This window comes from Phaethon aethereus (genome assembly GCF_964289735.1).
Source record: "Phaethon aethereus genome assembly, chromosome: 4".
In the NCBI taxonomy this organism is placed as follows: Eukaryota; Metazoa; Chordata; class Aves; order Phaethontiformes; family Phaethontidae; genus Phaethon; species Phaethon aethereus.
The window spans coordinates 29224235-29296323 of NC_138578.1; the positions used below are offsets into that span (position 1 = coordinate 29224235).

General features: G+C 39.9%; 1 protein-coding gene across 2 annotated transcripts; it reads right to left on the reverse strand.

Moving 5' to 3' along the window:
* Positions 1-986: 986 nt before the first annotated feature.
* NFKB1 (nuclear factor kappa B subunit 1) lies at positions 987-48431 on the reverse strand (the record flags this gene model as incomplete). 2 transcript variants are annotated; one of them, XM_081999552.1, is made up of 23 exons in its annotated part: positions 987-1174; positions 2822-2999; positions 3102-3274; positions 3612-3678; positions 4538-4662; positions 5562-5664; positions 6510-6679; positions 7868-8069; positions 10170-10284; positions 13568-13709; positions 16382-16564; positions 17395-17484; positions 18535-18657; positions 21075-21213; positions 21805-21896; positions 23826-23930; positions 25910-26068; positions 26828-26991; positions 28531-28679; positions 36687-36785; positions 39379-39419; positions 47185-47269; positions 48384-48431. In XM_081999552.1, 23 exons carry the CDS (start codon positions 48426-48428, stop codon positions 987-989), a joined length of 2937 nt encoding a protein of 978 aa, XP_081855678.1. The 2 variants fall into 2 exon arrangements, with proteins under 2 accessions (XP_081855678.1, XP_081855677.1); XM_081999551.1 differs by having other exon boundaries at positions 39379-39416; positions 48384-48428.
* Positions 48432-72089: the final 23658 nt, after the last annotated feature.

The following is a 72089-nucleotide window of genomic DNA, read 5'->3' on the forward strand; positions in this document are numbered from 1 at the left end:
AGTTTGGCTGAGATGCTGAATAGTTGGCTTCAGTGTAGATGATTCTCTGCTGCCATCATTATCAGAAGAGAACTAAATAAGAGAGACCATGAATCAGAGGCTTTGGTTCCCAAGCACCGACAAAGCACAGCTGCTCAGCAGTAGCTGATGCTCCTGGTCTCCCACCATAAAAGATACTTAAGCTTTAAGATGGGCAGCTTGCAATGCTTTATATATTTTAGTACTTGGAAATCAGCATAATCTTGTATCAATAACTCTACTTGAAAGATATGTAAAAATTGCAGCAAGCATAGACAAGAGATTTCTTTTGGGTTTTTATTATAAAAGTAAAATAAAAATAAGCATTTAAAAAGCACTTTCTTTTTTAAAAAAGAAACAGATATAAAAAAACCTATTTACAAATAGGAAAATGCCAAACTTGAAAATTTTTTTGAATAAGAGGCACCAAAGTTAAGTTTAAATAAACTATTTGAAATATACAAGATTTTTTGTTTTTAGAATTCTTTTCTGGGTTATCATTGTGATTAAAGTAATGATTTTTCTTTGCCAGCTATTTTATGAGCTTTTTTCATGCAACCGTGCTGCAAAAATTAGGAAGTGAACAGCTAGAAACTGCATCTTTTGATTGCTCTGTGTGCCTTACCTCTTTTTGAGTGAGTTGGTATTAGCATTAACACGGAGTGACTTTCATCTGTCAAAGAAAATCCTTGCAAACCAGAAAAGCCCAGTCAGTCATTCACAGTGTCCAGTCCTGTGTATTAATGCGGCAGTAGAGCCCTGGTTATTGTATATGGCTTGTAAATGAATAAAATTACATATACTTGAGGAAGGAAGCAAGGGCTAGGAGTCACATGCTGACGTTGCCGCTGGTTCAGGTCTGTGTGTGGTTCCTCCAGTGCGGTTTTGGTTGTGAATTCAGTTCCCTCGGGCCAGGATGACACTGATGTCATTTTAAATGTCACATTTGTTCCTGTAACTGCATATTGCTAGTTGGCTATATAATTGCTTTGCACTGAACTTTCATGGCCATAGCCCAGGGTCATTTTGCTAAGTGTTACTGATGACTTGCTGTTCAGAGAGTCTGAATAAGTGAAGCTCAGTTTGCGGAAGGAGGTCTCCACACCGCTGTCACATGTGCTTTCGTGGTCTTGAAATTTGCTATGATAAAGCTCACCTGAGGGAAAGAGAAAAGGGAAATAGATTATCGTGTGTATTGCTTCAGTAACGTTTCTTTCAGAAAAGCCCTAAGGAATGCAAACCAGTAGGTGTCAAAGCTCTTCTGTAGGAAAATAACTCAAACTTTAGGTATTATAATAGGAAAAGCTCTGCTGAATGTTTTCAGTTGACCAAAGCGTGTGATCTGATGCACTGCTGGTAGCGACCGGCTGCAGTTGGAGCTTGGATGGGATGAGAAACCTGGTGCTCTGCTGACGCTAATGCTGTCACTGCACTAGTCAGGACTCTGCCCGAGTGAGGTAGTAGCAGGCCAAAAGGTTCATCTGGCTCTCGGATTCCTAGCCTCTGTGCAAGCATACAGCTCTGGGATGAAGCTCCTAAAACTTTCTCATGTTGTTTCACTTATAGATTCATTTTTGAGACTAGATGAAAATTGTTCAAGTATTTGTAAGGGAGCCTGAAATACGACAAGTCAGCAGCTGTTGTGTGTGCGAGATCCACAAAAAGAGTGCAAGAGAACGGTATCTGAGCTGAAGGTATGATGTGGGCTCAGTGTGACTAGAACAGTGGTCAGCATATTAGAGTTCAGCATTATTTTTCTAAACAACCATCTCAAAATAAATGACATGACACAGTCCATTCATGTTTCAAAGCGGCAGAACCCCTCTTACCCTTCAAGATTAATCTAAAGAGGCAATATGTGTACAAGCACATTTTTGAATAGGTATGAAGGTGCATTCCATGACTGAGCAGACAGTCTTCTATAGAGAGTAAACTGGCAATGTTAGACCAGGATGGAGTTACTGGGGTGGTTCTTCATTCTTTCCAGAAATACCTACAGTATTTTCATGAAGGGCATAAGTTTCCCCATTAAGGTGCTGGCAGCACTACTGGTATTTGAACAGAGGGCATCAGGAAAAAAGAAAGGTTTTTGTTACTTAACAGGGCCAGGCACTGACTGAACATCCCTGATGCCTAACTGCCTTCTCCCAACCTCTCTTTTTTTTTTTTCCTGCCCAAAACCATAGGACCTCCATCATTGAAGATGCTCAAAACTCAACTGGATATGACACAGCAAGCTCACGTAATGTTACATTGGCCCTGCTCTGAGGACAGCATGACTGCTGGAGGTCCCTTGTACCCTAAACCATCCCTGATTTCTCTGCCTACAGAACACTGGACCATTTCAGTGTGCCACACATTGTGGAAAGAGAAACTTAATAACACAGTCTTACTGAGAAGTTTACAAACCCAGAACATTTTTGTTTATCCAGCCAGATATGGGGTGGGGGGGGAAGTCAAGAGGCCTGGGAGATCATTGCCCCATCTATCTTTTGAAACTTATTCCTAGTACATCCACGGAGTTACCATCAGTAAATGGCAGATGACTGGTTTTAGAAAAGGGAGGCAGTATCATCAATACTGTAATGCAGGGCTACTGATTCAAATGGGCCATTTTTCCCCTCTCTTCTAGGCCTAGCAAATGTCTACGACGAGAAAGTCGTACTGCAGTAAAATATTTCTGAAACAGGTAAGCGGCTCAGGCATTATGTGTAAGAAACTATGCCATCTACCAGCTGTCCAAGGTGTGTGTGTGTAGAATTGAAGAGAGTCTTAAATAAAGCTGTTTTGCTGTCAATTTTACCTGTCTCTCCATTTGCAAAGGTGGGTGGTGATGACATTGGAAGAGCTTTTGCTGTATTGTCCTCCAGGTGAGATGGGCTTTGTGAGATGGATAGTGCTTTCTGAATGATTTCAATGGCTTCTGTGTGATCCATCTGTCTCAAAGCAGCTATCAACTCTTGAACTGAACCACCAGAAACCTAAAAGAGAAGACACCAGATGCTCACCATCATCCAGGCTGGCTAAAACCGATGTTCTCCACATATCTGAGTGCTCTTAATAACTTGTTACAGGCACATTACCTCATAGTTATCTAGCAGAGTTTTTGATGGGGAAGGGCTCAACCTGAAGGCGTTACTAAGTATGCCAAGACCCAGTTTTTGTGCTAGAGTGGACCAGTTTTTGTTGGGATCAGGCAGTTCCAATACTTTGTAAAGCTGCATTTTGGAACTTTCATTCAGCTCTCTCAAACGTCCTGGGGAACAGAGAAATATGTTAGTTTATTATTTCCACAAATTGCATACCAGTTCATTTCTAAGCAGAAGCAAAGCCAAATTAAAGAATATTTGTAGTGTCCATCAAGCCTGTGTTTACTAATGTATTGCTGTAATACTGAAAATGTACTCCTTTGTGTCCTTGAGACCGACCTCTGAACAGAATCATGCTCATTTGGGGAGGGGCAGGGGGCATGGGAAGGTACCTCTTCTCCCTCCCCGTTTCAGTTACAAGCTATTGCAAGGCAACGTCTTCTGCAAGTACACTTTCAGTACTCAATTACTAGAGGGATATTGTCAAGTCTTTATAGATGTTACCTTGTGTCAGTAAGTCCTCCGAAGCCACTGCTGACTCGTAGGGTTTGCCATTTAATATGTCATACACCTAAGAAAATACATTAAAGGCAGTGTTTAGCAGAAGCCTGGTTCGTGTCCATTATCTTGACAGGTCTCAGTGGTATTGTATAAAGTCCTAGTTCCATCTGTAAGTTAGTGGGCAATTTTTTCTGTCCCAGGATGACTACAGATACTGTAGAAGACTTGTGCAAAGCTTGAGAGAAAAAGCCTGAGAAGTTCATCTCCCTTGCCCTTTAGCTATGTCATCTGGCAACTGTTTTCAAGATAGAGAGGAAGTCTTTGCAGTAAATAAGTGGCAGTGGCTAAGCGAGGAGTTGGTACCTGCCTACTTTACTTACTAGTAATTTAAAACAAAGCCTGGATTAGATTTTCACCTAAGGCTAATACCACTCCCCAGCTCCACACGATTGGAGACACTGACTGCTTGTACCTTACACTCACATCAAACCAGCTGCACATAATCAGCTACTAAAGCATGGACCATGCAGCCTACTCACTGTTTGGGTAGGACACAGAAGTGTGTTTTCCCTATGCACAAAGTCTGCAATTCTGAAGAACGTGCAGCAAAGACACCCACTAGAGAGTGCCTCTGGATATGGGCCTTCAACCACAAGCTGCCCAACCAGCTAAAGACTTTTCCACACTGAAGACTGTAGCACAACTACTTCAGGAAGTGCCTGGTCATTCCTGTTCAGTAGAGGTAGTCTGTTAAGCGGAGCTTTCTTCCAGTGCTATTTAATGGGCTTTTTTTGTGGCTGAATTAGTTTAATTTTTGATGGCAAATTAGTAGCTTGTCACCAATAACTATGGATGCAGTGAAAGGAGTTAGTTGGCTGAGAGCGGAACTATCATTCATTATTTAAAAAAAAACCACCACAACCACATACCTCACAGTTGGCTGCCATATCCAGTGGTGTCGTTCCAGGCACAATCCCTTCATCGTCATTTTCACCATCTTTCACATCATCTAGATCAAACAATGGCTCAAAGTTCTCAACGTGAGGATTTGCACCTGGAAAATGAGTGTGCGAAAAAATTCTTAAGAAAAGGCTTCAAGTTGCTTCTCAATAATATTTAAAATATGTATTCTAAGTTCATATGGCAAATCAGCTAATTTAGCTACCTAAGCTAAATTACATTTTATATTAAGTCAGCAAACAACTTTCTTTTTTTTACCAACTAAAGTTAAATGCTGTCACATCTCTCTATAATGCTTCATTAGAAAGAGGGGGAAAGAAACGACAAGTAAGAGTGTTAGGGCTCAAAGTGCGAGCTATGACTCTCAGCTGTCTTCCAGTCCCATTCTTGGCTCACACAGAGCGTAGCGTGTAGGTGATGAAGCGATGGTATGGTGCTGCTTTTTATAGCGTCAAGAGAAAGTGTGGATATTACTAAAAGGCCAAGCAGACAGCCAGAGCAATGGAAGGCTTGGATTTCTGTTTCAAAGGAGAAAAATCATGTCTAAATACATTTGAAAAAAACATTCCAATAAGTATTGAAAACTAACTCTTCCACAGTGATATAAAATAGGAGACACTAACAAGCTCACGGTTCAGTGACCTATTTTTTGTTTTTAAGGCAGTCCAACACTTATCCCAACCATGTAACGAGGTCTCTGCTGTTTCAACTATAAAAAACTACAAAAGAAATACTCAAAAAAAAAAAACTTTCAGCAGTGCTCAAGAGATTTTTTCCTTGACTAACACAATTTGCTCTTTTAGCCATTAGATGGTGCTAAAAAGCAGTACAGCACCTGAAAGCAGGCCTTTCCTGAGTCAAACCAAACCTTCATGCTTTTAACATCCAGTTTCTTCTGCTCAAGTTCACTAGCACATTCTTTTCTGCTTGCAGCCTTCTAACCTGAATTGTCACTGTGAAAGAAAACTTTCCAGCAAATATCTGTTTTCATACCTGCTGCCCTGAGAACCGCTGCCAATTTTGTAGAGCCCCTTCCCGCTGCTATGTGAAGAGGAGTTGTCCCATCATACGTCGTGCTGTCCACATCTGCGTCACCCTAAGTTTTTATTGAACGACAAAAAGAAAAATGCTGCTCATCTATACAATACAGCTGCAGAGATCTTGTCTGTGTAAACATTACTACTCTCCAAATAGGCACCATTCCATGCCTGTTTGCATAAAAACTCTAATCATTGTCTGAAAAGAAGGAATTGGAAAGTAACCAGTAGTGTCTGCCTGCAGGAACAGATGGTGGTTGTGTGCTCCAGCGTTACAGCAGGAGGCACAGCATACCAACCCAAATAAGGCAGGTAGATAAAAGCCACTTTGCATCCTATGTAATAGTTTTGCTACCTGATGACCCGTGGCCTTTGCAGTCTGAACTGGTGCACGCAGAACGCTGCCATGCTGCTGCTCTTCTGGAGAGCAGTGAGGCTGGTGCCACATTTGGGCACGGCTACCAAAGGAAGCCACCGCAGCCAGCTGTAGGTGTGTAGAATTAAGCACACTAGGATCAAGGTGTTCAAGAGACAAGTATTTCTAGATACACACAGCTATCTCTCTGCACAGCTGCGTACGCGTTCCACTTCACACAGATGAAGTGATGCACTTGTAGTTTCACTGGCTGCTGGGATTCACTGCAAATTAAACATGGCACACGAGCTCAGGTCAGGGTCACAAACTGTAAATTCCTCAACTTGGGCAAAAGGTTCACCAGCCGTACTGAACAAGTAATAACAGGCAACAGGAGCAGTAACTTTGCCATTATACCATTTTAAGTAATCAAGTCAATAAACAGCAAAAACCCCTTCCTTCTGGTTCCTCTGAAGCACCTAAGGATTTTCAAGAGTTTTTAAAATATGTGAAGTCAAAAGACCTGGGAGAAAGAAATTCTGCCCTTACCTCAAGCAAGAGGCAGCCTGCCAAAGGGATGTTCTCTTGTTCAACAGCTAAGTGCAATGCAGTTCGTCCAGATTTTTGTTCCTGAGCATTGACATTAACTCCAGCAGCAATCAGCTGTTTGAGGCAGGACATGCTATTTGCCATCACCACCATGTGAATTGCACCGAGACCTACGCAAACCAAAAGCCATCCATCACATGCATTAATATTTGAAAAATACAGAAACACCAGAGTAATGAGTTTTGAAGTGGATGCATCTAGTAGAATTGTAAAATGAGAGTTACTCATTTACTCATCTGAGGAAAAGTGACTTATTTTGCCTGCTTTTACACTAAAAGATGGGGTGTTAATAAACATGTTCTTTGTGTGTAAATTGGAACTAGTTGTGTTAGCGATGGCAAGTCAAAGCCATCGGGGCGGGGGGTATGCGGATAAATTGGCAGATTACCAGGTGGAGCAGGAGGCAGGAACTAAAGAGCTCGCCTAGAGCATCTCTCTGCCTCAAAGGAGAGTAGCCTTAAAAAGAAAATCTGCATCTTGGTAGTAAATGAGCAGGTGCCCTGCACTGGCCCCATCTGCTGCTGAATATCTCTTCTAGAAACCGTCTGGGGAAAAATAGGTATATTTTAGTATCGTCCTCCTGTTAAGGGCACACTGCCCTATCACCTCAAGATTACCTACACCAGCTCAGAAAGAGAATAATAAAGCCTTGTATTTCAAAAACAAACAAACAAACCCAAACCCCAAACCAACCAAACAAAAAAACCCCCTCTTTCTGAGGAACTTCACACAGTTTTTTGAATCCCATAATGACATTTTTGGGTCAGACATTTTACAATCTACCGGAGCTGGAGAACTAAATTCAAATAACCTGCGCCACTGGAAAATGGGAGAATTCTGTCTTTGTGGTTATTTTATAGGCTATTTATTCTGTATGGTCAGAAAGTACCAGATATGAAATTATGAATGAGAAATTATTTTTGAGGGGATTTAATTCATTAGAGAGGAGGGGGAAACATTTTCTTCTGGGGAGATTTTTTAAAAAACAGAGGTTGCATAAGCTATCTCAGGGGGACACAGTGCTTGACATTTTGTGAGATTAAAGAGAATATACAGTAACAAAAATTCAAATCCATACTGTGTCACGTGGCCATTACCAATCTTTATGTTCTGTATAACCAGAAAACTTATGTGTTTGTGTTCTCTCATCTGTGACTGCAGGCACATAAAAGCCAAGGATAGCATATGCAAAATGGGGAAAGGTCCATATCTACCAGTGTAGAAACACTGTGCTGGCAGGAATTGAGGTGTGCCTGTCCGGCAGGTGAGTGTGAAATACAGCCATTGACTTTCCATACCTTCACCATTGGAAAGGTTGACCATCGGAGATATCTTCTTATGCTTGAGGAGTAGACTCAAAATCTTGTTGTCTCCTTCAGCAGCAGCTAAATGTAAGACAGAATTACCATGGCGATCCAGAAGGCTGACATCTGCTCCAGCCTTCAGCAAGTCTTCTACCACCTCTGCCTGCTTTGTGATTACTGCCAGGTGCAAGGGGGTCTAGAAGTGACAGAAGCAAGCCATGAGAAGATAAGCAAGGGCTACATCACTTCTACAGAAATCTCTTAAACCCATAAAAGCTCCCAGTGTGAGGAGACGTTACTCTGCTTCACAGCTAACCGAAACGAAAAGCTTGCCTATCTGTACGTTTGTTTGTTTTTTTTCCCTACTGCATACGACAAATAGGGCTTCTACTTACTGGAAATAAAAGCTGCCTTGCCAGTGTCAGCAGTTGGACTTGGGGAGGAACAAAGATATTGCCTACTCTATAAGCCAGGGCACTGACCTGGCTATTTGAGCATTGCGGTGCAAGGGACCCGGGAAATGAGCTAATCCCTGTGCCCCCCCCGACACTATCCCTGCTTCCAGCTGCCCTATAGCCAAGGTCATGCCACAGAGGGAGCACATGCGCTTTGCAGGGCCTGCTTAAACCTGCCTTTGGCACTGAACTATGGTGCTCCCGATTAAGAGGTTTGCAGCCATAGGCTTAGGATTCCTTATCCCTCAAAATGACTGCACAGAAAAGAAGAAAATCCTGCTGTTCTGTGCATTTGTCAAAGTGCAGAACAGCCGTGAATTTACACAGTACTTGTCTATCTACCTGATGCTATTTGCGCATTCACCATTTTTGTGCAGACACCTGCAGCACCGAGAGGCTCTTGGGCTGAGAGGTTTCAAGTATTTCCAAAGGTTGACTGTATACTGCCTTCTCGACAGTCTTGCCAGTGAACAGCATCATGTAAAACATACACAGAAATGTATGTATTTAAACAGTAGGCACTCCAGCAAGGGTTGGGAAATAATATTTTCAGTGCTAAAATAATCTAAAAATTGCATAAGATTCCATCTCCGTATCATCATCCTTATATTATTATATCCTCTATATATACCTATAAAAAAACCTTCTAGCTCTGTACAATAAGCTTGTGTTTGTAAATAGATTTGTCAACATATTTGCACTTAATTACTGAATCTATACGGTATATGTACGATTCAGCTTTCAGATTACCTGTACAGAAGGAAAATTCTGACCCAAGCCTGTGCTCCCTCCCACCACTGGCTTAAGGCTGAAGTAGAAGGTAGGAATAGCCGTAGAAGTCCTGGTAGTTAAGAGATTTATTTCTTGTGTGGAACACAGCTTTGCTTCCTGAATTCAATTCAGGATCTTCTGCTTGCTTTCATCAGCCTCCACATTTCAAACTTGCTTTATATAAACGTAAAAAATGAAATGCGAAAGAGAACAAAAAAGTCAAAATAAACCCTCTGGGACTATCCGTGTAGAATAAAAACCTGCCTTCACTGTTCACAGCAAAAGAAATGACACAAATGTCAGAGCGCTGGTGTGTAATGTCCAGCTGGTTACCTCTGGGACAACCGCATGGTGTGCATAGTCGAAAAGAGACTCTTTTTCCAGGCAGGTCTCCACAGCTCTTTTTAAAGCCTGAGTTACAATACAAAAAGCTCAGACTCTGTCATAGAGGAAGTGGAGGGGACAGAATTGTGCCTGGCAGTTAGGAATTCTTTTCCTACTCGGTAAAAGACATGGGGATGGGCTTTTTTTTGTTTTGCTATCTAGAAATTTGGTTTGAATATAGAAATGAAAGGGAACTCTTGGTGTTCGTATGATGGGCACAAATACCATCGGGGCTATAGGAAGGGCACAGTTTGTTACAGCTTCCACATGCCTATAGATAACTGATGACGCAGCAACTGACTCATGATCCCGAATTACCCCATGTTAGAAAGGTCAAAAGAGCCCAGAGTTGGCACGCTGTAATCCATACCACTGGTTTAACGACAGAGAAGCAAAATAATGAAGACATGAACCGAAGAATTTCGTACTTTTGGCCTGTGCTACAATTAAACCCTGGAGACGTTTCTGTTGACATCAAGGGGAGTTATGAACTAAAGCGGTGAAAACGTGCTCTTGCTCATCCACCACCTTACAATATGTCATTGTGCTTCTAAACTCATTTGCATCACAGTCTCATCTGGGCTCATTCCAACAAACAGAAGAAAAATAAGACAGGTGGTAAGCTGTGCAATTTCTTTTTTACTGGCTGAGCAATCAACACCACTTAGACCACCACAACTGCGTACCTGATAAAGGTCGTTTCTCATGTTAATGATGTCATTATAATTCAAATCAGGCATCACTTCCAAGAGGTTTTTCACCAGCTCAGTATGAAGGTGTATAATTGCTAAATGAAGGACACTGAAACAAACAAACAAAACAGATGAAAAAATTCATACTATTCTCAAATTTATTATAAAATTTTTAAGGTTTTGTTGCAGATCTGATTGAATTCTGAGATAAACACTTGACTATTAGAGGTCATGATTTCAGCACTAAATATCAGCACCTAAAATGAATCCCAGCATTAAAAGCAGCTAGTCAGAAGGTAACTGTGTTTGACCCTTCAGTCACAAAAGCAGACTCAGGATGGCTTTTGCTAGTCCCGAGCGTAACTTAACTACTAGTCTAATAAATACAAACTGAAGCACAAAATAATTGTTTCAAAACTTGTTGAAATCCCCAGATTTTCTGTTTTGGTTTTTTTTCATGCTTTGAATTTTGCAGCACATGAATACCTCTTACTGTCAAAACCTTCCTTCAGAATTTCCACAGGCGCCTCTGCCATCAAAGCAGATTTTCCCGTGGGTTTTTCCCCAGATCTGTGGGGTTTTCTTGTCTTCCTTTTCAAACAGAAAAATGACTAAGGACTCAGGCCCAGTGACTAACACCCACAGGATTTGCAGCAGTGGCCAGAGATGTCACGCCAAAAGATAAACCTGTTTCGGGCCATGAGTGACTCTGCATAGCAAGACACTTCACCACTTCTGCTCTGCCGGGTTAATGCAACGGCCTTTCCCATGCCCTTCTCCAGGGCCAGGTCCTTCATCACCACCCAAAGTGGCTGTACTTGCAAAACGACACCAGGAAAAAAGCAGGTTGTCAATCCCATCGCCCCTCTCCAAGAGAGCCCGATCTCCCCCCAAGACTTCATTTCCAAGTCACGCCCTTTGTTTTGAAACATACCTTGCCACGCTCTCCCTTAGCAGATGCTGGCCAACTCCCAGACTCATCTTTTTAGCATATTACTGCTGCCACACAATAGCAACACATGACATGTGGTGTGTTTGTTATGCTACTCCAGAAATACCTGAATATACTCAGATCTACACTTCCATCAGAAAAATCGAAAGAAGTTCCTTGCCCTTCAGAGCGTAGAGTCATCTTGAAATTGAGACTGAAGGCACTCAAAACCAGAAGGTATTTTAAACAGGAAAAAAATGTGATTTCTAATCCGAACTCATCCTCGAAAGGCCTGTTTTATTGGTTCTGGACACTGCGATAAGCAGTACCGTGGCACTTTCTCTCCTTCAGCTCTCCTCTGCTGTTCAGCCCCACCACTACTATAAGAGAATTCCTCTGCTCTCTGGTAGATGCTTCTCATTATGCTCTATCATGCTGACATTTTATTTCCGAATCTCAATTCAGAATCAAATTTGCTCTTCTACTGCCTTTAGTTGTCTCTCCTGTAGCAAGTATTTTAATTTTACCCTGCTGCTACATGTGATGCTGTAAAGACATGCTGACTAGACCATAAAAGGGCAGTCAATTCCATTTCTTAAACAGTCCTACATAAAAAAATGCATTTCAGCACTGCTGCGGAGGCAGAGTGCCGTAATACCGTCAGGCTTCTGAAGAGCAGTAGTACTGGCATAAATGCAGGAACAGCCGGTGTTACTGCATGCCCACTGTTAATATATACCAATCACAGATCAGTGTATTTTGTCTTAAAGCCATAAAACACAACATAGGGTCCCATGAAAGGTATTTTCATTTCCTATGTACTATTTTGATGAAAGATGAGCAAAATTGTTGACAGCAGCATTACTTTAAAGGCTTAAGCAAAAATTTTATAGTTTTTGCCATGTAATTTTAATGATTAAAGTGAAAATTAGGGAAATGATTTATGAGTTTTGCTTCCCCACCCCCCACCAGCTCTTGGACAAGAGCTGGAAGACAGTCACCAAACCTTTGTTTTGTTAAAAGGTTGCAGAGTAATTTAGATGTATTACATGCTCACAGACTAAAATCCATCCCAGCAGAAAGGTGACATGAGCTTGAGCCTCACATACCTGCGGGTACTTCTTGATCCAGGAACAGAACTATTTACCATCATTCTGAAAAGTATTTTGACTTTGTTGAAATGCCCTGCAAGTCCAAGACTGAGAGGTACCTTACTGATATTTAAACGCAGGTCCTACTTGCTCAATACTCCTCTACTCGCCACTTCTTTTTAAACACAGAAGCTGTATTGCCCAAAGTGCTAGCAGATTTTGTTGCTAGCTCCCACCTCGTACATATTCCTGCTTTCCTCAAAGCAGATATTAGGTTGCCAGCTGGAAAGCAAAGCAAGTAAAGTAGCTATCTCTGATTTTGCAGTCCTCAGTGTACGCTGTTTATTGGTAATCTGAGAGCTATTTTCACTGAAAGTGCAGCGGAAGTGGTAGCCTCTCACAGAGTAATCAAACAATGGGATAGCACGTCTCAGTCACTCCTAATTTTCCATCTAGCTAGACGCCTTAAGGCTTCTATGGCTTCTACTGTACAAAACGCTGCAATTTCAGGGGACATAAGCAATTGCACAGGGCCTGCCCAAAGTCTGCCAGCTAAAAAGTGAGGGAGCGATAATGTCACTTGCTTATTCAAGAGATTATCTTTGCATGTGTTCAGAGCCACTTTCTCGGAATTTGCTTTTAAGTAAATACTTATCATTAGCTCCTCACCGTATTTCACTAGCTGAGTCCCACAGAATTTGCACAGCTGTAGAGGAACAAAATGGATTTCTACTCCAGCTCACATTATTCAAGGACTGATAAGCAAATATTAGCAGCCAAGTCTGCCACGCAGATCCGTGCAATCTCTTGGAAGACAACAGGACAGTACAGATGTGAGCAAGAGCAAAATACTGTCCTCTGGGAAGAGCTTGCTATCAGTGGGAGAGAAGCAGCGTGGGCCCTCCAGCTATTATTTCTATGTCTCCCGGTGCACTTGTAACTTAAAGCTTCCTACAAAGACTTACGGGCTTGCATGGAATAAAAAGCAGCACACTCTCCTCCAGCACAAAGCTGAGGATCCCCATAAAGTGTGTATCATGATGCAAGCGTAGCACTTCATGGTCCGTCAAGACATTAAGTAAAAAAGGCAAACAAACTCACAACAAGCTCAACGCACCCTCAATGACCAGAATACTTTCTGACAGGTACTGGATCAATGAACTTTCTCGTGCAAGTGACTGTTCTGCAAATGCAACAAAAATACCTAAAGAGCAGCTGTACCTCTCCCAAACAGCACAAAAGGAGAAGGATATTTGATTAGAGCAGTGCTGCAATTCATAATCAGCACCAGCAGGGGACAGAACAAATTGACTACACCATTCTGCCATCAGAAACATTACTTTCAACCCAGTAAGTACAGGCCAACTTACTTGTCTCCGTTTTCATCCTGTACAACAGTGAGATGGCGCTGAACAGCCAACAGCCTCTTCACATCTCCAGTTACAGCATAATCAAAGAGAGCACTGCAGTGACGCTTTGCAAGCTGCATGGCCTTCTCCAGGAACAGACCATCTGCAACACAAAGTTTTGCCTTCATCAGTTCGGTTGTCCTCCTTGGAACACTGCCTTCTTTTGACAGGCATTTGTGCTGCCAAAGAAATAATAAAGCACCGACCACCAAGCATTACTTGCTGATTCACAGCGAGAGGCTGCGAACTACTCCTGAGGGGTAAGGATAGCGGGAAGAATGAGTCCCTTGGGGGAAAAAAACAAAACAAAACTAGGTGCATGCTGAGCATTCAGGCAGCAAGAATCCTGAGAATAGTGAAACTCTGGAAGCTACCTTTAGTTTGAGTGGCACGAACTTGGATTTGCTTAGACACCAGGCGCATCTAAGGACTCTTGTCCATAGAGCACTTAACCTCCCATGCAGTTCTGAGTAGCTCAGACTTGAGGAAACTGAGGCACAGGAAGCCTAAGCGACCTGTCAAATATTGGACAGAAACTTGCAGAAAAGCTATGGAATAAATGCAGGTCTTTGTGTCCCCTCTCTGACTTGAACCATGCAGTCTCTCCTGCTCTACAGCAGGAGCACAGAGAGTCTGTTCACCTGTTTAAAACATTCCAGTGTTTACAATGCTTGCTATTTGTAGTATCCTGATTTTTGATTTATAAAACGTACAACCACTGAGATTTCAAAAAGCAGAATCTGTCGTGGTGGGGAGGCAAAAGGGAGAGAGGGGAGGAAAGAAGCTCATCTGTGGAAAAAAAGTCACTCTATCTGCTCTGTCAATACCTTTGTGGTTCTATACCAGCAAGAAACCTGCAAAAATGAAAGAGATGAACTTTCAAACAACTGTCGTCATTCTGGAAAGCAGTATCATATGAAACCAGCCTGTACTTTCAACAGTTTCACGTTTCTATACAACCTTGTAAGGTTAGAAATTGCTAACAGCAAACAAGTAAAATAGACTTTGTCATTTCAAACACACATAGGGAGAAAACACCCAGGACTTCCAGCTACACAAAACCAGGCATTTAGACTGGGTTAGAAGCATATCCCCGATGAACATGAATACATCATTTCTGTAAGCCAAAGACTTACTCAGCTATCCATGAAGCTGATTGTTCCAGCCAATACATCACTGTGGTTCCTATACTACATGCCCAGGCTGATGCATTTATATTTGCTATTTACCCCTTAACACTAAATAATAACACTAAATGGATGTTATGTTCAGGATATATATCCAGGGTAAAGGGTGTTAGGCAATTCAGTCTTTTCTCATTATAGACATTTCCAAAGTCAAAAAACCTGGATGCTGAACCTCACTGGTTTCTCATATCAAGCACACAGAGAAGATAGCCTTCAAAATACCCCAAGATAGGCTAATACTCAAATGTTCTAACCTGCAGTAGCCACTTCCTGCAGCCTGTTCTTCTGCATCTATTCTTCATATAACCTCAAGCTTGAAATTGCCTCTTTTCATGCCATTATAATATATAAAGAAAAGAAACATTCAACTTCCTGCCTACAATGCTCATTACTCAGAAACCAGGTCAACAATTCAGGCCCCTCCTTGGCGACTGCTAAAGGCACATTATTATTTCGTCACATATCAGCAAAAGATTTTGCTCTCTGAATCGGTCACGGGATTTATCACAACCAGAACTGCAAAGAGCAAGTTCTTCAGCTTTTCTCAGGAGCACCATCTGCTTCTCAGATCACAAGCAGCTACACCGTGGGGGTTTTTACAACTACAACCCATCTACTACATGACTTTGGTTTCCCAAGACACAGTTTCTACTGCTGTTAACAGCAAGCGTCACACAGGGCTGATACAAACCAGGTAACGTGCCCTCACCCTGACCAAGGGGGGAACAACAAAAGCGATCCAGACCCCACTGCACTTGGTAAAAGCCAAGAACAAAAAATTCCTTTCTGCTCAATTCCTACCACTACCACGTCTCTCTAGTCCAACTGTTTTTTTTTTTTAGTTTTATGAGAAGCGTGATTACTCAAATCCTTTAAAAAAGTGACCATCAGCTCTTCTAAAAAACAATCCAGGAAAAGGAAGTCTTACTGTCTGTGAAAGGGCAATTTGTAGTCTTCGTATATTTTGCCACTCTACTGCTAAACAATTTCTACTGACTACTCTTGCCTTCCTCCCCTTTTGTTCACCAGTTTGATGTATAAGACTTTGCTACCCAACAGTGTTACTTTACTGTGTATTTGTCATATGGGAACAGATACATTTACATTTTTAATTCAAACCTTCAATGTTACTTCGCATGCAATTTAACAGCAGAATTGCAGGGAAGAACTACTGCAACAATCACGCCAACATCCATTTACTCATCCATGAAACCCTATCAAGTATCAAAAGCTGTGTTAACTGCTGAATTGTATTCCATGCAGCTTCGCTGCTTTTCAGTGTTCCTCATACAGCTTTATTATAAAGCAGTGTTAAACGTGCCCAGCAGGCTAAGCCATCTCTTCTCTGTGCACCACAAGCAGAAGCTCAGTTGCCCAGTGGCAACACAAAGGTGGAAGATTATCTAGAGAACTATGTATGGGGAGGGACCTTAGATTTGGGGGAATGGAATCCCTCCTGTTTCCTCCAGGAGGCATTATCAGATTTTAAAAACAGCAAGTAGACATCATAGAGTTTCCAGGCCTTTAACAGCAGCTTTGTCCATCCTGCAGTTTGATCTACCCTAAATACATTTACTTGTTCACTTACCCTGCCACCTGCAATCTGCTTCATGTACTTCAGTTTGACAGGAAGTGGCATCCTCCTCCTCCTCATCATCAGAGGTTCTGCACTCATTCCCCTCCATAGTTTCCACTTTCACATCGTGTTTCATGTCCCATTTGTCACTTTGTTTGCTCTTCCCACCTTGTTCAGCTGTGCTATTTGATAGTCCTTCAAACAGAAAGTAGTATCATTAGCATCCAATATTGCTGCTTTTTTATGTAAATGATAAAGCTCAACCAGCCAAAACCAAAGCCTACAGAACCCTACAGAACTCAATATAAAAAATTACTTTGACACAGGGGTTATCATTAAACACTTATGAATCATACTACTACAGATGCCAACACATGGACAGTCATAGCAAAGTAACTTGCTCTAAAGTGATGTTACATTTTTGACAGCCTCTGCTTTAAAGATAAACTTTTATATGTAACAATAGATATACCTGTCTTTTTATGGTACAAGAACGCAAGTCTGAAGTTTTCCCAGGAAATCTGGCAGAATTATTCAGATTTACTTTAATTTTTCTGACAGCGAATTGATCCCTGAGACTTTGGAAATAACTGCAGAGTATTCAACATGTAGTTTTGAAGCAAATTCCCTGTTTTAGGAAGCCAAGAATGCCCTTACTATTAACTCAATCTTTTCTACTGACTTTCATGTTATTTCTTTGGGCTACCGTGTAGTACCAGAGTGTGGCGACAAAGGAAGACACCTTTTCTCTGGTCTAGTCCTTGGGTCACCTGTAATCAGCATGTTCAAGTAAGCGAAAGGGCTGTTGCTCGAAACATACACTGAACACAGAAGTGCACGCAGGGGTTTCGATGACTGCTGCTCAGGAGTTAGTAAAAAGGAACATGCACACAGCTTTTAAGGTAGACTTGGAGAGAAATGAAGAGAAGCAGGGCAGTATAATCTACACAAACTCCTCTGCTGCCAGAGGTTCTAGAAAAGAGACTGATTCTAGCGAAAAAAAAATATGACATTTTTACTGTTACCATGTTTCATTCCAGCATTGGACTTTGTTGTGCCAGGGTGGAAATGCATCCCTCCAAAAGCAGAGTATCCATATGAAGGGTAACTGAACCCTAAAGAAAGGAAAAAGGTTAAAAATTAATAGAATTACACCCTAATGCAATGAAAACACCATCTGGAAGAACACTGAACCTAAAGAACTGAAATTTTTTTTTTCTATATACCTTCTGCTTTATTCCATCTGATTAAAATAAATTTTCAGGACTGCAGCTGAACCCTCTCCCTCCCCTTCAAAAACCCAAGGAAATTCTAGATGGTTGGCTAGTGACACTCTCTATCCCAACATCCATAAGAGCACACAAATGTAGTATCACTAGTATGCTTCATCTAAAACTCAACTGAGACTTCACAAACTACCTCTACGCTTTTGAATCTTTGTGATTACAACAGATTCATATTCTGATGTTAGGCTATAGATGTGCTGCTACCAACGCATGAAACAATTTGAAAACTGCTGCTCTGTCCCCTGCTCTAAAAAAAGGGTTGCGAAGGTATTGTGATTCAGATGACAACTGCTGATCTACAAGTTTTTAATGCTCTGCTGCAAGAATCAAAGCAATGCTTTTATGATCCTGCCTCTCAGATATGCTCTGGCTTCAACAGATAGAGCACAGTAGAAAATTTACTAAATAGTACTTCAAATTTTTTAATAGTTCTTTGGACTAACAGGGTTAGTTTGCCAAGTTCCACTCCTGGTTGCAGAAATAATTATGAACCTGTTTAATTTTAAGCACCCAGGATGGTACTTAGCTGAGCTGTCTCATGAATTTCAGTGCCTTCAAGGCCCCAGGAAGCAACAAAGCTAAGGTATGATCGATTCCTGACTCAGACTCCCTCAACTACAAAGATGTTATCTGTGACTTAAAGCTTCATGGAAGAATATTTAAAAAAAAAAAAAAAAGTCACCAGGAGCTGATGAAATATTTAGAAAACAAGGAGATACTTGACTGAAATGAGTAACGCTGGTACAAACACAGGAGAGTCAGGTCTTATCTACCTAGAAGATGATGAAATCCTCATCACATTTTAAAAATCAGAATAAACATCTGCCCTGCTGTCAAAGAAGAATGCCTTCCCCTCTTCGCCCAAAACTGCTGCCTTACCAGAGCCAGCACCGCCACCTCCCCCTCCATACATGCCACTGCCTCCTGCGCCACTGCCTCCACCATAGCCATCAGAGAAGTTTGGCATGAGCTTCTGTCGTTTCCTCTGCACTTCTTCTTTATCTGGGTTAGAAGGAATAGACGGGATAAGGAGTATGGTGGCCATGCACAGCACACAGGGTGTGCACGCAGGAAAGCATTACTAAAGTTTACTAGTTTATAAAGAAAAATACAGAGTGCTGTAGAAGAGTCAACTCTCTAGAAGCTCCAAATAACAGAACAACTTTGTATGTAATGGAGAAGTGAGAATTCCTTGAGAAACGTGCTAGTGCCAAGTCCTCAGCCAGACCATCAGCATCACTCAGGCCTGAGTAGCCTCTTCAGTTAGGTCAGGTGCCTTGTGCTCCAACTGGGAGCGAAATGTGCACACATGTCTTAGGGGGCTCAGAGTTTCCTTCAAAAGTGTCTCCTGTACTTGAAGCCCTGGAAGTCAGTGGTCTCAAAATTCTTCTATGTCCAAGCCAAGTCATAAACCAGTACAAGTGCCCTGAACCACAAACTTGTTCAAGAAAATTTGCCTTTGGGAAATATAAGCACAGGCTCTTCTACTAAGCAAACCTACTTCAGAAATGGACCCTTAACAAAGGGTCAGCAAATGACAAGGCACTTTGATTTCCAACAGTGCAGAGTACCTGCAGTGCCCTTTGAAGTTTTGTTTAAGGGTAAGGATGGCAAGAAATGGTGAAAACAACGTTTGCTTGAAATGATTTACTTAAAATACCAGAAAAGCCACCAGAATAAAGATCGCTTATTTTCAGGCAGGACATAATACTGTCAAACCATGCTGAGCAGCAGTAGGAAAAAAAGCCTAAATATTTTATAGTGTGAGTACCAAATAATACTTAGCCCTCCTGGAAAGGAAAACAAAGATTTAAAAGAAGTATCCCAGTGACTAGGGCAAGTGAAAGTGTCATGACAAGAGCTACAAAAATAGGGATACAAACATTACAGGGGTTAAAATCCAGTAGAACTTTTGAGGAAAGAACAAAATATCCTTCATTCATTAAACAATCTAGTAGTTTTCAACAGCCATATGACAAAAAGAAATTTCATGCACAGGCACATCAGTCAGTGCATCAAATGAGATAGCTGAATACATGAAACAGTATACTGAAAAATACAAGTGCAAGTGCATTATTCCCAGGCATACATGATCTGTAAGTATGTACGCATGCACGCACCAGCCATACTCACACTAACGAGGAGAGAAAACTCTAGAAAGCGATCTAGTCAGAGAAACAAACAAAAAAATCCATGTACATAGGTCTAAGTTTGTGTGAACACTTGCAACAAGGGAAAAAAGCAGTCCCTAAATGGTAATATCACAACTAGGTTGTGTAGGGGGTCCAAAATTGCACATAACAATGTTGAATTTCATTTACTCCATTAAGAGGCACATAGAAGAGGTTTGCTTCATATTTGGCAACTTTGCTCTGCAGTCATACACTTCACTTCAATAATTTCCTATACAAAATCCTCTAGCAACTCTAGAAGTTTTTGTGAATGGATGCTTTTTGCTACTTTATAATAATAAGTGTAAAGGAGACTCACTTGGATGTCAACAACCACCCTTCTCCTCCTCAGCTGTCTTTAGTCCCATTACCACAGACACACACGTTTAGAGATTCTGACACGGTATTGGTGTGCACTGAAAATGTGCAAGATTAGGACTTAATAGTATAGGTAGGTAAACTGTCAGGCAGAAAGATTGTCTTAGTACAACAAAACACCAATTCTGACTTGGGCCTCAAGGCATTTCCATATCGTTAACATTACTGATATTTAAAACCATGACTGCTGCTGCCATTCATGTCAAACATTTCAAATGTAGACTGTAAAGGGCACAGATCTACTAGTTAAACTTCTTTTCAGTAACAACTTAGGAAGCAGGTCTGATGCCAACTCTTCTACTTCCGCTAAGCGACTAACATTTTAACGTAAGAGCTTGAAACAGCACTTTCCCCTGCTCTCACAAGAAGTGCCTTGGGCTTACTTAACTAGTTCAGGCAACTGGAAAATTCAAAAACATCAGTGAAATTGTGTGGCATGATAGTAAAAGGAGAGAACTGCAAAATACGTACTTTTTCCACTAGATACCAATCAATCTTTGGTTTAAGGTTTCATCTGAAAGTACTGACAGCAAAATGTCCTCAGATATTATTTTGCAGAAACTCAGAGGAAGAGAGTGCCATCTACTGTACGGCCAGGCATGCGTGCAGATAGGAAACTTGCAGGGAGTAAGCCTCGCTAGGAAAACGCTCACGGATTTACCAGCCCAACAAAAAATCCCACAAACCCATTACAGAACTACCACCTTTCATATTAGCTCTGCTCAAAACAAGGAGGCAAATATCCTATTTTCTAAAAATAACAATTACAAGGAAAAAACCTCTCATCCAAAAAGTCCTATCTTATTAAAAACTTTCCTAGGGACCCTGCAGTTTTCATTTCCAATATATAAAACAGGTTTAATGAATTACCTTTGATTTCCGGATAATAGAGAAAAGGCTTTGGTTCGCTTGTTTCTAAATCAGATTTCCGACGCAGCTGTACAAATACAGATGCTGGCTTTGTGATATTGACATCTCGATACTTGGGTGTTTTGAACACAATAGCAAACTGCAAAGGAAACAATGATAAGCACATCTATCACAAAGCATGGGTTTTGACAGCTTTGCTGTTACATTTGGGTTATGTTGTAGGAGTTGGTTCATGGCTTGGGAGGCCAAATTCTTTACAAAAGGCTGCTACAACAATAAACTTACATTTTAGTTTTCAGTTGCACTTTTGAGTTCGTGTACTAAAGCCTTTTGGGAAAGACAGAACTGCCATGCAGAGTATCACCACATCACATATGTTAGTACTGCACTGTTTGTCCCTTCATCATTTAGCATCTATTCTGTGGCTTTCTCACTGTGCTCACAGGAGCTCTGAGAGCTTTTTGTATATCCCATTCCAATTTACACTGGTGCACAATAAAGCAATGGGTCTATCTCCCAATGTCCTCGCACTGTACTCGTAACCTGCCTAGTCACCTAACGTACATCTTTAAAGAACAGTTAAGAATGGATTATTATCAGGAGCTAACCAACAAAAGAAGAGGTTAGTACAGGATACAGATGCTTTCACCTAATTTACTGATTATAATGTAATCCTAGTTAACAGAAATAAGAAAATCCTTAACAAATGACAAATGCTCCGTTTACTTACCTGTCTATGCACATCTGTAGGAGAAAAGTCTCCAAAGCCTTCCCACATACCACCATTCTCATCCTCTTCATAGAAACGTATCTGAATATCATCTGCAAAGAGTAAAAGAAACACTCTTTGGGATGTTTGTGCATTTGTTTACCCTTTGGGATGTTTGTGAATTTGTTTACCCTTTGGTTAAGTTTATTTCAGATAAAAAAAATCAACATGGTTACTTTTTGGCTGGATGGTAGTATGACCTGAATAATACATGAAATATCTTTATCCATTTTATGAACACATCATAAACAACCCATTTTTGACATCAATTTTAGATCAGCCTAACCCTAATGACTTCAGTGACGTTGCTCTCTATTTACTGAGCAGTAAAAGGAGAACTAGGTTCACTACCTCTTCCTATTCTAGGGTTATAAAGCATTCCAGAGGAGCTTTATTTGGAACAAACATGTAGGGAGGGGAGAACTTGAAGCGTGAAACGTAGAAACCACCCTCTCTCCTCCAACAGTTTCAGTTCAAAAAACTGTAGCAAAACCTGAAGTGCCACAGTTCAAGTTCCGCTTGCTGCTGGCAGAGTGCCACTTTGGAGCGGCGGCTCAGAGAGACAGCAAGGGTGTGAGCAAGCAGCACATCAGCAGTGATCCCTCACCCCCCAAACACAGCACGGAGTAGAAACCTGTGATTTGGCTTCTGCTCCTCTAAACAAATGTTCTTTCCTTCTCTTTGTATTTATTTATTTATTTAGAAGAAGCTGGGAAATGTCACACTACCATATTCCTAGTCCAGCATTCCTGGTGAGAAAAAACTAGAAAAAGTCTATTCTCTCTTAGGGCGACTGACGCAGGACAGGCTTTTTGGAGCAGACAGACTGCTTCCTCTGATCCACCACCTGCTAGTCTCAAGACTGTGAACCACCACTTCCAGTCCTGCTGTCCTGCACGCTCAAGTTCCTTCAGGCAAGAGGTTTCCGAGAGCAATGAGGTCAGGGGAAACCCCAGTCCAGCTGAGGGGAAACCCCACCTCAGGGCTTCCACTGAGTCAGGCATTTACTTATTTATTTTGTGCACAAGAGCTATGTTTCATCTCAGTCCTTCTGATAGCAGAGGGTATATACACTACTGAAGGAAAACAGCTTTTTTTCAAAGCCCCTAAAAGCCCCCAAAGCCCTCTCTCTTTCCCAAGTGGTAGAAAAATATTTGCAAGAAAAAGAGGTAGAAAAGCACAGCCTGTATTGACAGAAAACCTCACTGTGACTTCAACAACATATGCAAGGACTGATTCCAAACAGCTGAGAACAGGGCACCCGTTGCACCATGCAATCTGCACCAGGGAGTCCCAGGTGTTACCTATAGCTGAAAGACGCAAAGGACTTCCCTCACTCCTATTTCTTTCTTTTTACTTCGGCCCAAATACTACAACCAACCATAATAACCATTATCTTCCTATCTAAAAACAAAGCACCGAAATCCACACTGACCAATCCTGACACATTCATAGCCATGAGCAGAAATTACCAAAGTGAGTCTGTGAGAAGTATCTGTGTACACTGAGTAATCACTACCATTAGCATACACATAAAAATGAAGTTAGCAGCAGTGTTGAACACATTCAGTTCCCATCAGTGGTTAATAAGAGAACGCTCGTACTTACTCTTTATAATCAGGAACTTAATCATAAATCAAAAACGTTAGAATCATTCAGAGCAGGTGTTAGTTTTAACGGAGTCAAACATCACCCAGGACCCACCACCCACAAAAAACCTAGAACACGGGCAAGGGCAGAAATTTGAGAAGAACAAAGATGATCACATAGTCTCTGTGGAGGCAACACAAGCTGAATATGTTTTGCAACGGACTATTTTGATTTATTCATTTTCTGGACTGCTGGCCTGACTTCCAGAAAGGCTGAGGGCCTACAAATGCTGCTGCGCTATCAGAGCAGGAGAATACTAAGGCAGCACAGCAGGCTTTATGTGTACTCCAGATGAACACCCTGGTGTGCCTTACAATACTCAGGACTCTTACCTTTCTGAACCTTGTCACAGAGAAGGTAAATCTCTTCCCCTCCTGTTACGCACCCTGCTGTTCTGTCCATTCTTACAATTTTTAAGTTGGAGGCATTGGGAGCTTCTATTGAAAGGAAAGATTAAAAAAACACTTACCTTCATAATAGTTTTATATTTTAAAAAAAAAACAACAAACACAACATACAGAAATGCAACAGAAATACAAGCCTCCAATACAGCCTACCTAAATTAGGTCATGGTTTTTTTACACACAAATAGATCAAAGATTTTTTCATCTGAAAGGCATAATCTTGTACCCTCTAAGCTTTGACTGAACTGTGAACTATAAAATAAGGCAATGGCCATTCCAGCACAATTACTGCACTGGTAAAGTAGTACAGCAGTGAATTGTATCCAGCACTCTGCAGTAGTACTGACTTTATGACAAGAGTGTGTTACAAGAGAACATTATTTTTTCTTCCCTGCTTTCTTGGCAGCATGACACTCTTGAGAGCTGCTCTCTGTATCTCAATATTTGAATGCGACACACAATGCCTTGCATTACACTGTAGCTTACTTGAAAGCATTGTCAGTCCTTGGCCAACATACTGGACTGTGATGAAAAAGCCCATCTCCATGGATCTTAGTAGAGACATCAATGGACACCTGTTGGTCCTCAAGGCAGAACTACCATCTGATAAGTAAAAGCAGCTGTGACAGACAGTTATGCTACCACAAGTTGTGTCTGCTCTGTGAAAGAGGCTTGAATGGTGCCAATTAAGACTATCAGAAACAACCAAAATCCAAGATAAATCTTTTGGAACTAACAACGAAGAATTTGCCTTGGGAGCTCAGAAACTAGTAACTGACATCTATGTAGCAACTTAAAACAGCAGAAACATGCATACAAAATCTCCCCTCTATTCGTCTCCTTAGTTGGAGTCGAAATTTTGATGGCCAGATTCAGAAGGACAGGATGACTTCAACTGGTTTTACATGTAGGGCTTGATACATGCTTTGCCTCTGTTGAGGCTTTGTCCTCCTCCTCCTCTTTGCTTTACAAATACTCTCTGTCATTATGCAGGTGTGATATAGAGTAATGAAAACCAATGGAATCTCTAAGTGTTTCTAATGAAAAATCAAGATTCCTTAAAGACACTGCTTGGTAAACCACCTCAGCCTCCACACAAAAAGATTGTGTTTTCTCATTCAGAAAACGCAGGTCATGTGTGCCATCAGAACAGCAGACATCACGTTTTTTCACTCAGTGAATATATGCAAAATGGCTGTGCTAACCGCTACATTCCTCAACAGCAAGCAACAGACTACATTAGAACAGGAGCATTTAATACCTTTTCATCTAGACTTTGTCCTTAAAAAGCCATGATGTAAATGTGACTGTTGCAGAAAGAAAAAAAAAAATGGTACTTTTTCTGAGTCATTACAGAATGACTATCAGGAACATGGTAATCTGCAGCTACAGAGAGGAAAACTCAGGCAACAGAAAGGGTTCAGGTAAGATGTATAAGTATGATCAAAAAGCAGAAGGGAAAACATGACATGAAAAGATTCACTTAGGAAAAAAGGACAAATAGAGGGATGTAACGTAAGTATTAAAAATACTGACAGGTCTAAAGGAAATGGTTTGAGAACTCTGGTTTTGTTAGTCTCACAAAACAAGGACAAGCAGGTGGCCAGCAAAACTGAAAGGTGTCAAATTCTCCACAGGACTGAAGCAAAATAATTTTTTCCTCACATCTTGTGTGACAAGGCTTTGTGATTGAAATGCAAAAATCAAGCACTTCTTATGAATTAACAAGAATTTACAAAATCCTCATAATAAAAGTGGCAGGATTAAACACGCTAACAGCAAAATAAAATCTTCCTTTACAGCTTACATCACCATCTATTAAAAATCAGAATGATACCATGTGTTCTTGGATAGACATGGGGCCAATTATGCATGGGTTACTTGTTACTGATGAAACAACAGGCAAGCAGCAAGGCTAGCTGAGTCTACGTACAGCAATATCTATACATCATTTTTGTATGTACAAAAGCTTGCCCTTTATTAAAAAAGTAATTAAAGCCAAATATACTTACTGCTGTCATATATCGCATCTGATATAACAGGGTCAAGTTTCCGTGTGAAACTGCCATTACTGTCAGGGAGAAAGGCTGTAAACATAAGACGCACCACACTGAGATCCATTTCTTTAGTCTGCTGTACTGCTGCCTGACGAATAATTTCTCTTTCTCGTTCTGGAACCAGTAAGTAGACAGATGAATTAACACAAAGGGTAGAGGACCCTTAACAAAACTGAGACAGCATTTCCCAAACATTGCTATCAAAAGGCATCAATAGCGAGGAAATGTTTTCCTTTGCAGTTAGTATCTATCGGCGTCTCTCTTTTTAAGCAGAGAGGAGCAGCTATTCACAATATACTGCATTCATCTTGCAGTTTATGCATCAGATGTTATTTAAGATAAGGTATATAATTAAGAGACAGACAGAGAATTACTATTTTCTGCTCTCAATTTATAAAGGTTGCAAAAAGGACAAAGGCCACCACTAAGGACATTTGAATGCGTCTATACAGTGCCTGAAAGCAACATAGAGCACAGGTTTTACAGTGATATGGGTGAAATGCAGGTGAATGAAACTGATATTCTCAAAAGAAGGTCCCAAGTTACTCAAGGATATCATGTCTTGTAGCAATAATGCAAAATGTCTCTACTTATCAGCTTATTAAACAGCGTAAGAGCAATGAAATATAGGTGCAGAGGTGGGTACAGGCAGCTATAGAAGGAAGTTGCTCCATTCTCATGTATGTGTTGACAGCAAAGACTCTTTCTTTCAGATTCCCTAAAACCCGGCAACAACACACCACCTCTTAAAGCACATAGCCACAGGCTGTTGTCCTGCCCAAGGCCTTTTTCTGGCTAAGAATTTGTGTTTTTAGAAGCTAAACCTGTTTTTAGTAAAAGACCTATTAAAACCAGGCCATCATTTCTACATACCAGTTAGCTGTCTGTCTCCACAGCCTTCTGCCTGCAGATAGCCAAGTTCAGGATGTACCAGGAGTCCCGGGTTGTATCCTTTTTTGCAAGCATCTATCATGCGTGTTTCCAGAGTTTCAAACACCTTCTTCTTTGTGACATGAAGTATTCCAAGATTTGAAAATCTGCCAAATTTTGATGGAGCAAAATATTTTCTTAAAGCTTTACGCCAAACCTGCAGCGGACAGTCTCTCTCTTACCAATGGCAGTTACACAACTGAAGTCAATGGACGGAGTCTATAGACTTACTTAAGCACTATTAACACTTCAGGGCAAATTTTCCAGGAAGAAAAATTCAACCAAGCTTACAAAACACGTAAAATGTGAACAATTATATGGCAGCAATAGTATGGGTGCATGGGATTTTCCCATGGCATAAGTAGTAATCTATTAGGTTTCAGACTTACACTATGGAAGCAACTTACAAAGCATTTGTAAATCTGGCTCTCACATTGTTTGCTCTGTCTTGGCAATGACATTAACATGTCATTCTATATGGCTGTTATGCAAAGCAACTGCTCAGAATAATCCCCATCCGTTCAAAATGATTTGGAGAGCAAAGCTAAGAAGGTAAAAACAGTGCAACATTTTCCAAAGGAAGTATTTTAAGCAAGGCTCTGGAAATTCAGCAGGACACTTCAGGTATCTATTTGAATGAAAACTTCCATAATACAAGATCTGCTTTTGTAAAAATATCCTGGCACATTTAAAAATCAATTAGGTCTGGAAGTATGAAAACAAGACAATAACTCCATTTTCATGTGGGTCAATTGAGGATAGGAAAGCTGTTTCTAAACATCTGATGAAAAACAAGACAGGTTAGGAAATGAGCCAAACTTTTCAAGATGAAAAGGAGCATTTCAAATGAAGCTATTTAAATTGTTGTGCTTGGTAAAGTTAGTGCACTGGGCTTGGACATCAAAAGTTACAGTTTAAAAGAATTTCTCTCTCCCAACCTTCTCAGCTTTTTAAACTTCATCTTCTTCACCAACAAAGACATTCTTGAGATCACAGAACTAAAACTCTCAGCCAGCATGAAACCTGATCTAAGCCTGAAAACGTAGACAAGAGCCTCAGCTCCATTTACTGATATAAACAATTATTCTTTTAAATTAAACAAGAACAGACCAACTACAATTTCACTATAATCTTACTGCTTTAAACTTAAAAAGTTTGACTCATTTAGTATTTTCATGTTTATACGTGTCTTGCATTAATTTCAGATTTACTAACCCTATTATCTTAATGCTTTTCTCTTCACTATATTCTTATTGGCAGATTTCAGCAAAAGTAAAATATTGATCAAAATCCTAACAAAAGCTTTTCTTCAGTAATTTTACAGTCCCTTCTCTTTGATTGAAACTGCTTACATTTTAAAGAATGGGCTTGCAATACAAACTTGGACTGCACACCAAGAGACTGAAACTCTACAAATTCTAAGTGAAAATTATGTGCTTAAACCTATTTAGCTTGCTTAGTGCAAATTCTACAAAGATAAACTCCATTTATTTTTCTACTTCAGATACAAACAAAACACAGATCAGAGTGTGAAGACCAGTGCTCCACTTAGCTGCCTCTTAGTAGTATTTTTGTATTGCTTCTTACAGTGCTTGTACTCGATTCTCTCTTTTAGTCCAGCTTTACAAATGAGTTGACAGACTTACCCTACAACCATATCTTTAGGTCCTGCATTAACTGTGCATACTCCATCTTCACAAAATTTACCCACCAAGCTGTGAGCATGTAAGTGGACGTATTTGCCATTAGTAACTAACTGGACGATTACTTTTGCAGGTCCAACATAATTGCAGATCTGTAAATAAATGTAAAAAAATACGGGGTTCTTTGATTCCAGTTGAGTATTTTCTGTCACCTAAGTACAATCAGGCTTACACAGGAGAAATGTGTATGCATTTTCTCATGAAATACAAATAACAAACTAACCGTACCAGACCATCACAAAGAAAAGCCAACCCTTTTTTTGTAATTAAACTTGACATACAAATGACAGGAGCAGTGACCAAAAAAGTTAAGAAATAAAAAAAAAAAAAAAGCTAACGGAAAGCAACATTCTGCTTCCCAAATCATTAATCTCAGTTTTGCATTCTGGCCAGTTACTCCACATTGCTCTCCTTAAATTTCAATTAGTACACTGAATTTACAATAAACATTGTGTTACATGTTAAGAAGCCTACAGAACACAAAACACAAAATGCTGCATTATTTTTCCCAATTTGAAAACATTTAAAATTTATTTTTAAATATTATGATTTTTTAAAAAACATTTTGGCCTCATTATACTCTTCAAATATAGATTTTAAAGTGAATTAATTCTATATTCCTAGGTATTTTGTTAGTTCAATATGCTACATCAACACACATTATCCGGTCCAGTAAATATTTCCTTTAAGTGTACATGATGATATATGCTAAATCCTCACCTAAGATTTTGCAGGCCTGGAACTATGATAAACTGGGTTCCTTAGTATAGCCAGCCTTAAGAGGGCTAAAAAGCTTTTTTTCCACTGTTACAGTTTCTAATCACCATACTTTTTTAATAGCTTTTAAAATTGTGATGTCAAGTAATGCCTCTAACAACAAACCTAAAATTACTAATAACATACCATATTACTTTACAAATGTTATTTAGAACTTTATTTTTCTCTCCTCACAAGTAATACTTTTCAAGTCAGTTATCGGTTACACACCACTTTCAAATTATGCTGAATATAAAATTACCCCACTTTTTAAAAAGCAAACATTACCTTCTCTTCCAATTCACTTAATTAACCCTTTTATCAATGTTGGGGTTTTTTTCCCTCCTCCTCTAATTTTTCTTCTGATTTGCCTTGGGCAAAGTTCTTTGTATTACAGCAGTTTATAGATCTAATCAACCAAGGTATTAAAGGATCACGATAAACATTAAAGTGATGAATCAGTGATGAACTGAATACTTAAGGTTATATTGTTGATAAAATGCTGATAACCAGGGATTGCCACGATTTCACCCCGCTACTAAGTCCTGCTAGCTTCCTTCACTCCAGTTAACCACTCTCTTGAACCCGTTCCATCACAGCTGAAACACCCTGCGTACGTACAATGTGCGCCCTCCCCATCTTCCTATTCACTGCTAAAAGCAAAAAAAATCCCAACTATGAAAAAGCTGTTCCAGGCGGAACAGGTGTGCAGAAGTCCTCTCATTACTCATCGCCTGCTAGTTAACTGTGTAATACTGTATTAATGTGCATTTTACCAATGGCAGTTTCTAACATACAAAACCTGGGATACTCATGCTTCCTCCTGTTTCCAAACTGCAATCCCTCCTGGATTCAAACAATACAGACATGCAGAATAATCACTGCTTCACCATTTCCACCATTTACCAGCAGTGAGAAAATGCAGGGATCCCTATGTAACTTCCACAAAGCCATCCGAAAATAAAATTGATTGTGTTTAGTGCTACACGTCACCACCACCACCACTACTACAATTAACTTTTCAAGAGAGCGGCTTTTAAATTTTTTTCTCATTTTATCCCTCACTAAGCAAGCCTCTCCTTGCTATGAAGTTCCCAGCACATCCATAGTGTTACATTCATTATGAGTAACATGCGTGTTCTAGTATCACATCAGAAAAGTTCAAGACAATCCTTCATCAGCTGTAGAAACCACAGTGAAACTGTAGGTAGGACTGCTGCACGTCAAGGACTTTCCAGCCTCTGAAAGCAGAACATGTAACTGCAGCGGTAACCAGATTGCAATCTTCCCCTGTTACTCAGCTCACCGTGATCTTTGTAGTCCCTCTCGGGGGAAATACAAGAGAGTTCTTAAAGCATAATACATTATGTAGGTCATAAGGCAAGAAAGGATTTTTGTCATCCAGTCTGATGTTCTATACTGCAAAGGCTACAGCATGTCCCTGAACTGTTTCCCACCTATATCTCTTCTAGACAGACTTTCCTACTTGGTTTTGAGACATCCAGGTTATCTTGGTGCCCAGCAAAATAGCCTCAGTTGTTAAATATCCTTGTGTACCATAAACTGAGTCTGAAATAATTTTTCAGTGTCTTTGAATCATTGACACCACAATTTCAGAATAACTTAAAATTTATTCTGGCACTAAGATATACAAGTAACTATCACCTTTTATGTAAGAATTTAAAAAACACTGTGAAAGGCATTAAAAGATAGACTGTATATTATAACGCTGAATATCCATAGAAACCTAAGGATTATGGTGTTGACTCAGAAACATATACTCAATATGAGAGGGAGATAGCATGAGGTTGCTGTACTGCTCAAAATCAGAGCTGTGATCTGAAAAAAATAACTACTGGACTTCAAATTAAAGATAGGGGAGAAAAAAGAAAATAAGGAGCTCCTGGGAAGAGCATAGCTGTAATACTTGATTACATCCTGTACTGAAGTAGCATTCAATTGATCTAATCTGATAAAGTTAAAATGCTGCAGGCTCACATTTATCTGCCGCTTCTGTTTGAGAGATTTGTCTGAGAGATTAAAAGGACCCTGTGAACTTGAAATCAAGTCAATTGCAAAACAAGAGTTGAAAGTTTTTTCAGTTATTTCACATCCTCCTGCAATCCAGACCCCAGCCAATTTTTTATAGTTTCTGAAACTTAAAAAAAAGTTCTTATAAGAACATTTTCCTACTTCAAAGATGTTTTTTCCAGCTACTCTTAAAAGCAAGAAGTGAAAACAACTCGTCAATGACAGAAAGCAAATGATGGAAAAGACTGTCAAACCTACAAAGCTAGCAACAACCAACATACTTATTTCTCTTTCTAATTACTTTGTCACAGCAATATAGCCCCAGCCCTGCCTAACCCTCAGAGTGTAACTAGTGCTGTCCTCAATACACACACACAAAAGAGTGTTCCACAGATGAGGCATCACTCACTCTTTATAAACAGTATGTTTTCACAGAGCAATGTAATTTTTTTCTTCAGTTGCTACTTTAAAGATAAAATATTTCCGATGTGGTACGAATTGTTTAGGCAACTGAACACTTCAGAGGTCTAAGAATAAGCAACGTAAAGTAATTTAAACCAATGGGTGCTGAAGATCTTCTGATCCTCTGAAGTGAGTTCACCTTCATGCCAAAAATATGGAGTCAGGTGCTCTGCTTTAGGAGCCCAAATAAAGGGACTCAGTGCCCCATATTCAGCCAAATTAACCGTAACACAAATAATAATAATATAGTAAATAATAATAGTAAATACAATAATTAGTAATAAAATAGTAAATACAAAAGTAAAAAGCACAAATCTTATCAAATTTAGCTTTGGCTGAATTTGGTGCAGTACAGGTTTTTAAGAAGGGTAAAGATTTCTAACAAAAAGTCTGCTCATTCTTGTCTCATGTTTATTCCTTAATTCAGCTGTTAAATGAATTTTTAGCTTGTAATCAGCGATCTATCACTCTACAATTTAACTCCGGCGGGGGGGGGGTGGGGGGTGGGGGGGTGTGGGGGTGTGTGTGGAGCAAGTATGCTGCTCCTTTCTTCACCAAGAAGGGTCATCAACAAAGTAACTTAACTAATTTGCCATAAATTCCCCTCCTGAACTTGAAGTATGTGCTGAAACCCCCAATTTCAATAAGAACGCTTATCTGCAAATCGAGGTGTAATTTAGGATAGCCCCAGGACGTGACTAGACGGGCAGTTCTCCTGTTCAGGTGCCTGGGTTCAGGGCTGCCTAGCTGGTATGCAGCTTCAATTCGCAAGCTGAACTGCACAATGTCCAAACTCCTTGGCAGAGAGATGGTGCTCATTAACTTGGGCACACCTCTGAGCAATCGTTACTCAGTCTCTGGGCTGGAGCTGATTTACATTCAGCTCACTGAGAATAGGAAACTTGAGTTTGCAGCCACCCACGTAGATTTGCCCCCAAGGAGATGAAAATTCAGGACATTTCTTTCACACCGCTATTTTCAGCAAATTCTTTTCACACCCAAAACTGGATCAAGTACTTCAGTGTAAAACATGAATATGCCTACACTAACATCAGTATGCAAGATGAGGACACACATGGTAAATATGTAAGAAGGCCAGTGGAAATTTTCTGTGCAAGTTTTCTCAAAGTTTTTCAACTACATAAAACCAAACTATGAATACAAAATGTAGATAGTTAAGTAAGCTGGTGATAATATTAGACAATCTAGTTTTATTCTTTCTTCTTATACTATTGATTGTTTTTTCTCCTGGACAAAAAGCTAATGATGAATAAGGAGCTCAGGAGCTTTGATTTCAACTGTTGTAGACAGTAAAATTTTCCAGCGTTGTGTTACTTACACTAAGCAGATGAAAACAAAATTTAAATGAAGAATTTTAAGTAGCTTTCTACCATAATCATGAAACTTGTCATGAAATGCAACTTCATTATAACACATTCAGTATCTACAACTTCTCTGCTCTCCATAACTACATGCAAAATTATATAAAATCCTCTGAAAATGTAAGACGTTTTGTACGTGACATTGGGGTTACTGTTAGTAAAGACAGGGTTAAACAAAGGAATATAATTTCATAAACCATAAAGATTAATTAATCCCATTTTCATATTATAGAAAAATACTACTGTTATCTAGACTCCATTTGTTATGACTGTGCTGTTAAAAACAAGAGGTTTTAAACCAATTCCACCTTTCTGGCCAGTGCAGATGTGTAAAGACTGACACTGCAGAACTGCCACACTAACTCCTGACCTATACCATCTCCAAATATGCTATACAGGAGGTGGTTAAATAAGTAATTAACTACCAAAATCTCTTGATTGAAGACATTAGCAAAGTCTTCAGCATTCCAGCCTTTAAATGAATGACATATCTTGATGTGTTCCAGCTCAGCTACAAGTTAGGGACTAGGTATAGGAGAAAAAAAAAGGGGGTGAAGTTGAACAGTCCACATTATGCAAGAGGTCAGATAATGTGTTTTCTTTTGGCCTTCAATACATAATCATACGAAAAGGGAGTAGGGAAACTGCAATGCTTTTTTGTGTACTGAAGATGTCTATTTTCAGGACATCCCAGGGTAGCTACTGTAACTTACATCAGCTTTCTGTGCGGAGTTGACCAGGCAGAAGAGAGGTCCCAATGTCAGCTGCACTGACCATATCATGGCCAAGATTTAAAGATCTGTCACAAAAACTCTTTTTTACACAGCCAAAGCTCACATTACTGTCCTTTCGCAGCAATGTGATGAACTAGTGGAGTTTAGCGTGAAAGCCTTGGCACAAGAGTGAAAAAAAAAAAACACCCCACAAAACAGAAAAAACCCAGCGCAACAAAAAATAGCAATTTTCAGTTGTGCTCACCTCAGTTATGACAAGGTGAGCACCCTTTGACAAACACAGAAGAGACTTACAGGAAAAGGTGTGAAACAACTTCTGTGTTTACTGGCACCACTTGAATCAAGAACAGGCACTAACAAGCAACGGCCTTAAGGAATTTACTTGTTGTGTTCCCTTGCCAGCCTCTCCCAGCAGGTGTTGCCATGTGGGGATTTGTACCAGAAAAAAACTAGATGCACACAGTAGGACAAGAGGGAGGGAGGGAGGGGAAGGGACACAAACGTGTGTGCGTGTGCGCGCGCGTAAGCCTTAGATGAAATTAAAATCTGATGATCAATGAAAGCAAAAGGTTTGATGGAAAGCCAAAGAACATTTTGCTTTCTAGTTTACTCACGGAGAAATTCCATTTCATGTATAGCTCCTCATTACATATCTCTTTGTCATGCTATTGTGCAACTCATCACACCTTTATAAAGTATAATTTGTATTTTTTTTTCCAGAATATTGATTGGATTGGAATCCAAAGATCTGGCTCAGCTGAGGTAAACTATTTTGTATCTGAACATACCAGTGAAATTTCATTCATTGGTTCATCATTACCGTCACAATAGGAAAGGGAAAAGCAAGTAGATCCTTTGCCTGAGCTAGTAATTTTTCACGGGAGTTTTGCAAGGCTATATGAAATCAGCTTTCCCAGCCTCTTCTCAATTCGCAAGACTAACACCCTAGGCTATCTCAGCCAATGCTTACTGTTTTCCATTGAGTCATGCTCATACTGATTCATTATGGAGATGCAACTGTTCCAAACTCCAGCCTTTCTCAAGAACTGCAGAAGAACTACACGCATACTGTGGAGAAGGCTGAGAAGTGGCACACACCAAAACAGAGGCTGACTGCTTGCCACTCTTCCCTCCTCTTCTCTCCCCAGAAAGGAGAGAGTAAGAGATAACACCAGAATTAAAATACATTAACCCTGCTCCTCATGAGACAATCTCTAGTGCAATAGTTCAAAGAGGTAATGCAACACCAAGACTAAGACTGTCATTAAAGAAACAGTGAAAAGACACAGTGTATCTTTTCCTCACTTCCACAAAAAAAGAACTTGCTGCAAGAACCATAGGCAAAGACAGTTCTTCTCTAATCCTAGAATGATTAATCACAGAATCATTAAGGTTGGAAAAGACCTTTAAGATCAAGTCCAACCATCAACCCAACACCACCATGTCCACTTAACCATGTTCTGAAGCGCCACATCCACACTTTTTTGAACACTTCCAGTGATGGTGACTCCACCACCTCCCTACGCAGCCTGTTCCAATGCTTGACCACTCAGTAAAGAAATTTTTCTTAATATCCAATCTAAACCTCCCCTGGTGCAACTTGAGGCCATTTCCTCTCGTCCTATCACTAGTTACTTGGGAGAAGAGACCAACCCCCACCTCACCACAACCCTCTTTCACACAGCTGTAGAGAGCAATAAGGTTTCCCCTCAGCCTCCTCTTCTCCAGACTAAACAGTCCCAGTTCCCTCAGCTGCTTCTCATTAAGACTTGTTCTCCAGACCCTTCACCAGTTTCATTGCCCTTCTCTGGACACACTCCAATAACCCAATGTCCTTCTTGTAGTGAGGGGCCCAAAACTGAACACAGCTGGGACCTCAATGCTGTCAGGTTTTTTTTTAATAACGGTGCTGCACAGAAGTTAAAAGCTTGGGAATTTTGTGGGGCACAATCCCTGCCATCGTCTCCCAGTGGCACACGTGGCACTGGGAGAGTGGCTGCCAGGTATACCAGACACTGCTTCACAACCTTAACTCTGCTGCAGGAAGGCTGCCAGCCTCCTGGTGCTGCTGAGCTGCCAGTGCCGCACACAGCCAGGCTCCTCCAGCCACTGTTACAATCTTTATATTGTGCTAGCACAGAATGTTTCTTTGGTTAGCATCCTTGAATTTTTTACAGAGAAAAAAAGCCTCCAAAAACATTCAGCAAACACCTGAACATAATGCTGCTCCTATGAAAATGAGTTTTCCATTGACTTTAAAGGCATTAAGTCCTTAAAAACTTAGTATCCTAGAGATCTTGAATAAGGAGTAACATGAACAGAAAAAGAAGGAAAACTTGGTAAATAGCATCTGAGAGCAAAGTGGAATAACTAACCAGACTCATGCTTTGCAGTATGCTAGAAGTGGATGGAGTAACTGAGCAGCTCAGGCCTTAATTTATGCTAAAACTGCACCTTAAAGAAGAGTTCCATTAGTGTGCACAAGGGCAGTGAGGTGGTAGGTGCAGGAAAGCTTTACTGCTCAACTACTGGCAGATAAATATGGTGTCAAAATAACTCCACAAATCTGAAGACAACTTCCTTGTCAAAATCAATTACATTTTGAAAGTTGGGATTGAAATGCAGTCAGTCTTGAGTAATTTCATACAAATTCATGTTGATACGCAGTAAGGTCCTATACACATACATATGACACTTGCATTCAGTTTGCAAAATCAATGATTTATGTACGTACTTTGACCTGAGGGTATGATTTTTTGTTCTTTTCACTAGAAGCACCAGGAAGTCCACCATGTGAAGGCCCTTCGCATACGTATCGGAAACGAAACCCCCTCTGTGGAAACAAAGGAAAAGAAACTTGAAAGCTTTTCAGAAAAAAATCTAGAGAAAAATAGCACACGCATGCGCACATGAGTGCGCGTACGCACATACAACTTGCTCAAACAGCCCACAAACAGAAAAGTTACAACTGTTCATTCCTGAAATGCTGTCTGTGTGTTGGTTAACAAAGCACCACTGAACTGCAACCCTGGAGAAACTCTTAACACACAGCAGCAACCTGAAATTTTTCTTTCAGTAAGTGAAGATGTTTTGAAGCAGAGATCTATTTATACTGTCAAAACAAGATAAAAATTAAAAGATAGAGAATGCAAGAGCAAATACGCTCTCCCATGATTGCTGCTAGGTAGAGAGAATTGAAGCCAATTAATAATCAAGGAAGTCCAAAGCATCATAAAGAAAAGAACAGGGATGAAACAGAAATGCTTCTTCCTTCTGGGAAGAGCATGTGAAAACTGTATTTCTGAGCAGAGTCCAGAAACAGCACAAAAGCTTCAGGGTACTTTGAATGGCTGGGTTTTCATCTCAGCTACGTAACTACATGTCTGAATCTACTTTAGGGAACTGCAGGATATTAGCAACCACTCTGGAGTACAGCTGTCCATTTATTCCATTTTTATTTATAGGAAATAACATCCCCTTTACTTTACAGGGTATTCTATAAGGCACAAAAGATGCAACTCCTAAGCAAAGGTATTTGGCAACTCTTAATTTTAACTATATTATTTTAACTGTATTATTTCATGTGGCCCGCAACTTCGAATACTTTCAGATCTACTCCCCAGCCCTGCAATTTCAGGCAAAATCCCTGTCTTATATAGAGCTTCCAGTGTCTGTCCAAACAGCACCAGTTAGTGTTGTACCCTTCATGAAGAATCATTCATCTTCTTTCTAAGAGTAGACAACTCTGAATTCAAAGTCTATATTAGCTGACCGTGAACAACATGGTTCAAAAATTACTCAGTAATCATTAGCTTCAATACCTGCCTCACTAAAGCCTTTTCAGTTTAAGAACTTGTCTCCCAGGCAGATGTAAAGATCTGACTTTTATTCAGATACTGACCAAACAATGTAATTCACCATTAAGCACGTATTTGCCTTCCTATAGTGAACTGAGTGACCGAGTATATTGCAAGTGAAGTGCCCAGCTATGATGAGCTTGAACTCCGATTTTCCAAAAGGCAATGCAACATCTGCAGTCATGATGCATGAGATCACCCAGTCTCTCTTCACCTCCATGCCTTTGATTCTACAGATCCAGCAGTCACCTGTGTGGCCTTCCCCAGTCTATTGCCCTTGCTATCCTAGGTAAGTTTTCACATGTACAGTATTACTCCCCCCAGCTGTCTCTTTGCTCCAAAAATGATCAAAAGCACAGCACTCTGCTGATGGATCACTCTCATCACCCTGTTACAAACCATTGCCCAGCTTGCCACTCCACTTACATGCTGAGAAGTCATGCATGGAAGCAATGGTTTCTCCTCAGGTACTGCACACTGTAGCCTGCACCACACAAAGACAGAGCCTGATTTGGGATGAACTAAAACAAGAAGGAAGAGGCAGCATATTCTTCCAAGAGTTTACAGTACACTGCTGTTTCACCTATGACCACTGAAGTGTCCCTATTCCTGGAGGGATGCTCAAGTACAAAAATGTCTTCGGTGTGTATCTGAAACAAATATTGCCTACTGCCTCCTACCAGGAAGACTGAGCTGCAGCATGCTTCTGCAAAAGACCAAGAAGGGGATGGGACAGCTTTTAGTCACCCTCTTCCCCCATCTTCTTAACAGCTCCATAAGGCAAGATTTTATGCAACTAATTGGGAGAGGCAGGAAAGGAGTCTCCATACCGTAACAGCTTAAGGAGAAATACTTGTAACTGCTGATGTCACCAGCTGAAGGGGAACCAATACCCTGGCATACTTGAGGGCGATCTTCACCCAGCAATTACTTTGTACATCAGTTGCACGAAAACTAACCAGTGTATTGGGATGACTTGCATACTGTCAGAGAACCGTGTTTGCTACACAGTCACCAAAAAAGTTGCGTTTATCTTCATTTTCCTTGGGTTATTCAAAACAGCCAACTGTGATGAAAGGAATCTCAAAGGACAACAGAATTTCTTTACGATGACAAAGCAGAAGTCAAAAGTTCCTGTAACTTGGGAACAGAAGGAAATGTTTTCATTCCTTCTTTCATGTGTTTCAAGAAACACGAAACAAACTGTAACAATCTTCCATGTTTGGTCTAATCATTTATGTTTCAAAATATCAGGGTACTGTTAAGAGTCACTTCTAAGATGAACAGTTTATACTTAGCAAGATTTTTTTTTTTTTAACGCCCCCTCCCCCCCGATTTTTGTCTTATGACACTTTCAGAGAGGCACAAAGATGAAAACAGAGCAAAACAGGAAACGATGTAACTACAAAAGTGAGAGGAAAAACTGCTTATGGTTAAGTGCCACATTTGTTATGAGAGTTCATCCTCTTCAATACTCTTTCTTCCCCATCTTAAGTCATAATTTTATTCAAAGATAAATATAGTGACATAGCTACCTTAAGAATTTTCAAAATGTAGTGTTGTTCTTACCTGTTTTGGCTGTTCTATGATTTGAAGATATGGTCCATCTGCTAACATAAAAGAAAGAAAAAGTCATAATAGAAATTATATTCCTATTACTATAACATGTACATTGCAGGGGTAAAATTTATGTCCTTGCATGTCTTGAGATAACATTTCTGAGAGCACCTAAACATCTTCAGAACTTACATTTTAATAAATAATTTAATCACTTAGCAGTCTGCCATTTCCAACGTTCACAAAGACTTGAGGATTAAGAAGGGAAAGATTAACTCAAAAAAGTTAATTTTAGCTCAGAGGGCCTAAATGGGCCACTCTGATCACTCAGTTAAGACTCGCAAAGGTGAGTAAGAACAGGATCCTCCCCTTGCCACTGACAAGCAGCCTGGCCTTCCTGAGCTAAGGTTAACTTTTGTATTTAACCCCCTTGGGCTCTAAAGACTATACGTATAAGCTTTTGGCTCTAGGGCTTCCTACTGAATAGGTGCTTTTGAACGTCTCGAGATAGCCAATGGGAAGCTCTGAGGTATAGGAATATAGGAGGAATTTAAGCTGTCTCAACATGCCCCAACAGTCAGAACTGCTTTCAAAAAAAACCCTGGAATTGATGCGACTAAACAATTTACATTCTTTTAATAATTCCAGGTACACTTTTAAATATACTGTTCTGCCGTGCCTCTAAAAACACTGAACACACTCTATTTGACTACAGATGTAGACTCCATAGTGAGATCCATCTTTAAGCATGATGCCAATCCATATGATTATGTTCCACTAAAATGCTATCTGTGTCTTTCAAAGAAGGCTTCTTTAAACAAGCTTTCAGTCTCGCACCGCTCCCTGAACAGTGGCTAACTTCATACCATAAACCTCATTCAAAATTCAACAGTTTAAATCGCCTTTGAGCAGGCCCTAAATCCAATGAGAACTCGGTGCCACCAGAGTTAGGAATTCATCACCTGCCTAAAGCTTAGCTCCAACTCTAACCGTTTACATTATTTACATCGAGAAGGAAAGCTGTCTTGTTGGATGGCTGCGAAATACCTCTTAAAATGCAAGCCACTCCTGAGTCTGAAAATGACAGTTCTGAGAGGTATGATTTCTTCCATCCCTTTTGCTAAACAGAGAAGAAGATTTGGATTTCAACGCTAAAAATTCAACCGTTATCAAAGCAGATCCCAAACGACAAGCTTCACTGTGAATACCTACACACTATTTTGCCAGCTTTATTCCTGTTGGAATTATGTATCATCACTTATACTCTATTAAAGGTATTAATGCTAAGGCATCAAGCAAGCTTCCTGGGACACGTGATACCTCCAAAGCAGACAAGCCATAGCTATGTGGCAGAGCCTGCAAGCATATAAAGCATACTGTGTCCTGCCAACACCCGGGTGTGATCTGCCTTCCAACAATTGCACTATGTGCAAGTACCACACCATCCAGCTACCTCAACTAGCTAGTAATTGGCTTCAGCACAGAACTACATACCTGCCTCACCTTTAATTTGTCAATAGGCCTAATGTTCATTGATAATTAAAAATGTCAGAGGACTCATTAATTTACAGTTTGTAGTATGACTACATGCATCTTTCTCAGCTCCACAATACAACTTCACTTTAATAAAACAGACCTTCATGTCTTTAGTCAGCACAGGTCTTAACTCAACAGGCTTCTCTGAAAATCAAAGATTTGATAAATATGCTAACAGATGGAATTAGCAATTTGCTGCTGAAGTTAGCTGACTCAACAACCAAGTGCCAAAGTTATATCGCAAATTCCAGTCACAATAATTTCACATATAAAGATCATTTATTTCCCAAGTCCAAAGCTCTTCCTGTGAAGAAGTAAACAGTGCTACAATTAAAATATTAAATCATGCAAAACAATTGCCTGAAGACCATATACACATCACCTTACATTAGAAAGCATGAAAAACAGTTTGGACTTCAGAAACTTTGAAAGGCGTAGAGTAGTACTGAGCTTTGCCGTGGTGTTACATTTCAGTTTTTGCCTGCAACATGGAGTCAAGATGAGTCGAGTTGCGTTTAAGCATTGCATCGGCACTTAAGACTTCTGCGCACAGAACTCCAACTCTCCTCATGCTTTGGGCATCTAAAATTTTATAATTTAACAATCCAGAGGTGTTTTATCTTCTGGGCACTGGCAGAAATAATGCACCTAAACTGCAACTGTGTAGTTCAACTTTCAACCAAGCCTCCAGGTCAGGATCTGCCAAGTACTTGTTCTTTGGCTGTTCTCCCCTTAGGAATTCGTTTTCAAGGCATATACATTGGATTAGTATTGGCACAAAATACTATTGCTTTCTCTTAAACATTAGCCAGAAAAGGAAGCACTCTTTTATCCAACAGCTAAGTGGCTGCAGCAGTTCCCCAGGATGCAGCAGACCCAGATTCCAACTTCTCCTCAGCATCAGGAAATTCAAACTCCTGAGCGGGATATACACTGTACTGGCATATTGGAAAGCTCAAGGGAAATTCTTCATACTGCTGAAAGTTTCACCTTGCATGGCCCTTGTGAAAATGTAGGACTGTGGTTCTTATGCCCCCTTGGAAAAAAGCTTATAAAAAACATACAAATACACTGATACAAAAAATCAAGATATCTTACATACTAATACTCAGAAAGTGCAAAAAAGGTGCAGTGTAAATGTACAAAGGCAAATCAGACGTCTGTTATCATTAATCCAGATTATATAAATAATATACCAATGTACTTAAAACAAAGTTTTGTGAGGTCTTATTTTAAAATTTGGGGTTTGTGACTAAACATTTTCTTTTTTACAATGACTAATTCTCTGGTATAGCATCTGAACCAGATCCATGTAAGAGTACAGAGAAGGCACTTAATTACATCTGAAACGCTATTTAAAAATAAAGCAGCAATATTCAAGGTAACTTCCAAGCATAAATGGAATATTATTTTGACTACAAAAAGGATTTTATTTAGTGAAAGGTCTCATACAGCTGTCTTAACTAAACTCTGAATACTTTCCAGAAGTACATTAGACAGACAGCCTAACATTGGCTATGTGTGGTTCCTTCTTTCTCTCTCTCATCCTTTCCTGTGGGGAAAAGAAAAGATGTTTAGTGTTTTGCACAGGGAAGTTTTTAATATTTAGTTTCTATTAGTAGGCATGTCTGGTCTAAGCAGAGAGCAGCAACCTGAAGATGTACAGCTTCTAAGAGGAACTACTAATGAGAAAATTTGTGACGATCTTTTGTACTTCTGTTCTAGGTTGGAAAGTTGCTTGCTTCAAGTTCTTTTTTAATGAGCAACCCCCTTTTAGGTGTTAAACAACCACAAGAAGGAACGCTACTTAATGCATAGCTTCAGTTCTACTTTTGCCCCACAGAGATGCTGAAGTGGCATACTGTCATGGAGCTGGCCTCTAGACAGTTGCCAAGAGCCAATTTTTAACATGAACACTCCTCATGATTTGCCTGGCACTGCTGCAGTCAGGAGGGCTAAGAACTGCAGCTAAAACATGCAGTCCTCCAGCCTGGAGGGGGTTTGGTGCAGACTGCCACATCCTGGGTATGCTTCAGTGCTTCCTTTTCTGTCTTCTCGCCTCAGTCGCCACAGACTGATTCGCATCCCACTGCCTCCCCTCCAGCCTGAGTCACAGTCCCACTTCCCCACATCTTCTTCAACTGCTACATTTCTTCATTTTCCTTCCTGCCTGAGTCAGAGGCCCTCCTGCATCTTGACACTCCCACCACTTACATTTTTTTCTTCATCTTGAGAGGCCTCACCCTGCACACACTTCCCAAAGGAGCACCCATCCTAGGCTCCCTCTTGGTTCCTTCTTCCCATCATAGCCAAGTCAAAAAAAAGGGGTCTGTGAGGTTGGTAGGATATCCCTGCAAGCCTGGCAGCGCCACAGGACTAGTGGGGTCCTTTATCTAACAGGGTTCCCTAGTACCTAAAGCCATTCAATTTAACCTGCAACCATCTGTGGTCAAGTCCCCCCCTCACCTCCTCTCTGCCAGTGGGTCCCCCAGAATAGGCCTCTCACCCCTGTCATTACTTGTGTGCTCTTTCGCTTGGTGAACATGGATGAAAATGCTCATAGCCTCTAGGTTTTGTTAAATCGAATACCAACCCTCTTGTGTGCATCCTGGCAGTGGTACCTTGCTGTTAAAAACTCAAGACTATCCTTCCAGAAGGTCTGTCGTAGCATCTGTACGTCCCCCCCTCAGGGATTCACCTGCACAGCCACACTCTCTGCATCTCCGCTCTGTTCATCTCAGTTCAGAGGACGATGTTTAAAGCAAGCAGCACACAGGCTCTGCTTAACCTCTCTCTTCCCTCAGTTCACTCTTCAAAATACAAGCACAGAAGATCTAGAAACACCACCAGAAGCATTATGCAAGTCTGCTCATGCTTCTGAGGATTAGGGCCACTGCTATGGGACAGGGAAAATGAACGCTCATCTAGTTTTTAATGATGGTCAGGCTTCCTTGAATCTCTAACATTACCTCTCTCTGAAAAAATATGAAGTAAAGTTTTTTCTTAGTGCCTTCTTTTTCCCCTCTATGCCTTTCTCATTTCTCAACAACAAGCATCACAGAGGGCTGGGCAGAAGAGGTTAAAGAAATACCAGAAAACTGTAATTTTAGCAGCCTCCAGGCAATACTGTTCAGCTGCTGCTGATGGCCCTGCTTCAACTCCACAGGCTTAAAAACACAACACCTTAATGCCAACAGCTAGCTAGACCAGAGGCCCTAAAACCCGAAACAATTAACCAGTTCCCAAAACCTTCTCTAACTGGCACAGATTGCTACGTTACCTGGTTGTAGACGGCCTTGTATAAGCAGGAGGAGGTAAGAAAGACCTAAAATTTTAAAACGCTTTGCTCAGAGCTCTGCCCATTTCCTCTCCAATTTAAGGCATCGCTTTGTCCCTCCACTACACAGTGGACATCACACTGATGCGTATCTGCTTTTACGCTGCCTAAATGCGTGCCGTGGATAATGCTCCCTCCATCCCCGATGCCACTGAGGATTAGTACCGAACTCTCAAAGGCAGGATACTCCCCAACGAGCCAGAGGCAGCTGACTTCATGTCGCACTGCCCTTGCTGCCGGTGGTGTTTTAAACACACAGCTCAGTCCTGCAGTTTGCACTGTTATGGCATTTGTTACAGATAGACCCTTTTGTCACCAAAGGCACACAGAGACTATTTCTCTTTCTAGATTTAGATGTAAATGTAGAACTTGAACCACATGACTACCTACTACAGCTTTAGAGCCAAAATAGCCAAGCCTAATTATTACTTAAAACTGACAAAAGTGAGATAGAAAAAGAAGTGAGCAAACACGCTTGAGCACTGACAACCTCATTGAGAAAATCCTCATCCTGACATCTCAAAGGTTTTCTACTATTACTGTAAATATTAACGTAACAGCAGAACATCAATCATCAGGAAGTCCCCAAATTCCCCAGCTATTTGTTAATTCAGCCATGCTGGCATGACACTGCAATCTACAGTTATACATTAAACCTGCCTGCCAATGGAGTAGGTCTGACATTGCGCATGTATGAACACACAGAGTGTAAGCTGTAGGCACCATACCAAATCATGAGGAACAACTAATGTCTTTGGTTCTTTCTGTTTAAATCATCCAACTGCCCTAGAGAAAAATCCTTTTTCAAACATTTATTTCACCTTCTCCATATCTCAGCTAGAAGTACTTTTGGAAAATCCTGCATGAATTTTTAACTGGCCTTGCTGTGTAGAGAGAAGTCATTAGTTCCTGCTTGTAAACAACTAAAGCTTAATATATAAATTATTATAATACCTTATAACTGAAGAGCTAGACCATAGTAACAACACAACATAGTTTCAAGCAGGGGGGAAGTAAGCATTATAGTGGCACTACTCAAGAAAAAAAGTCACTATGGTATCATCAGATGCCATTGAAATAATCAACCTTTTCTAAAACTTATGATTAACTTTTTGTTTGATAATCTGAAATCCACGATCCTTTATTAAATCCCATTTTGCACACAGGGAACTTGCCACCTATAGTGCAGCAGTAGACAAGAGTAGTGCCACTAAAAAAGGAGGCCTTTCCTAAGCGATTTCGCAAATTAAGGATAGAGTTAGACTTAGCCCAGTAGGAGTTTTCTGAGACTGCACAACTCAGTGAATTCTTGACTCCCCCATACCGTTTTAAAAACAGCTGTTTTCTAGTTTAGACATGACATAGATATCTGAAAATCAGTTTTATAAATCTGAATAATTTGTATGTAATGAGTCTGGCATGAGAAGTACAGATTAAGCTTAAAAAGTATGTTTAACAGAAATCATTATGGGGAAATCAAAATTCCAATAACCTTATTTGTTTCACAGAAGCTGTGGGAGAACAGTGAAAAAAAAACCCTTGGTATACAATGAACAAGCCCTTTAAATCCTACACAGATGAATCTTACTGAACAACTTTATCTGCCTTAATAAAAACACACTGCAAACAAATGATTGCAACATTAATTTGTCGGATGCTTGTCCATATTTGCCAAGACCTTTGCTCATCAGAACATTTTATCTTGAAACAAAATTATCTGTACCATATGTGTTTCTTGATCCTTCCTCGCTACTATTCAGTCAAGAAAACTGAAGTACGATTTAAACCAGGAAAAACTGCAACAGTAAGCATGCCTTAATTTTTATTTTTAAATCAGCATTTATTGTTACTTTAGGGGGGAATTTTACCTATGAAGTAAAAAGCTAATTGCTTATTTCATTTTACCCTTCACACCTTCACTGCTGTCAAGTGTATCAAATATTGCAAACAGAAGTGACTTGCATTTTCAACAAAGGAAAGCAACCTGCAATACAGAATACACCAGCTACATCCCAATACAACAGAGTCAAACAAATCAACAACAGAAAGTTGTCATGTTAAAAGACATTAATAGCCATATTGGAGATATATTATTGCAGATATATATTTAGAAAAACCTCATATGCTTAAATAACTTTTTATTTCTACATAGAACTTATGTAGAATAGAACACAGAACATCTACACAGGAGAAACAAGAGTTTTCTAAATTCAAGCAAGAAGTAATACTTATAAAGAAATTTAATAAGCAAAACCAGACCAAGGCTGATCAAGCAGCTAATACTGGCTGCGATATAACATGCTTCTATTTGATATTCCTGTTCCAGGACCATACTGAGAGTACTATTTGCTTGTTTTCAGCAGTTGGTTGCAAAATTTGACTCTGAACTTTCGAACTAGTGTTATTATTCAGGAAATTGTCAGGTACTTTTAATACCAGACTGCCGCTTTACAGGAACCTGAGAAGTCACCAAGAAGGAAAAACAGATTTGAATTATACAGGAAGCTGAATATACTCTACATTTTATTAGTGAAAAACAAGAACCTTAAGAATTCTTACAACAAATGAAACACTGTTCAAAAGAAAAAAATGTTGATGTTGCACTCTGAAAACCAGCAATACAAACATGTAGGTCACTGAAGATGCAGACTTAGAAAAAAATACAAAATAATTTACAAAAGGAGGTCACTCAAAGCTTAACTAATTGAAACTTTCAGTTTCTGTATAAGCCAAAAGAAAATCAGATTTGCTTCACTGTTGAAAGTTTCATGAAAGTAAGAAAGAGATGCATAAGGGTATAATAAAAAGTCTAGCTGACAACTTTGGGACCTAGTACTATGAAATACAAGAGTGTAAACAAAAAAAGACTCTGAAAAGAACTTCACAAAAAAAACCCAAACTGGAAGAAACAGCAGGACAATAGCACAAACAGCAACGATTCCTACCTGTTCGTAGTGGTAAGTCTGAAGTGATGTAATTTGTATTACTAAATAATGCATTCATTCCCATGAACTGATCCATTGCAAACATCTATATTGAAAGAAAATACACTCTTCATTACTACATATATACATCATTTCATAAAGCAAAGACTTTCAAAGTTCTCTGCAAATATTGAGACTGCAAACACCCTGGTGCAGTACGTAAACTTTTTATATCTATTTTATTTTTGCTGGAAAAGCTGATAGTACTGACCAAGTTTCACCAGTATCATGAGACCACACTGAGCTCAGCACAGTTTCTAAGCATGCATTTTGCTTACATTCACTAACAACTATATATTCAAAAGAGCTTACAAGATTAATTCTAAAAATCTGACCCTAGATGGTCCCAAGGCCTTGCTGAGAACCTGTGAGTTTTCATTTCCACTTCTGTGATTAAACCCCATCAGAATATATTCCTTATGTAAATATATTTACAAGTTCTAATGAAAGAAAACAGTATACCCAAGTTAAAAGTTTTTGGGGTTTTTTTTGAACACTGACATGTCTTAACTCACTGTAATTGTTGTCAAGTATAAATTTATCTTCTTCCAAAGTGGAGCAAGGACAAAGGAGAAAATAGTTTCTTTTTCGAAATGAAAGTGAGTAGAAATTATCTGTTTTTCACCCAAACCTTTCACTCAAGCACCATTCTCGCAATTCAAATGAATCATGAAATGACCTAATGAGATCAGGAAGAGCTTTTGAAGAGCGAGGCCTACTGATCTGTGTGAGCGAAGGAACATTTTAGTCATCGATATCAATGCAAATTTCACAAAAAAGGATACAAAGGAGCCTTTTAGGGAATAAGGAGCTTTATTCTCAGATAAAGTCCAATGTCCACCACAGAAGAAATTTCAGAGCAAGTGTCACAGGCAGACAGCATAAAAATGAGTATTTTTTCAATTGCTTCTTTCAGCAGGCCTAGCTTTCCTTTTCATTTCACCCATTTCATCAGTGGCAAGGCACTTTACAGGTCACATGAAAACACATTAGAGAAGAAACAACCTAGATTTCCCCAAACCCGATTTCTGCCAATAGCTAGAATGCGTTTATATCTCCATGTTGTTAAGCCTAGGAAATAACATGACAATACGAGAGGAAGCCAAACCAGAGACCTAGAAGAGAATACCACGGTACTGAATGTACACAAATCCACTTACTTGGGGATCAGACACTCCCATAATATAGGAATCTTCTCCTGCCATTTTAAGTCCTGAAACACAAAAACATGATCAAAACTCTCTTTTTTTTCAATGTACAGCAACAGAGAAAGTTGAAAAACATTAGAGTTAAAAGCCCCATCTCTGACCCTTCTTAGTTTACTAATGATGTTAATGATTTCTAAAATACTCTTAAAATTTCTCAGTATTTGCAAGGGGCAGGCTAAGGTCAGGATAGGCAACAGCGAGGATTATCCATTGCCTGCTCCCAAGCAACTAAAAATTACAGTCAATGTCCTGAAGTAAAAGTTTATTAAAATCAGGAATTAATTTGATTCTGTCTTTGCTCTGACTATTCTGCTATTAGAGTTTAGGCAAAATCATTATTATGATTATTAATTATTTTATTCAGAGATTACATGTCTTTTTAGCAAAAGCTGGACTCTGCTTTTTTATACAATAGAAAGACTTCTGAGCTTTCAGGAATGAACGCTAATGGTTTTCTTGTGAAGTATTACTAAATGCAAGATAAAGATGCCCAAGAAAGAACATCCAATATTTGGGTTTTTTTTTTAAATAAAAACAGGAATCAAACATAAACTAATTTTGGACACCTTTATTTCCAGCAGTCCACAAGTACTTGGCACCCGCAACAACTCAGTGCTGACAATGACAATTATGTACGTACAACATACCTAACCCTCTCTCACAGGTCTACATGTAAATGCTGGACACTGGGAAAGTTTAGTCTGGCTGAGTTTTCCTGGGGCCAGCAGCAAGCCAGCAGCAGAGCCTGGAAATTTTCTTAGGAATTTATTGGGTCTATCATAAAAGATTAGCGTTATTTCCTTTCATGCAGATACTATTGAAAGAATGACAGTTTCACTTATGTTGATCTTACTAAAAAAGGCTCTCCAAGGCAACATCTGAAAATAATTGCAGTGACTATTTCAAGAGACTCATGTCTGCACGCAAGCAGACACCTTAAATAAGGTTAATAACTAGCAGAAGATAGAAACGTGTTACTGGTCCTCATATTCCACCACAATGAACATAAGCCATGTTTTCCAGCAAAGCAAACTCTAAAAATCTACTGCCCTGTGAAAGAGAGTGGCAAGCAATCAATAAACCAGTAAAGAAAAACTGAGTCACTGTGTACATTCTACAGGAACTAGAAAGGCAAATATCCAAGAGGAAATTTGGAATACTCAGGTACTTCACTTTGATGGAGGCTCAATTCGGCTTGCTAATGCACTCCAAAGACAACATCTAGCCATCCATCCCACATAGGTAGAAAATGAAAGATGATGTGAAATGGAGAAATAAGAGACACTTAAAACCCAGACGACTTCCAGGAAAAAGAGGTCCATGAGGATAAAATTATTTTTTAACCTAGAAAATTACTCACCTGTTTGTGAGTAAAAATTCAATTTTACAGAGAAATATGTACTGGGTAATATTTATTTGTAATATTTGAGTAAATATCAAATAACTGCTCATAAGATTTCAGTCAAAAATTAATAACAGGTCTAACAAGCAGCCACAGTCACCCAGGCTGTACTTCATTGCCTAATAAACAAGGAATTCAGCAATATAAAAAATACCAGTCAATCACATTCTCTCACAAGCACATTCTGCAAAGCATTATTTTCATCAATAACTTACTATTGTTATTATAAATCTTTACAGAAAAAAAGTCAACATAGAAGGCATAACAAAACCTTCAGCATACAACAAACTCTACTAAGATGTTTTTATTTGTCATTCTGTCCCATATAAAGACTATAAACCTCATCATCAATTGACAAGTTACTGAAATCGCTAAAGTAACTGTAATTTAGTTTTGGCAAACACTTCCCAGTTAAAGGTGTAGATATTACAGAAAATAATCTGAAGACTTCAACAGCCAACATTTTTAGGAAGTGTCAGAAAATACCCACCCTGTTGATGCACACGGATTAGGTAACTGTGACTGCACATGCCAGATTTCCTCTGCATAAACAGAATAAAAACTGGTCCTAGAAGTTTTGTTTTGTGGTCTCTCATATTTAATCATGTACTATTTCATGAGTCACATATAGCAAAATCATGTTCCAAAATACCTAAAGTACCCAGATAACATGGTAAATATGCTTGTTCAGAAAAAAAGGATTCTGAGGAGCTAGTATGAACAGCATCTACTCACTTGCCTGTTTGCTCAATACATGCTTCTTGGCAAAACTTTCAAACAAAGCATCTCACAGCTTTTTCTGTAAGCCAAATAGGATAAATTTAACAGCATGTTCTACTGTCTCTGCCCTATTCTAGTTTCTCAGACTGCATCACTCTCACTCCAGCAGAACTCTGTGAGAGAAGGGCAGCTCTCACACCTGCTACGCTTCCTGGTCACATTTACAGTTCTACAATGTATGACTTCAACAGAGGGGAAAAGTACCGCAGAGGCAGTATTTTTGAAAACTTTTCATTTAAAGAACTTTGATATAAAAATTAGAATCCATACAGAAATAAAACCTATGTCTATCTGAATCAGTCCTTCAATTTCACCTGATCAAAACGATCATTTCTGGCTTTTTGGCTGACACAATGAACAGGAATGCCATGAGAGCAAATCTTCAAGATGAGCCTTACACTCAAAAGCAGCAAGGTAACTACCCACACACTGCCCGGCTGCTGTAGGTATGTACTGATGAATTTCTAACCAGGTATTAAACACAATCTCACACCAAAAGCATAAGTGTCTCTTACCTGAGATCTTTTGTGTTCAGCAGTCAGCTGCAGTGCTTGGGGGAGAGTTAAAGACATTCTCTCTGGCTTGAATGCTAAGCTAGTTTATTATAAACACAAGACGATTTACATGTGCAAACATATGCCTTTGTGTATGTAAACTGACACTTGATTGCCTTTTCAAGGTCTAGACAAAAATTAACCCAGCAGTTTAAAATGACCCCTCTAAATGACTGAAACCACTCTCAATTTCACTACATGTTTTGTCTTCTTTCAAAGCCAAACAAACAACAAAAATGTTCCAGGAGCCCTACCTCCAAAATAGTTTGTTTGCTTAGGATTTATCTATAACAAATCCCTAAGCTTCCTCTTCTTACAAGAAAATCGGTGCAAATCCAGGGAGTCAGTAACATGATTAAAAAATAAAAAGACACTTGCAGAAAAACGACCCTAGCATTAATTGTAGGACTTTTAATTGGCCTCTTCCCTTATTGCTTGAGTTTCTAAGCACCCTTCCTACATGCATTAAGTGGTAAGATTAGCATCTACCACGAGCAGCTTTGTTCATTCTCTCCTTCCATGAGCTGCATTTTTGTATTTGTGTTACCATATATGCCTGCTTCCCACATAATCTCCGATTCCCACAAACTGTACTGCAAACTTGCACCTACAATAAAAAAAATACCCCTACACCTGCAGACCACAATCAACCATGCCAGTGTCCACCCTGGAGATCATCTGAAGTCTTTCAGACAACGGGGCACAGCAAACCAGACATTTCAACTCACAGTATTTTTTAGTGTGAAAATTCAAAGGTGGGTGAAGGAACGTCATTTAGCTCCTAGTGCAATGGGAAAATATAAAATCCAGCTAAACTTGTCCAAAACCATACAGCACTGCCTGCTGAGGGACTGTAAGTGTGTATGCATGTGCATATGCATGCAGTATTCCTTTCTCCCCACAGCAGGTCAGCTGCCATTGTGAAAAAGGTTAAAAAGATGAAGATTTTTTCTTCTAAGAAGAAGATATATAGATATACATACGCATACAGGAAAGATGATGAGGTTGCACCAACCAACCAAAAAAACATGATGGCAGTTACTTTGCATCACTACTTCTCCTTAACAACCAAACAATACCAGGTACAAGTAGGCACAGCTGGAAGAACACAAGTTCATTTATTGTATTCTGAATATTTGTTTTAAAGCTTCAAAAGTATCAGCCATTTAAAATGGAAACAACGTAATGAACGTAGGAATGCTCTCACCCAGGAACAAGAATTCTCATTTCTGTTTATCTCGATCATTTGATTTCAGATCTCTCTCTTGCTGTTTTCCAACATCCACTGTATCTGACTACCTTTTAAAAACAAAGATAGGTTTATCTAACGAAATATTATAGCCCCATGATATGTTGGAGTCCAGCTCCTTCCACCTACTCCTCCTCTTCAACTTTCCAGTCTGAATTTTAAAAAAAATGAGATAAACCACCTTCCTCTTTGATAGCAGTATCCAACCCAATACCTACAAACAGGGAATGGGACTTCCTATTATCTTTCTACAGACAAGCATAACCTAATGTGAATTTCATCATCTATGAGGAATCAAGCTTTAATGCTTGATTCAGACGCTAATAGTCCAGTTATTTCTGAAAACATTTACAGACATCTCACCCAGTACCTGCATGCCTTTTAAAAAACTAGGACTTTAAGCTTGATTCTTTTTCTTTCCAGCTTTTTTGTCACACTGGCCTGGCTAAAAACCCAAACAGTACATATACTAACAAATTAGGAGGCACTTCTTATTCCTTTAAGCAAGAAATAAAATAATTTGAACATGACCCTAATTAGTTGAACACCTCCCCCCACCCGAAAAAGAAATTTGAGCTTTAGTACCCCAAATCTATCTATTCATGTTTTAAAGTGCACCAGTGCACTTACTGATGAAGCCAACATCTCACACAGGACCAGAAAAAAAAAAACTAAAAACAAAACCCAAAAACCACGATACATGCTTCCTTTCCCAGACCTTCAGAGAGACATGGTAAGCAGGTCTCTACTTTTAATCTATGTTCTTTGAATATAAATGTATTTTTTTTAAATCAATTTGGAGAGGTGAAGGATGAACAGTATCACCAACTTCTCTAACCCCACAAAGACCTGCCTCATCATAAAAGAGGATGATGCCTGGTCGAAACTCTTATCAGCCACTCATGTCTTTTAAACTTTCTGTACTTTGAGCCAACAAAACAAAATAAAAGCATAAAAACTGATGTGAAAGGATGTCCATTATCTCCTCAGAAAATGAATGTAAAAGACTATCATCAGGGTATCTGCCTGTTGTGTTTTCAAACACAACGGATCAACTCATCCTTTCTAAAACTTGTCTGTTATATTTTGATTAGTTTAGTATAACGACCGAGTTCAGGATAGATTAATATTTTATGGAAGAAGGTTTGGTTATAGCACAGATCAGTTTAACAGGGTGGAAATTAAGGCATATTCTGTAAAAGGTACACTGAAGATATGCATGTTAGTTACTCATGATCTTTATTACCCAGCATTCATTACACTTGTGAACTGGAATTAGTCTGATGTTTTAAAGAAATTTCTATGTTGAAGAATGTACATCTCTTACTTTAAAACATTTTACATCAACCTCTTCTCACTTGTTAAAGGCTGGGATTCAGAAAGCAAGCCTCCAGATGAGAAACTCTATTACCACACTTCAGCTGACTTGATATATTGAAAACACAGTTCTTCCCGCAAGTTTTCTAGTGGAGTGTTGTTTCTCTTTAACTTGGCTTTCACTGGAATTTATTTGTTAAAAATAAACTTCTTGAACTGAATACTGAAAGTCATGAAACTCACTGTGACTGTGCTCTTAGCCTATTTATTTTGTTTTTTAAAAAGAGAGAGGAATAAGGAAAGAGGAGCAAAAACATTTGTGTTATAGACTTACAATGTCAGATATAATTTTGCTACATCAGGGCTATAAAACTGATGTCAGACTACATGATTGCAGAGAACTATGCTTTTAGTAACAGCACCAAGCTCTCTGAAATCCTGTAGCAGCTATGAAATACTGAGGTAGAATCAGTAACTGTTGTACTGTACAGTCTCTACGACATGTTTTACCTGGTATTGTTTACTTCTTTCAGTTGCAACTATTCATACTTGAGCCTCGCTTTTCTAGCCTTTGCAAAACATAATCTGTACAGAGATAATTGTTTTAGAGATCAGCATTTCCCAAACGGAGATGCTGGGAAACGTATTGCGCAACAGATGCTGTGAGTCGCTGGGTCAGGGCTGGAAGCAGGACAAGAGCTGCTGAGATGGTTTTGGCTAGAGGACAGAGCAGGCTGCTCTGACAGAACAGAGATACAGATCCAAGATGTTTAGTCTCAAGCCTTCATCACTGCACTGCCTTGAAAGTCCGGATGCTGCCCACCCCTTTCAATGCGTGGCCTTTTCACCTTAGCTCTGGCCACCTCCTCTCTACTTCAGCACTTCCCTTCTAACGCAGTTATTTTTCCCAAAATTCTGGGAGTGCAGCTCCAGGGCAAAAACCTCTGGTGCAGAATTCGTTAGAGAAACACAAGGAGGGGAAAAAAGGAAGTCCAAGAACTGCTATCTTCTACCTCTGCACAAAACAGCAGGCCATACATACACACAGGTTTAGGTCTTCTGACGCTTCAGAGGACACATAAGTTAGGCCACGAACCTACATCGGTTACATGGACAACCCTTAGTTTAAGCTGTGCATGTCTTTCTAACCACTTTAATTTTTTAAGGCTGAATAAAAGATGCTTTTCTGAAGAAATATAAATCCTATTTTTGTTAAAAGCAATGTAACAACAGTGGGAATATTGTACATGCAGGATTCCAAACAGTTGCTGGCATTTTGAACACATATTGTCCAAACCTGCTTAAAGCAGGTCTACACAACTAAACTCTAACAGCTGTTAGCTATCAGCACCTTGTACTTGCATTACTGTTGCTGTTAAGGAAGCTGCTGAAGAAGGAGAGGAGAAAGACACCCCCTTCCCAAATACTAATCAAGCAAAATCTTAACACAGAACAGGTTTTACCAATGGTTATTTTATTTACATCGTTCTCAACTACTCATTTGATTGCATCCACTTTAATACACTTTTTCTGAAATCCGTGGGCAAATCTTAAGACTGGACCAAATATTTATCATTTAGATGAACACTGTCCTGATGCAGTCTGGAAAAAATGGGAAAATGCAAGCTATACACACACACATTTTTCTTTTTAAAAAAAAAAGGAAAAAAGTGCACAGACAGCAAATCCCTCGATTATTCAAAATAAGAGGTGATAAACACCTATGGTATTCTGAAATACACAAAATGAATAGAACCAAAATATGCATACTTTCACTCACATTGGCATAGATCTCAAGCACAAACAGGAAAGAAAAAGCATTTTAAAAAACATGAGAAGTGATCACAAACTTGCTCAAGTTGAGAAGGAGCCACATCAACTATGTTTTGTTGAAGGGATTTTGACCCAGTAATGAAACAGACTTCAAATCTGAAGTTTGCCTTTAAATGTTAAAAGTTTACTAATATTTCTTCTCCCATCTATGACTTCATTACTGGGGTGTAGGGGGCTGTTTTAAGGAAATTGTATGCTTAGTCTAAAACTCAACAGTGCTCAATTTCTGCAAAAGTGGCATATGGAAGGTTTTTTTTTCCTTTCCTTCAGCTGCCACAAAGACATGTAATCTCTGAATAAAGATTTGAGCGTAATTTCTCAGTATACACATGAGAAAATGTTTGTGCAGAGACATTTTTATCAAAGATACTACCTTCCTCTGCAGACTTTTTCTCATCCATAGATTATTGCAGCTGCAATAACACTACATAACCCTAAATGACACTGTTTGTTTTTCTAATATAATAACATAAGTTGCCTCCTCTTGTTATTAATTAAATCTGCTTATTATTTCCTGTTGGGTGGGACCTGGGAGTTCTGGCTGTGTACTTCTAAAATTAAAAACTGTTTAAGTTAAAATTTTCAAATATTTTCAGTCATGAGCAGATGCACTATTGGACAACAGTATAAAAACTACAAAACCTTTAGGAAATTAAATCAATCACAAGTATTAAAGAGATTTTAGAAGTGTGACACTCTGAATCAGAATTGTTGAGTGTAGAATTATTGTAGGAAGTGTAGACTCAAATTTATTACACCAGATAATCACTAAATTTGAAGAAAAATTCATAGCATGAGGAAATCCACTGTGCAAAGAGTAACTGGAAATGGTTGCTTAATTATCTTTACAAACAGAATTTTGCTGTGTTTTATTCCTTTCCCAAATGTCAAAGTAGTGAACTAATATGACAAGAGGAAACACTAAGATGCCATAAACATATAAACTCTTTTTCCAGGATATTGTTAGAATAAAATTAGAATGCTTTTCTTAAAACACAAAGCAACTTGAACCCAAGGATTAAACAATATTCAAATATATGGCAAACATACTCTGGTACATGTATAATGCTAAGTATATGTAAAAATACCGAGGTTCAACACAGCAAAACAACTCTAGTAACTACACTGTATTTCAGCCACGTGGGGAGGCAATGCTACTTGAACTAACCCGAATATCATGTTAAAATGCTGTTACTTTTTCCTACAGATTAAAAAGAATCACTGAATGTTCTTTAGAAATAGTTCTAGTTCATACAAAGTTTTTCATCAAAGTCAAATTTTAACTTAAAGCACCACACATACCTATTTTGTAAGCTTTAAGTGTTATGAGTCATCAATATTGAACAGCAAACCTTTTCCTGGGGCGGGGGAGGGGGAAAGAGAAGAGCATTTCTGAGAAGCCAAGTACCAAGCAAACCCAAGATTTCAAAAGTCCAGTCCACATAAGGTTTGCTGTATCACCGGGTACTTTCACACAGGTTCTGGGGTCTGAGAACACAGTCCCTCATTTCATGAACAACAGCTGCAAAAAAGGGCTTAGAAAATAGCAAGGGCTGTTACCACTGCTATCTCAACAGCAAGCTAAGGGATGCTCAGTGTCCTTTTGGTTTCGAACAGCCACTGAAAATGTAACATGATAGAAATGGTCAGTTAAATAACACCAGCAAGTGGAACCCAACAGGTAGAACTGAGTCCAGCACCATTACAGTTATACCCTAGGTTTCAAATCTACAGGTGCAAAGTGGTTACTAAGGCTTATTTTTGGTCAGGGTTTTTCTGTTGTTGGGTTTTGGGTTTTTTTTTTTTAACAACAAAGAAATAGTAAAACTCCTGCAGCTTCAATTTTCTACAGGCACCTATGATACAATAAAAAACACTTAGACTAAACTAATGAGACCCCCCGAAAAAATCTGCTCACATTGCTTTTACTTAATTTGTGTGTTAAAAATCTGTGTTTAAACAAATAGAAACATGATCTTTAAAAGAAACACAAAAAAACAACGAACAAAAAAAGCAACACCACGTGACTCAGACCTACTTTGCTCTTGATCTGTTGATACCAGTACAGTTTGCTTGGAGGATGCAATGAAATAGAGGTATTTTAGCTTAGCTAATTCTGCATTTTAAATTAAGGGAAAAAAGTGTATCTGGCACCGCTTTTCAAAAGAACATAAAAGTTGAAATTGGGAAAAAATGCTAGTAGTAGCAATAGTAGTTTCCTTCCCACACATGGTGTCTCAGCTCCACCTAAATCCTAAACAAAGTATTTTACCTTGACACTAGAATAATTTGAAACATCTTTTAAGGTCTTACTACTGAAACTGTCAACAGTGCTTCAGCAAGATCTATATGTTTAAATAAAAGCACTGAATACAACTCACTGAATTATTTCTATGCTCAAAACTAGGTGCAAACTTAGTGCCTGACTGACCTAAAGGCACAGTTAAATGTCAACTGTAATTATGTTCTTATCAATGTAGAACTTCATAAAAGGTTCACAGCTTATTTAAAGGACATCAGATTACAACTTCCACTTTTAAAATATCTGTGTCAGAGCTAAAAGTGACCAAGACCAGGAATTTCTTTTTCACTATTTGCCTGAAACATTCTCTCCTCTTTGTTTTATAATAGGTGTGTTGTTTTGTGTCTGAGAACCAAAGAAAACCTATCAACATGTTAGAAAAAAAATTTAAACTAACTTTAGAGTTTTCGTTAGTTGCTTAGGGAAACTAGTAACAATTTTCTTTAATACTTCTGAATGTAGAATTGGCAAACATTTACAGCACTGCAAGGTGAGAAGATTTTAGCAAGTACATTTTGAAGCAATCTATGAAAATGCAGAGTAATTAACCAGAATCTCTGAACACCACAGACTTTTCTCATCACTAGCTACATCAGAAAGGCAATCGTAAGTAAAAAAATACATTGCCTTTCACTGTATCTTTGCAACTTCAAAACAACATTTATTTTGTACGCATATAACTATTGAGGAAGACTTGAACTTTCTAGTCTGTGTAGAGCACCCCTGACAGTAAAGACTCACAGGCCTTCCTTATTTCCTGAATTCCTAACTGCACTTATTTCTAGAGTTTGAATGTATTCACGAGACAGTAGCATGGGAAGATTTTGGGAAAAGGCAGTGATGAAAAGGAGGAGTACTGTTTTCATGAAAACTCTATTCAATCTATTGATTAGCAAATTTGCATCAGTGATATTTATTTCTAGGTATCCATTACTGAATTCACATAATGCCACCTCAACGAATAAAATAAATTTAAAATAAACTGTAATAATAAACGTAGAAGTCAAATACATAGTAACAGAGAAACAATTAAATGGCTGTTTTTCATTAAATGAAGTAGGAAATTTTAGAAGTATAAATGAAGTATCACTGTCTGCTTTCTGCCCTCTCCCAAGATTCCCTTGTTCTCTCTCCCTGCACACTTTTTCTTCCCAGTAAACTTCCTTGATTTCAAAACATAAACTACAAAAACATTACTAGGGTGCTGACTTAACTAAGCATCTACAAGTATGAAGTTTATCTGCTACAACATTATTTATTAAAAACACACAATATGACACAAAATGATACAAAGCGGTTCTCAGTTTTACAACCTTAACCTGACTCACAGTATATTCATTACTTGCATGAGAAAATAACCTCCTTTTTTGATTACTTTACCACTGATTGACACTCCTTTCTTTAAAAATGGACAAAGGGTGGAAAGAAAAAGGCTTTTTCTCATCTGCTTAATATTTCAGATTAAATTATTTAACAGATCTTGCAAGATACTTCAGCACCGAGTTTCCTTGAAATCTCCAGACTATGTGGCAGATCCTGACAATAATATTTCAGCGTGTCAGTTAAATTCTTGATCCAGGGAAGTTTACAGAATAGAGGATCTGCCTCTGGATAGTTACAGGCTGCTTCTTCCTCTTTCGTTTTCTCAATTCAATTGTAGTCATTTCTGTAGATTACAAAACACTGCAGACAGGATGACATCTTAGAATGACGTCTTGGTTAATGCTTTCCCAGAATGGGCAGCTACATTCTCTTTTGAAAGAGTAAAAATACTTTAACTGAAATACAATGTCAAAAGCCAATACTTCACAGTACATTGATTCTGGATGTCAATAAAAACAAGGAGCTATATTTTCAACTCTGTTCTTTGAGCTTGACAGTGGCATAGCCCATTACAGCATGCAAGGCAAAAGGCAATACAGCAGAGAATTTGTCCACTTAGTCCCAATTTTTCTCTGTGAACAGAAAAATGTGAAGAGGACTTCTGAAGTACAAACCATGCCAATTATGATGGGCACTTTAAAACAAGTTAAAAAACATAAATCTGCATTTCTTTTAAAATGTTACTCTTAGCAAATATTTTGAGCATTTTTGAAACAGGAGGCTGAAATGCAGCACCGAAGTTGTTATGATCCCTTGCCTACAAAGCCTTATTCTGCACATGCTTACAGGCACTCATATTTACTTATTTGAATGAAATCACATAGCAGTACACTGCGTTATGGCATTGGCCAAATAACACATAGCTCATCTGTACTACAGTTCAGAAATAATATTCTATTTTATGTTCACATAAAATAAGTCAACAGTGCTTCTTTATCGAAGTTACCAAAGCAGAAAGTGTCAAGAGGTAAACAATTGTGACAATGAAAAGTTGAATATTCTTGTTTTTAAGGTCAAATGTAACAAAACAATCAGGCTGATAATATTCCTTGTCACAGTGAGAACTTTTCGGTTTCATCACCTACTACTAAAGTGCCTTTAAAAAACTATTTGCTACCTTTGAAAGCAGCCTTTATTTAGACTATTTGTGACACTTAGCAAGCACCAAAGGCCAGGACACCAAGCTACCAGTAGCAAACCTATGTTTGCTCGGCAACCCTCTGTTTTCTCAAGGCCAGCCGGCGACTATGCAACAGCAAACACTCCAAACCGTGTGTCAGGCCAAGCACGTACGTCACCTTCGAAACCAGAAGCGTCAAAAGCCGCGCCGCCTTTGCCTACGCGCACCTACCACAGGCTCGGCAGAAGCTGGGCTTTCAGACTTTTTTCATTTTACCTGACAGTCTTTCACACACACCCCTTCCTAGCTAGGAAGACCCCTATAATACATCAGCCAAAAAGCCTTCTATGAGCTTAAAAAAACCCAAACAAACCCAAAACCACGGAAGAGACGTGAGGCGGTTCGAGCGCTAACGGAGTACCGTTTTTCAAACCCGCGACAGAAAGGAAAGCGAGCCGTCAATCGCCCTTTCCATAAGCTCCGCACGGGAAGAAGGGGGTGCCCGATCCCTCCCCCCCGGGTCACCCCCGCCGGCAAGACTGGCACCGGCACGACTCACAGCCTCCGCAAGCCCCCGAGTCCCGCCACACGGCACCTTCTCTCTTGCCCGCCTTCCCCTCTCGCTCGCTGGAGCCGCCCCGTTTCAGCAGGAGGTCCGCGCCCGGGCCGAGGTCACACTGCCCGGCCACCACGCGTGGGGCTGGCCCGGGGGACACGCTTCCCGTCGGCAAACCTCCCCCTGCCGGAGGGCCGCCACGCTCTCCACGCCGCTTCCTCCGCACCCAGCCCAGCCCTAGCCGGGCGCCGTTGCCCGCTCCCGTCCCGGTCTCGCTCCATATCGGGCCGCGGTGGCGCAGGGCGGAGGAAGCGCGGCAAACGGGCACCGAGGTAAGGGCAGGAGAGCAAGAAGACAACGAGCGGCGGGTCAGGGGCCGCCTGGGGCTCACCGGGTGCAGGGCAGGGCAGGGCTCGCGGCGGCAGCGGCGGCAGCAGCAGCAGCGCCTCCTCCTCCTCGTCTGCCGCTGGCGGGTCTCGGCCGCGCGTCCCTCAGCGCCGCGCCATGTAACCGGTGTGACGCCGCCGGCGCCGCCCGCGCCCTGGCTCCGCGCGGACTTTCCCCCCTTCCTTCCCTTCCTCACGCGCGCTGGCGAGGGCAGCTGAGCAGCACCGGCCTGCGCAGCCTCCGCCCCCGCCGCACTTCCTGGCTGGAAATTCCCGCTGACGCTCCGGCAGCGCAAACGACCGCGCGGGCGGGGCGGGAGCGGGCGGCCGTTGGGCGGCGGGAGGAGGGGCGCCTGCACGAGCTCCGGGCACCAGCAGCCGGCGGTGGCGGGTCCCCCACCGCCGCCCGCCACCTCACGGCTGACGAGAAGCCCCCCCCCGGGCGGGCGAGGAGCAGACGGCGGCGAAGCCAGCCGGGAGCCAAGGAAGGGCTTGCCACTTGCCCGCTGGCGACGAAATCCCTCTCCTAGGGCCAGGTTCTCCGGCCTGGAGGCAGCCGCGTGAATACGTGAGCCTTTTCATCCTGGGGGAATTACCACAGCCACAAGAATAATCGTGTCGTTGTCCATGTTGCTTGGCCCACAGCGACGTTCTCAATGCTTCTGTGGAGTCAGGCCCAACTTGGTGGCTGCCCAAGTCATCTTGTTGGTTGACCCCTAAAAAGTTTTGAAGGGGAGACTATGAATAGACTGAATTTAAACTTACTTACATAGTGCTTGGCTGTTGGCTGCCTTTCACCGGCACTTCATAAAAAGAGGCTTACTGATTGACTACGATCAATCAAACAGCACTGAAAAACAGCACTGAGCAGAGAGTACAGGCTGCACACCACCATTTCTCTGTGGATTTATACAGCTTCTGGCAGAGCAGACTCCCAGGTCAGTTGTCTTCTGTTAAATAGTGCCAAACATCAATGATATGCTGGTCTTAATACTGAAATCCAAGTTTGTAGTGCAGTAACCAAGTCTCCCAGAAACATCTAACTAAAGGTGAAGAAAATCAGATAGTGCCATGTTTAATTATATTATTAATATTATGTGAAATATTTAAGTTCAAACATCTTTACACTGAGTCTTAAATGTCTGGTTTGCTAAGGGTGAAGAGCATCTCAAATGAACAGCCACCATGGCTCATGGTTAAAAGCACCTGTGAGAGATTTTGGTATGCTGAGGCTACATGAGGTGGGACTTAATTAATTGTTTATGTCGGAGTTGAATGAGACTAACAAAAATTCTAATTTCTAAGAATAACAAAAAGAAAACCCCACACCTCTAAGTTAATGAAATGATGCAAGTATTGCTTCTTGTATTGAAGCAAGGAGCTGTAATCCAGAGCAAAAATGGAGTCAAAAGAAACAGGGTCAAATCATAAGCCACCTGCTGACTGGGACAAGAAGAAAGGGTTTTTTTTTACCAGAGAGCTATTAACAGGCCTTATCTTTAGCACTGTATAGGTAGCGCAGTCATGTCATAGAGGGAGACCGTGCTTCTGAACACTTCCAGTCTATCCAGATGGCAGCTGATTTCAGTCCTGGGGAGGGAATAGATTCAGATGTTATGCTTTGTGCCCCATAGCTGGGTTGGAAGAGAGACATACCCATTTAAAATTAGCGCTGCAACTGTAAAAGGAAGCTTGGAAATGCAAAGGATTTTCTCTGTCTCTTGATAAGAGAACGGAAATCTTGTTCAGGTTACACATACATATGTGTGACAAGACAGTCATTCCTTTATTGGGATTGCCGCTTGTGCTCTGTGATGTAGTTCTAAAAATGCATTTCCCCAGTCTCCTCCCAATCCAAACTGGGAATTGAGAATGACTCAGCATTTCTGAGTAAAACATGTTTTTCCTTATTAAGTGGGGGTACTTTCTGGACACTCAAGACCCGATATTAATCTTTTCTGTGGAAGCAAGTAAGGAGAGAATTGGGCCCCAAAGCCCTTTAAGAAGGAAGTCTAGATGGATTTAAAATACAAGAAACATTTCAAAATAAGATTCATTTGAAAGGAAAGGTACCATGTCACAGCTAGTCAGAGGCATGCTCTTAGGGCAAAACCTGTATGAACAAGTACCAGGAAATCAGACAACGTGGAAGAGTTCCAAAACTTAAGGAGACTTACCTGGTGGATTTATTTTAAAAGGACACATTATCAAGTACTCAGGCTTAACTTTTCCTGTGAAATCCTAATCAGCTTCCACAAACATTTAGGCTTTAAAAGAAAATCCTCTTTTTAATTACATTTGAAACATAGATTTGTTTTTCTTATAGTAAAAATGCTATTTTTACTGAAGCCCACAATTAAGGCCAGGCCATAAGCCCACAGTTTGATAAAATTATCTATACAGGACACTCTAGATAAATGAACTGCTTTAAAGCACAGGATTCTCACCTGAACACCTAAATGAGCAATTATTTCTCTAAATCCTGTTTCCAACCACTAGGGAAATTAGGCAGATAATACAAACTCAGATGTGAGCGGTTTGCAGTGATAAAAGTGGTGCCGTTTTCTTGGATAACGCAGGTTTGTACTGTTACCATCAAGATACTTCAGTACCTGGACAATACCAGCTCACAAATGAAGAGCAGGTGATAAAAACTGAACCCAAAGGAGCAAATACTTATGTTGTTGAGCTGAGGGAGACACTGTGAAATGTTTCTACTCCATGTTACAGCCTCTAGGAGCTGGGGAAGTGTATTAGAGCTAAGGCTTTTTAGTTGTATGCTTGCCCAAGTTGTCTCACCTTAGTAAGGTTGTGTACATTAAAGTTTTCTGATAATGTAAATCTAATCTAGGAGCTGCATCTGTTGCTCTGGGAGCACAGATCCCTTTCTGAGGCCAGAAATCTTTGGCCTTAGTACTTTAATCTTGTAACTAATACTGTTTTTCCTCAGGAACGAAAGTGTTATTTCTGAGAATTAAGTTTTATTTCTCTAGGGATGTCTGAAAAGACTGTCAGAGATTTTTAAAATAATTCTTTACTTTAATTGGTATGCCCAAACTGGAAAAAAAAATTATTGAAGTTTCCCACTTTATTTTTTTCCCCTGTTTCTGAGGTATTTATTGGAATCAGGACATTTTTTACCTGACATTCATTATTTTACAGGACATTCATTACCTTTGACCTAGTAGCTCTGATACTAAAACAGGAAGAGATGAGGGAAAGTCCAAAATAGCTACTGAGAGATAGCTCCTTTTAAAGCTTTCAGCTGCCTGTCTTTGGCTTGTTAGGCCATACTATGTAAACCTTTTTCTGACTAATCCATTGTTTATCACTCAGAAGTTCTAACTTAAAAACCGATTTGTGTTGGATAGTAGCCAGTGATTGTCTGACACATACTCAAGTAGTCCTCATAGAGGTTATCAACGTTTAGCCAGCATTTGCTGTTGATGTTGCCATTATCTCCTGTAACTTGAATCTACCAGGAATATAAGATGACAATATGCTTTAAAAAAAATAATATTTTTAAGATCGTGCCTTCATTCTGAGACAGAATATGTAACAAGCTCTAATGAAGTAGACAGTAGAAATTGTATTAAAAAAAATCATCTATAAACAGCAAAAGTACATATGCAAAGCCAACCAATTTGAACTGCAGCTAGAGCAGGGTCCAGAATTCACTGATGCTGCTGTATCCCCATGTTGCAGCATCCATGAGAAGTAACTTTCAGTCATCACTGTTTTCAGGTGGATGATGACCTGGCCTCAATTCATCATGTATTTCATCAGCACTTAGATGGACACAGCAACATCCTGCAAAACTCAGAAGAGTGTGGGATCTCCTGTAGTTACACAGGTTGCATCCCAAATGTACCTTTCCCTTGTTTCCTACAGAACTGCAAATCAGATATGGTATCTGATATTACCTCTAAAGTGGTTTAGACCTATAACTATGCTAAAAGACTAATTTTCTAGTGGATTGGGTGAAAGTGCCAGAGCTGAAGCAGGAGAAGATTTCAGTAGTGAATAGCTGTTGGGGGGAAATAGATTTAGTACACTTAAATGAGAGAATCATGAGGCTGTAGACGTGGCTGATGTGTAGAATTAACAGAGAAAGGGGAACCTTTGGAGAGAGCTCGAAGTAAACAAGAAAAGGAAGATTAAAGAAGTATAAGAAAAACACAGAAGTGATCATGAAACCTTGAATAGGGTATCACTAAGGATAAGCACTAATCCGAACAATCTGAATAGGAATGTGAGTGAACCTGTATTTCTATGTGATAGCTGGCTTTTGTGCATGAGATACAGATAGAGGTAAATAACAGGTTAGCTCGGTCCTATGCTCCAAGTGGGGAGAAGATCTGAATGGATGTAAGGGAGTTTATCAGATTGCCTATTCTGTATTTTCTCTTCCGGAGTCCTGTAGTTTTCTTGCATTAATAGCTGATAGATACAGTTATGAGTCTACTTTTATCTCTTCTTCCATGAAGTGAGCCTGCCAGTTTATTTATAAAATAAATCTAGGCATAAACACTCACATTAGGTGTTACGATAACAGCCTTCACTCTGACATCATCTGCTTTGTTTTCATGTATGACTGCTCAACATTTACTCTTATAGCTGTGATATCGCTCACTTAAAGACATGGAAAGAGCCAAGCAGAGAGGGCAATTCTATACATATAATTTTTTGAATGGTTAGGTTAGCCTAGCCTCCCCTCAGTTTAATGTGTAGTTTAATGTGTCTCAGTGTAATGGCAGGCCTCCTTCCTTCCTTCCTTCCTTTTACACTGGCAAATAGCAAGGAGCATTTCACAGCAAACCTCTCAGTTACACTGCAAATGGTGGTTTATATATTCTGTGTGAACCTGGCCGCAAGGTAGCGGCTCTCAATTGAGAGCTACCCAAGAGCACTGCAAGAAGTTGTTCGCTGACTAGCTCGCCTGGGCCCGGCAGCGGCTTAGCGCAAAAGACACAGACTTCTCTGAAAGTGTTGCCTAGGCTGGTCCTACTTACCAGTCCAGGTTTAGAGGTTGAGCTGTGTAATAATATACAATAGTATGTACGTGTATTCTCAGAATAGAAATCGTTATGTTTATAGAAACTATTTACAGGCCCGTTAGTACTATGTAGTGGTGTAACAATGTGAAGGACATGCACCTTAGAGCCAAAAGCAAATTGCTACAGCAAGTAGAGTCACAGTTAAGAGTTGTGCTTTCTGGTAATAAATCTAATAATCTAACAGTCAGTTCTTCAGAATCTGGACCTGGTACAGATTGTGAGTCATTCACTTTTCTATTGCTCAGCTACCTAACACCTTGGCCAGCTGCTGAAGGCAGAGCGATGGGTTTTTGCTGTTTGAGTTCAGCGACAGCAGGTTCTTACCAGTCTACTGCATTCACTCCCTTCTCTTCCCACCTACCCTCCCTGTGTTATGATTAATACTGCACTATGTTCAGTATTTCTTACATGAGTGGGTCAGTTTCTCTTCACCATGTTTTGCATATCTGAATGATATGTAGTTCTAACTTTTATCTGATTACACCCATCAGAACCTGGTTCAGGGGCCCAATTTTTTTTTCCCCAAGAGATATAAGTTATTCCCATTACATGACTGCAGCTTTAGAACCTCAGCAATATTTCACCCAGTTAGCTAATGCAAACAAGAACAGCTGTTTGATTCTTGTGTCTTTGTCACTTTGGTTTGTTAATAGTCACTTGCATTAAATATATGCTCAGCTCAATTTATGAGGTAATTTTGGGCCAGGTATGCTGAATAGGACTGATGTTAATTCTGAAGAGAAAGCGGAATTTAGCTAACTTCATTTGGTATTACTGCTATTTTGTGCTGTAGCAGCTCTTTAAGGCCCCAGTAGAGGAAAGAAGTCCCAGACAGCTAAGCACTGTGCAAATATATAGAGAAGAGATTTCCTATGCCACAGACCTTTCAACATCTAACTGTGTAATGGAGAACAGATTATGGAAGCACAAAGTGGCACTCCCATTGCTGTTTGAGCTCATGCTGCGAGTCATGTAAGTCTTCTGCTGAACTGTTGGTAGAAGTATTGTCTCCCTGAACTGTTGCAAGTTTTAAGCCTTTACCATGATTTGTGATATTCTCCTTAAAATTCCAGTCCTAGAATCTCTGGATAATATGGCTAGTTTTCTCTCAAGTTTTGATGAAAACTTAAAACTCATGCTTAAAAACCCAAAAGTGTCTTTTAAATTGATATGATTCTCTTTAGGCAAATCCTGGGGGTTTAAGGGACTTTGTTTATAATTTTGTAAAGATGGGAATTAACAATGAGTGGTGAGCTATGACAAATAGCTCAAATGGATGAGGCCTTCTAAAAATATGAAATTATGAAAGAATATTTGGAGGGCAGTAGGAAAGGCAAGCTGTCTTATGGATTTGGTTTCATAACAACTCATGTTCTCTACCTTTGCTCCAGAGCTGTGAGGGCTAGAAACCTTTCTGGGAAAGTATTCTGCACTTAAAGCTGCAACATCAGAAACAGTACAGGTGCTATCTAAGATTGTGATAAGATGCAGTAGGCTGATGAAAAGCAAGAGAGTATGCCGTAACAAGAGAGAGTGCCCTGTGACAGAGCAGGGTTTCAGGAAAAGGGAGGTACTTCAGTCTGTTTTCTGTTCTACACAAGAAAAGCAATGAGTGATAGTAGTGGAGGAAGCAGAGTGTTCTCCTTATTCTAGTTTCTTTCTCGGTTCCCCTCTTGGTTTACTGATTGGAAGCTGAAGCTTGGGTGATAATGGGACAGAGTCTTATTCTTTCTCTATGCTGTGTAAAAGCAAGCTGCGGAGGCTTTTAAGCTGTAAGTAAACATACCAGCACCAAAGCCGGAACTGGTATGACCATGCAATTTTGCTGCTGTTCCCAAGCATGTTGTCTTGGATGCTGTTGTGCTTATATGGCTTGTCTTGTTTTCAAGATTAAGGATCCACACACAGTGCTAACACGTAGGTATGTGTACTTGTAGAGGCTCAGGGTCTCTGCACTGCTGAGACCTGACCTGAAAGTGCACGTGACTTTTCTCACCTGAGGGTAGGGAAATGGAATTCCCAAGTCTTCAAATGTTGCTGTTTACCTAGACGTCCAAATAAGAATATGAGACTACTGTTTAAGCCCTTGGGTGTATTTACAACAGCTCTTCCCAGCTTTAAGCATTGTGCTGCCAAAAATTGGCTGCACCCAAAGACACTCCCTTAGATAGCATAGTGAGAACTCAGTGCTGCTTGTATTCAGATCAACAGCAAACTCTTGTTGACCTGCCTGGGTGTAGGGCTGGTGGCTGAAGGAGGATCTCTGCCTTCTCTACAGACTTGGAAAATGTTCTGACAGGGGGCTGGTGGTTGTAAATAGTAAGGCTGGGCAAGCATCTCCAAAACCATTCAAGTATTTTTGTGAAGCAAGATACAGCTTTGCAAGCTATATATTGGCCTGCAAGAAGGTAAGGTGCGTGTCATGGTGACTTTATGAATGCTTCTGGGTAGGTCCACCTGAGTCTGTTGGAGTTCTGACAGTGTTTAGACAGGTTAGAATGATGTTCTTGAGACAAAAATGCTATTCTTATTCCAAGGATACAGAACAAAAGCCCAAAGAAATGAAGACTAAAAATATGAATGTTAGGATGAATCTGAAACACTGAGAATTTCATTTTCCCAACAGTTCTTATCACTAGATAGATGAATATGCCCACACTATCACTTAAAATCTGTATGTGCCACACTTGTACAATTCATATGGCCCTGGAGCCCACTGTTGTCTTGCTCCATCCCATGAGAATACTTGGAGTTGGTTGTGCCATTAGAAGAAACTCATCTGTCATTGGACGATACTACAGGACCTGCCTGACTAGAAAAGTTGGACACACTAGTATAGCGATTGCTGTTTTCAAAACATTTACCCGTTGACTTCAGTTGCAGATGTGAGTGGTTTTAGTGTCCAAGTCAAGCACCTAGAAAATGAGGAACACTGACTACCTGTGAAAAGTTTGGTTTAAGTCATGTGACTAGCATCACACAGGAACTCTGGCACAAAATAGGAGATGTTACAGCTCACCTGGTTAGGATTAAGAATATAATCCTGTCTCTTCCAGCAGTTACCTGCTTGTTTGTTACAATCCTCCCAGCTTTTGCCAGGAAATTCATGGAGGCCCTATGGAAAGCAGTCTCTTTAGCATGCAGCTCTTTTCTAGGGCAGCCCCATCCTAACAACTTAGCTTCGTACAGGTGCCCTGGAGTGGCAACTTTCATACACGGCAAAGAAACCTTGCTAAAGCTATAAACTGAAAATAATCTCTTAAGAAGTTCTCATCAACAGATTATGTGTACTAGTAATATAATCAGCTCCATTCATAAAGACAAACTTATGGTTAGAGCTGAAGTCTCAGAATCTGGGTTCTCTATGTAGACTTCTAGTGTAACTTCAAAGAAGAGAAACTGTGACCATTTAGTTAAAGGCTGCAGAAAGAGTGGGAAGGGCTAAAGTAAAGTTAATAGGCAGTGACCAACTCTTGTTCAGTATTGCATGTAACCCTTAAATTATTTTCCACATCGCAAACAGATGAGCAGCGTGGCAAGCAAACAAATCTCCAAATCCTGATTTTGCTGACTTGGATAGCAAAACACTTATCCTTATTTTGGTCCTCCACTGACATGTGGTAGTGTGATTTTTTTTTTTTTTTTCTGGTTGCATGAAACACCTGTGGTGTGAAGCATTAGAACTGAATAGCTACTAGAAGTCAGTCTGCTGATCTGCTGATAGTTTCATTAAGCTGAGCCTTTTAGAAGAGCAGCTTTAAAACCTTGAAAGAGTCTTCAGTAAACTTGAAACTGGAAGAGACAGAGCCAGATTTAATCAAAGTATGTATGACTCTTCTTCCACTCTTTATAGATATTTTGTGTGACAAAGTCACGTAAGGATCATCTCTAGCTGAAAAATACTGGCTCCCTGAAAATGGAGCTAGTGATTCCCCCTCTAGAAGATGCTCTGCTTATGAACAGCACAGGTTGAAACAAATGTTGAGCAGGAAGGTAAACCTGAAAACTGGACTACTGAGATATAAAACTCAATGCCTTTTATCACTATAACCTACATAAAAAGTCCACCCCCACTAATTTTCATCCAATATGACCTGAAACTGTCAGGCACCATTGGATCTCAGGCATTTATTAGTTCTTTGATGTTACTGAAATGGAAGAATTCTTCTCATCCTCACCCTTTTTTAGAAGACAGATATTTCTGAAGTCGTTGATGGTCTCTCCCTGCAATGTGAAGTATATGCATGACTCTTTACTTGTCATAAAGTCTGATTATTACTGAGATAATCAAGTAGCACTGCAAATGGGCACGCTGTCATCTCAAACTGTCAGAAGCCTCATGGTTTTCTGAGGATTCCAGCAGTGTTTCTCAGGCTGTGATTCATGTCTTTAACAGAACAGGTCAGAGATTTCAGGAGAGAAGCCCGATCACATGCAGTGCATGCCCAAACCTGTACAGTTCTTTACCCAGGGGCTAAAACCAACTATAAGTGTTTCTGTTTCGTCACCTTACGCCTTAACAGAAAAAACAGCTATTTAGATTTATTATGTTTGTTATTAAGTTCTCTTAATAGCTATGCAAAGTGCCTCTTTTTCCATCCATATATCAAAGCCATATCATCATGAAAAAAAAATTAAAAATCAGTTCTGACTCCTTTTAACTCCTGCATGTGCTTCTGTGCCAAGACTGCTATAAGGGCCTGAGCTAGACTGTGTACAAAATGTGCAATCAACAGAATACTTTACCAAATTCTCACTGGCAGAAAGGAAACCTCCCATTGATTTTGCTCTAAATCTTTTCCACTTTGGCTTGCATGGAAATGCTTGAAAGATGCATTGAAGAACAGACGTAATGGAAATAAAATGAGTGGTACGTACAGAAAAGTCACATCTGATTAATGGAGACCACCTGAAACTTAGTCCTGCCCTGAAATCTGTAGAAGAAATAGATATATTCTATTTTGAACATCTAGCTTAAAGTATTTGACAATTTGAACATTCTCAAAAATTTCCAGATTTGGTAATATTCACATGTCAGCAGACATTTGTTAGGCAAGTACTTCTCCTGAGCTGTGAACAGCAGCTCTGGAATCTCCAGACGTGCTGAAATAGATCTAAAAAACCTAGGCAGCATGTCAGACTTCCTACATCAATCTAAATTTGTTTAATGAACACCAGAAGGAAAAAATACAGAGGAAATTCTGAGTAAATGGAGTCAATATTTATCAGTATCTGTCTTGGCCACACAAGAAAGGAGACAGACTTAACACAGAACAAACTAAAAAAGCCCCAGTGGATTTCCATCTAATCCATCGCATTAAACACTAACCCACACAGACAACTGGGTACAGTACTCTGCTTGCCACTGCATGAAGGTTTTCCACAGCAGAACTAAATGCCAAAGAACTGTAGTGCAAACAGAAGGTCACAGAGCTAAGGAAATGACTCTTGAAAGAACAGCTTTCTAAACATTGAGTCGATTACCACAGAGAAGAAACAGTATGCTTGGGGATACCAGTAGAGGCATATTGGCACTCAAGTCACCTGATGAAGATCTCTTCACCTGATAGGAGGCTACTTCAGGAGTCATATGACAGAGAGCCTGAAGAGCCCTAACAGGAGTTGAAAATTTAGTTCTCTCTAACTGCTGCAGTGTATGGTTTATCAGGAAGACAGTAATAACAGAAAACAGCCTGTTTTTTTTTTTCTCCACTACATA